The sequence below is a fragment of the Sprattus sprattus genome (assembly GCF_963457725.1).
Source record: "Sprattus sprattus genome assembly, chromosome: 8".
Classification (NCBI taxonomy): domain Eukaryota; kingdom Metazoa; phylum Chordata; class Actinopteri; order Clupeiformes; family Clupeidae; genus Sprattus; species Sprattus sprattus.
The window spans coordinates 7751639-7822479 of NC_137927.1; the positions used below are offsets into that span (position 1 = coordinate 7751639).

A 70841-nucleotide genomic window follows, 5' to 3' on the forward strand; every position below is an offset into this window, starting at 1 on the left:
CGATCTCCTTATCTCTGGATCTTTCCATTTCTCTGTCGGTGTGTTCCTTATAAACACAAATTCCAGAACAGAACTGGCATTTCAAAGGGCCAATTCTACATCGCCCCACTTCTAATTCTGCCATTCCAATCAGCATTTTCCACAAAGCTGCAAATCCAAGTCTGTTTGCGTTTCCTATTTGTGGCTTTCTTTGTACCAGACTTTAGCTCCTGGGAGACGGTAAGCTTTTCAAGTGGAGAAAAAGGAGGAGGGAGGAAGAGAGAGAGAGAAAGAGAAAGAGAGAGAGGTACATTCTCTGTGTGTATGTGTGTGAGGGAGAGAGAGAGAGAGAGAGAGAGTAGGAAAGAGAGAAAGAGACGCTGAACGAATGAGCAAAAGAGACGGAATAAAAACACAAATGGGAAGAAATAGATGGAGAGTACAACAGAAAAAGAGAGAACCCAAAAATAAACTGACAGTGCGGCTGACAACAGGGAGGGAGGTAGAGAGAGTGTCTTTGTGCGTGTGTGTGTGTGAGAGTGAGTGAGAGAGAGCGTGTGAGTGAGTGAGACAGAGAAAGAGAGACATGAAAAAATGTGCAAGAGAAAATAAAAACAGACACAAATGGGAAGCAATAGATTGGAAAGTACATCAGAAATAGAAGGAAGCCAGAAATAAACTGTCGGTGAGGCTGATAACAGTTAACTAAATGCAGAGTAAAACCGTGGGATGTGAGAGGAAGTAGGCCAAACCCCAGCGACCTTCATGGAGTCACGTCTAAGGTCATGGTTAAGGAGTCTCCCCACAGCGGCCATCAGTGAGAACGGTAGTTAAAGGAGAAGAGAGGAGGAGAGCCTCAGGGGTGCAGTACCGCATAGAGCATGTATTACAGCATGACTGTGAGCGTGTGAGAAGCTGGCACGACTGCTGATTGACTTCAGTTTGGCTTTCACTCTCCAACTCTATCTTGCTCTCTCTCTCTGTCCTTCATTCTCTCCCTATCTGTCTCTCTCTCTTTCTGTCTTTCTTTTATTCACTCTCTAAATCTATCTTTATACTATAGCTGCCAAACTCTTGACACAACAAGAACAGAAGACAGAAGAATAGGCCACAAAAAGACTTTTAAAGGCTTTCAGACTCTCGCTCTCTGCTGCCTGCTAACTCTACCACAGCTAATGGTAAACACCCCCTCTGTCAACAAGCACACTGCACGTCAGTAAAAAAAAAAACACCAGCCTACCTCAGAGCCCAGTGGTGAACCTTCATTTGGACAAGTTGAATTACACACTTGCCATTCTCCCTCAAGTGCTCTCTGTTTGAACACCATAAATGTAATCATGTGGGCAATGCTTAAAAAGGCCTCCGACTGAGTGTGTGGCACTCTATAGATGGATAGTCTTACATCTTTTCCATAACTTACTTTCTTTCGTGAAAGGTATTCTGGGAAGGACATAAGAGAACACGAGGAGGAGTGAAACAGGGAGAAAGACAGAGAAAGGCAGTAGAGAGAGAGAGAGAGAGAGAGAGAGAGAGAGAGAGAGAGAGAGAGAGAGACAGAAAGATGAAAAATAGAGACACTGAAAAAGAAAAGATAATGGAGGGATATCAAAGTAGGAGATGGATGACCAGGTGCAACCGAAAAAAAGATAAGTGAAAGAAGAGATAGACACAGACAGAGAGAGATTTGATAAAGAAAGACAAAAGAATAAAACAAACAAGAGGAAAAAAAATAATTGAAAAGAATAATACTAAACAATATAAAGAAAGAAAGACTGAAGGTGGGGACGCACAGGCAAAGTACTGGAGGTGCGTGCTGACAGACCCAGAGCCTCCTCATTATGCATTCCGTCCTGTGCCAGCCCGCAGCAATGTAGACAGGCATCCGATACCCGCTGCCTCCATTTTAGGTCTGCTTCGAACGGAGCCCCTGCGGTTCACAGCATGACAGGGACACGCTCGGGCACTAGGCCCATCAGGCGACCTCACCACACGGACCCCCAAGAGGATCTGAGCAGGCGCCTTGCCAGGGGCGGCTGACTGACGTAGGCCCACCTCACCAAACAGGCAGTGCGGGGGAGGTGATGGAACCCATGTGGAGTATGGCGTCGTGGCACAGTCAGTGCCAGAGCAGCGCCACTAAAATCAGCCTAGCGGGGCACATCCTGGAATTTAGCATGAGTGTGTGTGTGTGTGCATGTGTGTGTATGTGTGTGTGTGTGTTTAAGAGAAAGAGAGAGTGGGTAGCAAGGCTACAATAACATATGTTTAAAACATAACACCTATGGGTGAACAAGGAGTCGAGGGGAGAGAGAAAAGAAACTGTACCTGATTATTGTGCATATCCAGGACATCTAGTTTGGCGAGGTTATCCAGGTGGCATATTCTCTGAATCCTGAAAGACATTTTATGGGAGGCTGTAACGTCACCCCTTTTGACATCAGAGAAACAGCAGACATCAGAGAGATACCGAACTGAAACAGCACCTGTGGTATGCTTTGAATTCAGGCCCCCCCTGAGGGGTAAAATGTCACTCTAAAAGAGGTACGAACAATGGCAGACGTTAGCCATCAGATCCCTGCTGCTCACAGGGTGATTTGCGACTTTCATTTTCTCCCAAAGGTAATTTGTTAGAGAGGGGAAGTGCAGAAGAGCACCAGCAGATTGAAACCCCCATCCCTGACTATTTCTTCGTGTGGGTCAGTGTGAAATTCAGTTATGGTTAAGTTTAGTTACAATTGGAGGTCAGTGTGTTCGACTGATTCAACATATCTCAGAACTACCACAGCATATTAAAACTACATTAAGAACATTCAATAGAAATGCTGCATTAAAATGTTGTACTCAAAATTATATGCAAATCACTTTATAAATACTAAGGTTCACTCTCTCTCGCACACACTTTCCTGGTCATACAGTCACACACACACACACACACACACACACTCACACACACACTTACACACCTGTTTTTTCCCAGCATAAGCACTCTAAGCGAGGCGAGACATGCGATGCCGGCGAGGTCGGAGATATGGTTGTCATACAAGTCCAGGAAGACCAGGCGTCTCAGTGACTCCAAGCTGTGCACATGTGTCAGCAGGTTGTGCTGGAGGTTCAGCAGACGCAGTTTCTCCAGACCCACCATTAGGGGGCACTCTACCAGTCCACGCCTCATAGTGGGGAATAATAATTCAAATAATTAATAAACACTGGCACAATATTAAACATAATAGATTTACATTAATTCTCGTGCACTGGCATTTGTGAACCATGCATCTTCTGATTTGTAGATATGCACATGTGCACACATTTGTTTCTGTGCTCCAGCACATACTATTGCCCTCCAATAGGTCATTATTGCCACCTGCTGGCTAATACCTATCATTACAAATTTGTCATTTTATGACCTTAGACTGTGACATTCAGGAAAGCATGTCTCCCCTCAACAACAAAACGCTTTGTATCTGCGAAACCAATTCCTACACGTGGGAGAGATTCCTGGAGCTCACCTGTCCAAATCCAGACGCTCTGGGCTGGAGGCACAGTCATCGCGGGAGCGGAAGGCAATGGGGAAGCCAGGCAGAGAGCTGTCCAACACTGCGGTTGTGGTTGTCTCTCCTGGCAGAAATGCATCTCTTTCTGTGAGCAGTGCTCATAGCAACCAAATTCTATTTTCAATAAAGGGCTATGCCTCGTGGAGTGGCTACTGCTGAATACTGATCATCCTTCAGCTCAGCATACAGCTGCCATTAATAGTGACACAGTGAAAGATGGTAACACAAAACACAGGGACACTCTCTGCGACCAGCACACAAATGGGATGGATTAAAACCTCCATAGTGCTGACTCCCTGGCTTTGCTTGGGGATCTTTCCAAAGGACATGAGGTTTGTGAGATTCACTTGTACACAGGGAAGAGAAGCTCACCACACAGAGATGAAAGGAAGTAAGTGGGGGTCAACTAAAAGGGGCTTGCTTGGTTCTGCGTTGGTGTCACATTGTTGCACAAAATTTACTCATAGCAATTCATGCTCACTTATGGTTGCAGGTGTTGCCAAGCAATTCACACCCAGAACAATAGGCTTGCGTAAAAAATGGCTCAAGTCTAGAAAAAGGGGCCGACGCACGCAAGACGTGAGAAGACGCGCAAGGGGCGCGTAAGGGGCTTGCGCGGCCTCTTGCGCTTGCGCTTATGTCTCTGACCATAAATCAGCCTTAAGGTGCTACTACTATCTGAAGATTGGCTTTTACCTATGTGGTAGACATTGGAGTCTAACCTGTTGTCAGTGGTGAAAGGCACTTTAGCTGTAAGGGTTTCCACCTGATCACATGGGCAGAGGAGCATGTGGATTTAACCTATGGGGATGGGTATGAGACCATGCAGATTTGTTCATGCTTTCCTGTAGGACCATTCTGTCCCATTATGTTCATTGCTGAGTACAGGATAACTGTTCATATGGACATCTACCAGTGCCGTAAAACACAAATATCCACACAAGATGGAGAATTCACAGATGTAACCCACCACACCTGTTGATCTGCGATCGGGACTCTTACCTGAGGCCTGATGGTGTGAAACGGGGTTGTGTGAGTGTGAGGCCCCTGCGCTGTGAGTGTGACGCTTGGTTCTGATGGACTGGCACTTCTGGTGCCACATAGGGTGACTGGGGGCCACGGCTCGAGGGCCGGGCAGATGACGCTCAGGGCCCCTCTGCTCATTGACAAATGCCAGTACAGGGGTATGCAGAGGCCTCTTGCCACCATGGGCAAGATGGCGGAGGTCTGGAGAGCAGGGCATATGAGTGTAGGAGAGGGGGAGGACAAAATAATGGAAAGTTAGAAAGGAAAAGGTGAAGAAAGTAAAGGAGACAATGCTGAAATGATACAGAATTATTTCAATGGTAAATAATGTATGACACAGGCACACACTAACAACAGAAATGCCAACCTCAGAGTATATTTGGTATATTTGGGCATACCTAATCTTGGTTGGGTTGTCCTCAGTGACTCCATGTGAATATTTTTGGTCAGTTCATGGCATGCTTGAAGGTCAAACTGTGGAAGCAGATTATTGTACTGTGTGAAGTACTAGCAATATGTGTGTTTCTTAGTTTCTTCTGCGTCTGCAATGCCTACATGTACATGACTGAAAGGTATACTATATGGTAAAATGTAGAAATGTATTCAAAATAGAAAAATTTTTACTTTGTTAAAGGCACCCAGTGCAACTTTCGAGGCTTGAGACTCGAAAAATAATCATTCAATTTCTAGTCTTTTTTACACGTAGTAAGTTTCAATAACTCCATATCGACATTCAAGGAGCAAAGATGAGACGTCGTTGTGTGGTGAGAACTGATAGAAAATCGTAAACAACAACAATCGCCGGTGGGGAGAGGCCATTTTTCCATTGACTGGAATCCTGCTTTATTTATTGGTGGCAACAATAAATAAAGAAAATGGCGGTGATTGTTGTTGTTTATGATTTTCTATCAGTTCTCACCACACAACGACGTCTCATCTTTGCTCCTTGAATGTGGATATGTAATGAAAAAGACTAGAAATTGAATGTTTATTTTTAAGCCTCGAAAAGTTGCACTGGGTGCCTTTAAGTGTGCAGTCAGGATACTCACCGTTTTTTGAACATCTCTATCAGGTATTAGAGATCTTACCGCAGCAAGGTGCAATTTATAACTGTTAACCTTGACAGTAAAACAGAGAAGGAAAAAAAGTCAGAGCAATAAGCTACTTGCGTTGAAGTCTTTCTCATATTTGTGTCGAAGAACCTGACTTGCTTCTGCTCTGTTCTGCGGATGAATGGTGGAGCTGTCACACTGCCCTTTCACTTTTCAGAGAAAGCTAGACTCAATGAGCCAATGAGTTATTGTCTCCATGAGCCCTTAGACTTTGTAACTTTAACTGTAACAGCACATTTTCGTGTTTCTTTTCGTTTTCCTTAACTTTGTTTGGTGGCTGAGTCACCTTACCGTGGGCATGAAGAACGGTCCATCGTTTTTGCTGTGACGTTTGTGGGAGCGCATGCTGTCCAAATGATGGACAGCGACAGGTTAGCAAGCGTTAGACTAAGAATCCAGAAAAGAAGGAGTTATTTGAAAGGTGTAAATTCTAGTCTCACTTCAGATTGTTTAGCATAATTCCTTTAGCCTCGTCATACTAATTTTCCAATCTACGGCCGCATGATAATATCACCACGGCCAAAGTGAAGTGGGAGGCTATTTGGACAAAGCTGGAAGTGGTGATTCTTGTTAGAGTGAACAAGCATGCCATACTTCCTTAGCAACGACAACACGTTCCACTGGTTACGACAACATCCGGTCCTTCTCTAAAGTGGGCTTCTACACTAAAGAGCGTCTATTTTTGTTCGTTACTGTTTGTTTAGACATGTGAACAACAGCAGTGTATGCTACGTAAAGTGTTCATTTCTGTTTTACAAAAAATCCGTTCAATGACACTTTGAAAAAAATTATTAATTATTTCGAGTGCACATGTTAGTGTAGGCTATTTCTTCAAAATAGTTAAATTAAAGTGCAAGTGATAAAAAGGCAAATGTAACATCCACTGAACCTGTGAGATAGTTGATGTAGGGAAGTCGGCTATCCTATAGGCCGCAATGTTGTTGGCTAAGTGTTTATCATGGGGCTGCCCACCCTATATGTTTACAGCGGCATGGCAAGGCAAAGCAAAGTAAGGCAAGTTTATTTATAGAGCACTTTTCATACACAGAAGCAATTCAATTCAATCTGCTTTACATTAAGAGCAAAAGGAACATCCAAAGGATAGATCAAGACAAGTGAAAGATTAAAAAAATTGGATTAAAAGAAAATAAAGATAATAATTAAAAGAACAAAGGTACAAATTAGGCTACATAAAACAGTTTTTTTTTTTTTTACAGAAATGTCCAAAATAGCCCAAATATAGCAATAGCCCAAATAGAATCCTTAATAGAACCTGATAGAACCGTTTTGAGACATGGTCCCTTTTGGCGAAGGGAAATCACCAATGAGACACAAGGCTCTTTTCCCTTGGTAATGCCTATGAGGTCTCCACAGTTTTCTTCACATACTCTCAAGAGCATTATAATATGGGCTGATGGTTGCTGGGGAAAAAAACATGGAAATGGTAATACTATACAAAATGCCTTTAGGCCTTGGTGACTTGTAAGAATATACAGCAGATCACTAAATACAGATATTACAGAGAATGATAGGTGAGATTAAAGAGGTATGTCTTAAGTGCACGTTTAAAGGTTTTAACCGTTTCAGCCATTCTTAGGTCTCCCAAAGGCTGGGAGCATAGAAACTAAAAGCTGCCTCTCCATGACTCCACGCCTTTGGAACTGTTCGGAGTTCAGTGCCAGAAGACCTCAGAGATCTACTGGGTGTGTACCTTGAGAGCATTTCTGATATTCAGGTGCATGACTATGGAAGGTTTTATAGACTAGTAAAATAATCTCGAAATTAATTCTGAAACTAACAGGTAAACACAGAGCAGTTATTTTAAGACTGGTGCTGCTGCATGATGTTTTTTTTTTTTTGGCAGACCAGAAAAAACGACTTACAGTAGTCGATGCTCGTGCATGCATCAGTCTTCAGTGTCAGCCTGAGAGAGAAATGGTTGCACCTTTACAATGTTTCTTAAGTGATAAAAAGATTTTAATTATATTTTTGATGAAAATGTAGATCTGAGACAAATATGACACCTAGGTTTCTGACCTGGTGCTTGGTGTTACGTACTAGTGTTTCTCTTTCTGCTTTTTACCAAGGACTAATACCTCTGTTTTATCATATTGGTTGAGCTAGAGAAAGTTTTGTGACATCCATACATTTATATCAGCAATTTAATTTACCAAGCAATCAATACAGCTGTAATTGTTGGGTGTTATAGAAATATACAGCTGGGTATCATCTGCATAGCTATGATATTTGATGTTGTATGTTTGCATGTATGTTTTATGTGTAAGTGTGTGTTTGAGTTAATGTGTGTATGAGTGATGTGTGCATGTTAAGAGACTGTGTGTGTACATGGCATGCGTGTATGTGTGTCTGTCTGTTTACATACAGTATGTGTACGTGTGTGTGTCTAGATGTTTAAATATGTGTGTGTGTTTACATGTGTGTGTGAGTCTAGATTTGTAAGCATGAGTGTGTTTGTGTGAGTTTACATATGTGTGCGTGTGTGTGTGTGTCTAGATGGTCTGAGGGTGTATATGACCACCTCCCGGATGCAGTGACTAGATGCAAGGACATGCCATGAGATGACCCCCCCAGATGCATTGCAAGAAAGAATACTTATTGTGATGCAGGCATAGATGAGACTTGGCTGCTTAGTTCAGGAGACGGGGGGTAAGACCAAACATTGGATTGATGGATCAGGAACAGTAAACGTCAACAAACTGCAGAAAACAGCTGTGATAGGTAACAAGATGCACATAAGATGTGCATGGTAATTTTTGCGTCTCAAGTTGTAAGTATAGTTAATTAGGTTAAGTGTTTATGAAGAAGTCTAACATGGATGGGAGGACAGTGGGATTTCAGTCAACATATGTTGATATGTGAATATGTGATATTAAGGGGTTAGATAAATATATTTTCTATTTAATGTTATACATTTTATGTATTCTTTTTTATCTTAAATCTTTATGCACTCTTTCCCTGTTTTTATGTTATTTTTTTAATTTATGCACTCTATTCTAGTTTTTATGTTTTATGTTTATTTGTTGTCTATTTTTATGTGGATCACTGTGTATGTAATTTCTTTGTGTATATTATTTCTTTGCTGTTAAGCACTTTGAGCTGCATTGTTTTGCATGAAATGTGCTATACAAATAAAGTTTATTATTATTATAATAGTTACCAAATGTGAGTAGCTCTCTGCACTCATTGTCTGACTGATATAATTCCATCATCAGCATGCATGCACTTATTCTTAAAATAACCACAGCATTGTAGCTATTACTACTGAGGTTGAAATTATGGTTTGTTGAAATTTCCAATGTATTGTCCTTTTACAAAAAATGCAATTGTTCTTTCTAAACACTTGAGGCACATTGTCAGGTTGATGAATGGGAGCAGGAGTTAAGTGGGCTACGTGCATCTGTGAAACATTTCACATTGCCAGGTTACCACACACCACTGAAAGGTAGGGATCAGTGCTGTTTGTCTGTTGCCTTTGTATTACGTACTGGGGGAAGGCGAGGGGGGGGGGGGCAAGTCAGCTCTCTCTTGGGAGCAATAGTCTATAAATAACCTGCCTGAGTCAGACTGAGCCAGTGACGTCAGACATAGGAAGCAAAAATGCAATCACTGACTACTCCACATACAGCGAGACGAATAAGTTAAAAACCAGCGAAGGCTGACAGAGAAGAAAATCAAAAGCGTCGGGGAGCTGAAGATAACAGTGACTCCCTCTGTGTGCTGGAGGGTGTCTGTGTGTTGTGCAACAGATCCTTTATTGGTAGCTGCAGCCGGCCCGAGTGTAGTAAAGTCACATTGTCAGTTGATATGAGGTGCATGGGTAAGGACTTACAGGTTCTCAAGTGAAGGGTGTTTCTCCCCACTAATCATTAACATAGTCTTTGATGCTAATAAGTCGCACACACACTAAGTAAACCTTGAGTCATTTATTTCTAAACTATGCTATTTGACCTTAAAAAACTACTTCTCTCTTTCTAGTTTTCTTCACTTGATTCATTTGGATACATATTTTCTAGTGAGTAAACAAATTCCCTTTAGAAGACGATATTGAATCAGTTCTACACAGAAGGTGCTGTGTTTTGATTTGGTTGACTGACATGGAATGTGCGATGTGTAACCACATGTTGATCCTGAGAGGTTTCATTGGTTTGCCTTTTTTCCAGGTCGCCTCCTTGACAATTCTGTTTTTAGTCACATTTGTTTTGCAGTGGTTACATCCCATGAAAATGACAAAAATGCTCCCCAAGCCTGACATTACTTTTTTCTTATTTGTGATATGGATAAAAACATCTCTCTCTTTGCGTGTGCGTACTTCCTCTCTCTTCCTTTAAGTGTAGGGTACTGTTGTGGTGCGCACTCGCCAGTGAGAAAACAAGGCACTTCGGATGCTTGCAGAAGCATTACCTCACAGCGGGTGCCTGCGACTAGCGCAAGCGGAGCATCCATAACAGTAGTTGGGCAGGGCCGGGTGGTGCAAAGGCGTGAGTCAGTGCACCAGCTATGTAGGCTACCTGCCGACGGGAGACAGACGTCACAGCTGTCACACACACACGCACGCACTCACATGCTGAACTACAGCACCAGGCGAGTGGCTCTGACTGGCATCAGCACTAATGTGTGTTTGAAAACACCTTGTTGGGATTTAAACAATTGGATTGTATGAATGAATTACTTAGGCTACAGGACACGGCATCTGGAAATTGACTTGTAGATGTTCTTGTTGCAATGAGGCTATAGCCTGCTTTATAGGCAGCACAGCCGCTGTATTTGATTCATTACGTGTTTATTATTGATACTAGGAATCTAAGAAGGACAAATACTTGTCTCGTGTCCTTTATTTTCGTCTCTCCTCGCCAGCAAATCTCCTCCGGTCTAAATGCCAAAGCCTATTAGCCTATCCAATTTACAAGACTGGGGAAGTGGGTCGACGCTGCTGATTGGCCCACTTCCCCTAATTGCACTATTGTTATCACCTGAATTTACGAATGTGGCACGACTATATAGACAATGATCGAATGGTAGCAAACTCCCCAAGTAAGAAAGAAAACAGGGACAAAGACTATGCATGCATTAATAAACGCGTTTCTCCGCTGTTTTTCCTTCCTCCTGCCTCCCTCCTGGCTTCAGCTCGCATTTTGCTGGTGGGTTGGGGATGAGTGCGGAAAGATGCCATTGCCCAATCCGAGGGCGCGTTTCAAAAGGAGAAAGCCGCTTACATATCAGGAAGTAACACCACAAGACGACTCCATCCCCTCCGCTTCCCCTGCTCCTAGCTGTGTCTCGCTAGCTGCTAACAGCTCCGCGCCGCCACCACAGGGCTCTCCGTGGGGTAGATTCCGGGAGCTCTGGCAAGCTGTGGAGCGCATCTTCGGGGCTCCCTTTGCCATCCATCAACGCTGGTGCCAGAAGCGTCACGCTTTTTGCAGCCCTTACCCCGTCGTTGCTTTCGATTCGAGCGCCAACTCCGTAAGCAGTCGAGGCTGCAGTGCCTTTGCAACGGAGGCGGACGTACTGACAGGAGACACGTTAACCTCGGGCAGCATGAGTACGACTATGGAGCTCCCAAGCCAGTCTCTATCAGACTTGGTTGGACAGACGGTAAACGAGGAGGTGATCACGGTGGACCAACACCAGCTGGAGATAGGGACCCAAGTTACTATAACTGTTGCTATTCAGGCAGCAGAGGACGAGGACCAAGAACCTGAAGAAGAGGACTCTGTAAACCATTTGGATATTCACGGTAGCGGCAGCGAGGACGAAATTGGACGACATGACAAATCAAGGTATTAAGCTAGTTAGGAAGTGATATGTCATAGTTTTTCAAAGTAACTAGGACACAATGCATCCGGTTTTGTACTGTTACACTTGGAGCTAGATACCATTTAGATTAAGTTATTTGATTATGAATCGTGATGACTCCCAAACATAGGTTGTAGCCAGGATGGTAAATGTATTATTAAGGTGCTGATAAGATATAATTGTTTGTAGGCACTGGAAGCCATTGAATTAATCCCTTTGACGTAAACCCCGACTGTTTGCCAGACAGATCGGGAATGGCACCTTCAGACCTGTTGATCCAATTTCCCTGCGTCATCTTTAGCTGGCCCTGAATTTTTCGCACTGTCAAGCCACTGACCTTTAAAAAAAGGGGGTATTTCAAAGGTTGGTGGAAGGTGTTTTGCGCTCCAGCTGGTACACGGCTCCACAGTTACCACCTGATGCAACAAATTAGCGTCACGTGCCTTGCCGTCCAAATTGCTCGCGCGGCCAGAATTTAATGCCCATTGCTTTTTCGGGCTTCCTTGCATGTATCAGTGCTTGTGGGTACTTTCTTGACAGCTGGTCGCCGTGGAAATTAAGAACCAGCCAGAAAAGCCAGGGGCTAATTGCCTGCTTTTGAGGAGGCGTAGGAGGCATGGTGACCCATCACCTTTGTATTTATTTTTGAAGGGCTTGAACCGCAATACAATACATGTTTATTGTCACACAACGAGTCCTCTACAGGGTGTCGTCCACTTCAGCTGGTCGCAACCTCGCTGGGTAGCGATTAGAGAGCGAGGGACTGTAGGCTGGGGAGGAGGCGATGACTCACACATTTAATTTCTTAGCAGACCGTGTTTTGATCGACGGAATGTCTTTAAAACATTACGCCTCCGCCAGACCTGGTTAGGGTTTCAAAAGGTAGAAACAGTTGATGAACACATGCTGTCATTTTTGTGTGGGAAGGGCTATTGTGTAGGGCTCTACTCTAGATTAACAGGTCTTGGCTGCTCCGCTGATGTTGGCTGGACAGTTTGTAGTGTTTGAATCCTGGCACAGAAAGCTGCTGATGGTCATGTTGTGGTCAGGCAGGCTCACTTGACGTGGAAGCTTGAATCAGAGACAGAAAGCAACATGTTGCCGGGACCTGTTCCAAAAAACGCCCCCCAGTATCCCACCCAGGCTTTTTGTGTTGTCATGTGTTGACATCTCCACTGAGCAGTTTAGGTCATCTAATTTGGGGTTTCTTTCTCTTTCCAACACACTTGCCCACCTCTTCCTCACTTAATTTCTGTCTGTTTCGATTCTTTACTTTCTGTCTTCTCCTTCTGTTTCTGACTTGCATTCCTTCGATATTTCTTTGTCTATTCCCCCCCCCTCATCCTATGTGTTCTGTCAGTGGGGCTGGCACGAGTGGAGGTGAGCTCGAGGAGGAGAGTTGGCAGCCTCCAGACCCGGAGCTGACGCAGAAGCTGGTGGCCCAGATTGAGTACTACCTGTCAGATGAGAACCTGGAACACGATGCCTTCCTGCTCAAACATGTCAGACGCAACAAGCTTGGCTTCGTCAGCGTCAAGTTGCTCACCTCCTTCAAAAAGGTACGCACACACACACACATACACACACACACATACACACACACACATACACACACATACACACACACACATACACACACACACATACACATACATACACACACACACATACACACACACACATACTCACACACACACACACACACACACACACACACACACACACAATGCATATGATTGGAGTAAAAAAAAAGAAGACTTGTGTAGTAGCACTATCTGGATCTGTCTCAACATGGCATGCTGCAGGCTTTCTAAGATCTACAATCCCCTCACTGATCAGAACAGCCGGCTAGGGGCTCCGGCATGAATAACCTGCTTATAGTTTAATTGCTCAGTTTCTACCAAGCACTGGGTCATGATAGAGCAATATTAACAGTAAGGGTTTAGACTGATTTGTGTAATCTGTCACAACAGGTACTGGCACTGTCCTTCTGACACTGACTGACACAGAAATTATCAATTACCATAAAGTGTTAATCAGTTCATCAGTGCAGCATCCTCTTACGAGTAAACGTATGTGGGGGGGAAGTTGCATCAGCCACATCCTTTTTTTGTGTGCTGTGTTTGATTGTGTTTCTATTCTCACCACCTCCATCCCTCCAGGTGAAGCATCTGACCCGGGACTGGAGAACCACTGCCTATGCCCTACGCCAGTCCGCACTGCTGGAACTGAACGATGAAGGGCGCAAGGTGCGGCGCAAGACCATGGTGCCGGTGTTTGCCAGTGAGTCCCTGCCCAGCCGCATGCTTCTGCTCAGCGAGCTCCAGTGTTGGCCTGAGCTGGGCGTGGCGCTGCAGGGAGGGGCTGCGGACGCAGGGGGGGGGACCGGATTAAATGGGGGTGGAACCACACCGCAGGAGCACTTGATGGAGCTGCTGCTGAAGGCGTTTGGGGCGTACGGGTCGATCGCGTCAGTGCGAGTGCTCAAGCCCGGGAAGGACCTGCCCGCCGACCTGAAGAAGCTGAGTGGGCGCTACACTCAGCTGGGCAAGGATGAGTGTGCCATCGTGGAGTTTGAGGAGGTGGAGGCTGCAGTAAAGGCCCACGAGGCGGTTGGGGGTGAGAAGGATGGTGCCAGTCCGCTGGGTCTGAAGGTGGTTCTGATCGGCACCAAGCCACCCAAGAAGAAGGTGTCCAAGGATCGGCTGCAGCGGGAGGAAGGGGGCGTTGTCGGCATGGGCATGCGCAAGAGCCGCTCGCTCAACAGCCGCGTACGGGAGCTGCAGTTCGGCGACGACTCTGCGTGCAGCTCCTCAGAGACTGAGAGCAATCCCACTTCGCCACGGCTGGCCCGGAAAACCCGCTCGCTCAACAAGCTTAGCCCCACATCTGGTGGCGCTGGCTTCCAGAATAATCACCTGAGCCCTGCGGTCTCACCACGCTCCAGCCCTTGGTCCAGCCCACGCGCCAGCCCCTGCTCCCAGCGTAAATCCGGCAAGTCGCCCCTGGCCAGTGAGGGCCGACTCAGCCCAGAGCCGGGTAGACGATGGGCCGACTACTCCTCAGACAGCAGCCTGACCCCCTCAGGGAGCCCCTGGGTGCAGCGCCGCAAGCAGGTGGCCTCCCAGGAGAGTAGTCCTGTAGGGAGCCCCATGATGGGCAGAAAGATCCAGAATGCTGACGGCCTTCCTCCTGGGGTGGTGCGTCTCCCTCGTGGGCCGGACGGGACCCGAGGCTTTCACCCTCCCGCCATGACCGACCGGGGGAAAACTGCCACCACGCAAACCTGATTCACCAGGACCACTCAATAGTCCCTTCTCGGCCGGTTACAAGACTCTACCATCTCAAAACCCTCTGCCAATCTATCCCTTTACCTCACCCAACACCCCTCCACCCTCCAAACACTGAAGTGGCCACTAAAAAATGGTTTTGTTTTTTCAGTAATTTTGAAGTCTAGTCTTTTTGTCTTTGTAATACGTTTTTATACACTTGGGTTAATTACATGCATTGTAATCATTTATTTTGGATTTTTTTTTATATTCAATTTAATATTGAAAAAAAAAGTATTGCTAGAAAAGAGATTGATGGTGGAATAATCTGTATATGTAGAATTTGTATAGCAAGCTCCTTAGTATTTGAGATGTCATCTCCATTGTGTCTGAAGAGGTTCTAAATAGGGCTTAACTTGAACAGTGCTTTTCATTTTTTTTAATTTTCTTTAAATTGCTGTCCTCCTGTGTATGTGTGTAAATAAATGTATGTATGTATGAATGTATGTTACACAAACGACAGTCTTTTGAATGTTGTCCTCGTATTTATAGTGTGGTTTGGGGGTGTGGAAGCATCACCATACTTCCTGTGTTTTGTTTAACAAAAAGGAAAAGGGGCAATTGCACTCATTTGGTCAGTGGCCATCTCTCTGCCATACAGCTGAAATGCTAATCGCTGATGGATTTTTTTTTTTTTGTCTGTTTTTATTTGTTTGTTTTAATTTAAAACATTTTAATTTAATGTTTTCTTCCCCTTTCCTTTTTTTTTTTGCCTTTTGGACGATACTTCTTATTTTAGTGGTTACTGTCGTGAAACAGACAGTATGGCAGAGGTCTCTTCCTTGACTGGAGCGTTCACTGCTTCCTGTCCGTGTGTAGCATGTTGAGTAAAGGGATATGCGTGGGGACGTCCACACAACATGGCAAACATTCTCTCCTGTTCTTGCCTTGATTCATGAATTGAGGCAATGTGCAATGTGTATTTGCTATAATACAAATAAATCACTGAACTGGCATTGCTGTGCTTGGTGTTTTTCTGAAGTTTGGTTTTGCACTGAAATTAACGGACGTGTCCATTATCTTGGGCGATATTTACAGACACCGAATCTTTGGACTGCCAGGCATTGGCATGGTTTGCGGGAATGGCAGTAGGTTCAACATGGATTTACAGCTACCATGGTCTGCCAATGTACATACGCGTGCATGTACGCACACCCTCTCGAGCGTGTGGGCTTTGCTGGTGTGAATCTCTGCACAGACGGACGACTCACGAGCGTCATCGGCGGACTGCGAGTGGGGCACGTAGGGACCGGCGCTGTGGAAATCAGTAGAGCGTAGACAAGCTGCACGGTGCTGGAAGGGGGTCGAAAGCAAGGCGCCGGCAATTCTTCAGCTCCATTACATCCTAGGATGCAATTAGTGAGAGCATGACTTTCGAATGTGTCTTAGCAACGAGAGACATTTATGGAAAAACAAATCATGCCGAGCTCGACGTAGAAAATGTGCTGCAATTAGACGGCACCGAACCTGGGCACTGAACCCGCTGACATAAAGGAGTTAGAGAAGATGAACTGATGGATACGTTGAATAGTTTTCATGCTAATTGTTTTTTTATGTAACGCTAATTGAGCACCCCATTGTCCAGTCACTGCAGGGTTGCTGCTCTGCGCCCTGTGCCATTTGCACAGCATCTGCAATTCAAAATAATTGCATAATTTTCCCCCAGACAGAAATGCTAACCTCCGCCAAGATGGCTCATGAAGTCTTTTCAAATAGAGTAATTGCACCAGGTCTATGAAGGACTGGGCTGTGATGTGTGGGTAAAATTACACTTGAACATTGGTCTGAATGATGGCTCCACACACTGCCTTTTCATTATTTCCACTATTGATGTTGTAATGAAACCACCTTTGTCAACAATAGAAACGACCTTGTGTAAAATCTGATTTTACACTGGGACAGACGTCTACTAACTACACCATGTCCTCGTACTAACTAACAAATTGAAAGACCGCTGGATGGTGATGACTTACAAGGGGCACAGGTCAAAGCTGGTCACTAGGAGGCCCACAGGCACCCACACTTGCACACTAGTGAGAGCGCAGAGGCAGCCAGCTGGATCTCTGTCAACACCATACGCACGCACACACACTGCTGTTGTGTAGGAGGTCCTGTGTGTGTGGGCGTACGTTTTAGCAAAGGCAGTGATGGTAGGAGGCAAGGGCAATGCAGTGTATGCTGTCTGACTACATTGCCTTCCTTCCTCTGTAAAAAATAATCTGTCACACACACTGGGAGATCCCCCGCCCCTGCATGGCACTACTACACAACAGCAGACGGTGTTAATGGGGATGAAGATCCCTTTTTGGTCACTTCAGAACTCTCGTTCACTCAGTCAGTGGTGAGACGCAGAGGCTGTGAAAAAGAGCACATGTGTGTTAAAATGACCTCAGTGGAGTGGCGGGGGGACTTTTTGGAAACTGGTATCAGTAGTTACGGGAAAAGCCTCTGGAGTCATCAGAACATCAAGACAATTATTTCCTTCATTAACTATTATGACCTGGTGTGAAAAAAAGGCTTTATTACTGCTATAGTTTGTAATAATAAAGTAATGTTCGATTGTGTGTTTAACCTGACAAATGTTCATAGAATTTGGAGTGGCTGGAGTTACTACAGTATATGTGCTCAAAGCTAAGTTTCCATTTCTTTTTTCACAGTAAAACCAGTGAGTATCTACTGGAGAAACCAATCTTTTTTTCAACTTTAAAAGGAAACACAACAATGAAATGTAACCAAGAGTTTATTTAATCTTAAAACTTGTCATTTCTGTGATGTGACAAGATTCCACACCAAATACTTGTGATATCTGACAGTAATTTACTTTTGATCAGTTATGAACATAACCATGCACACAAGCGCAATGAATCATAACCATTAATTGAATCAGGTCTTAACTCAATTTGTTTACTGCTTACAAAAAGACATTGGAGGAACAGCATGCTTTAGCGTAGGTGATCTGTCTGTATCAGTGCACCAGAATAAAGATAACATCTGTTTTATCTCTGAACAGTCATATATGTCATTTGTCTTCACTGAGTCTTTAACACCTACCATATATGGTGCTTCAGCATCTTCCATACTGCCATGGATACGACATTACAGTTACATAGACCACATAAATAAATAAAAACATAAACAACAAAAAATCTCCAGAGTTCTCCAGTCACCTCACATTTAGGTTCAACTGCATGGCGGTCGCTTCCCAAACCTCTGATGTGCAAACTATCACTATGGCACCTCAATCTATGTACAAACCCAATGGCATCCCCTCATTGTTGCACCCCCACCCCCCTCCATTTTGAAGCTCAACATCATGCTTAATGCATATAACCAATGACTTAGAGCCTCATTGTACGCACAGGTCCCATCCTGAAGCAATCCACCATGACCCACCACAGGCTTCAGGAAGGGGAGGGCGGTGGTGAGGGAGCGGTTGGGTTGGAGGGGGCTGTTGTGTCACGCGTGGGTCGTGGCAGAGACGAGTGTAGCCCGAGTTCTCTCAGAAAGCAGATGGGAGCAGGAAGCTGTTGCAGTGAGCGCTTGGCTGGCTGAACATGTGCTAATAGGGATCTGATCTGATCTCACCTTGCTCAAAAAGCACAGAGAGAGCGAGACAGACAGATAGAAATAGAGAGAGAGGAGTCAGTGGTGCGGTGCTCCTCTACCACTTTCCTAACCACCTTCCTCACCTCCTCCCCAACCAGCCCACCTCCTTATCAACCAGCCAATCAGATGTAGAGGGAGCCGTCGGCCGGCCCCACATAGCCCACCCCGATGAGGAGCACGTCGATCAGGGTCCAGATCCCCAGGCCGCCAAAGCTGAATAGCTTGCCCAGGCCCTCACGCCACTGGCCCAGGTAGAACCGATCCGCACCGAAACCACCCAGGGTGATGCTGCACAGAAAGGGAAGGCAAGGGTCACATCGAACATTGGTTGCCTAGTAACCGAGTTTAAAGCGGCTCTGTCTGGCATAGTATTTGTTTGATTTTCTACCCTTTTCACAATTTAATATACATTTTTGTTCTTTTTTTGTATTTAATAGTGTAGTTTTTTTTAAGCGTCTTTGAGAACTGTGAAAAGCGTTCTATAAATGTGTTGTATATTATTATCATCATCATCCTCATCAAAGACATTCTGGGCAGGTTACGCCACAGAATCAGAAAGAGTATTTTGGACGGAAGTGATGTCCTTCTGTCTATGTACATAACGGCCCACTTTGCTAAGGATCTATCCTATGCTTATTGGTATAGACACTAGTAAGAGCAGAAGTGCATACAGTGCCACTCGAAATTATGTGAACCCCTTGAGCACTAAGAGTTTTCTGTTGTTTTACCATGATTTTTCATTTTTTTTCACCACCAATTTTCCATAGATGAAATGTCAGGTTTATGTTTATCATTTGCATGTACTTGTTTGGAGGGAGTTGTTTGAATAGCCAAAAAAACTACATGAAACATGGAATTAGTCCATTTCAAAAGTAAGTGAACCCCCAGCTGAATTGGTAAAGTCAAGCAGGTAACAGATTCGGTGAAACATATTTGGGCGCTAAATTAGTCAATTCAGCAAACCAATCAACTGAGACATCCTTAGGAAAAGGGTTGGGCAACACAGATTTAAAGAGAGAGGAAACCAACCAAACTACTGTAGTGCCAAGGTGTACCCACACAGATCCACCATGCCGAGAGGAAACGAGATATCCGAGAACATCAGGAAGAAGGTACTGACAGCCCATCAGTCTAGGGAAAGCTATAAGACCATCTCCAAAAGATTCCAGCTCCATCCATCCTTCCAAGACAAATCATTTAGAAATGGAGGGCATTCAACATGACCGCATCTCTGCCTAGAAGTGGACGCCCATCAAGACCATCACCAAGAAGCACCAGAAGAAGAATAAATCAGGTAAAAGTCAACCCACACATCACCTCTAAAGAGTTTCGGACCTCTCTGGCAGCATCTGGGGTAAATGTACATGGGTCTACAATCAGACAGAAATTGAAAAAACATGACATTCATGATTGGGTTGCTAGAAGGAAGCCTCTGCTCTCAAGAAAGAACAAAACTGCCCGGTTCAACTTTGCCAGAGAGCACTTGGATAAACCAAAGGCCTTCTGGAAGTCCCTTCTTTGGACAGATGAGTCCTAGACAATTATTTGGTCACGATCAAAACCAACAATTTTCATCTGACTGTAGACCCATGTACATTTACCCCAGATGCTGCCAGAGAGGTCCAAAACTCTTTAGAGGTGATGTGTGGGTTGACTTTTACCTGATTTATTCTTCTTCTGGTGCTTCTTGGTGATGGTCTTGATCGGCATCCACCTCAAGGCAGAGATGCGGTCATTTGAATGCCCTCCATTTCTAAATTATTTGTCTTGGATGGATGGATGGAGCTGGAATCTTTTGGAGATGGTCTTATAGCTTTCCCAAGACTGATGGGCTGTCAGTACCTTTTTCCTGATGTTCTCGGATATCTCGTTTCCTCTCGGCATTGTTGATCTGTGTGGGTACACCTTGGCACTAACAGTAGTTGGTTGATTTCCTCTCTCTTTTAATCTGTGTTGCCCAAACCTTTCCCTAAGGATGTCTCAGTTGATCGGTTTGCTGAATTGACTAATTAAGCACCCAAATAAGTTTCACCGAATCTGTTACCTGCTTGACTTTACCAATTCAGCTGGGGGTTCACTTACTTTTGAAATGGACTAATTCCATGTTTCATGTAGTTTTTTGGCTATTCAAACAATTCCCTCCAAACAAGTACATGCACATGATAAACATAAACCTGACATTTCATCTATGGAAAATTGGTGATGAAAAAAAATGAAAAATCATGGTAAAACAACAGAAAACTCTTAGTGCTCAAGGGGTTCACATACTTTCAAGTGGCACTGTATGTGGCCTGTAATAACAGCTATGGAATTGTCGAAAATCAAACAAAAGAAAAATCACTGATGCCCTTGTTGGTTAACTTCCTTCCAATGTTGGTCTGAATGATGTTTAAGAAAGCATATGGCACAGCTGGGAATACCAAGTCCAGTCTACTCTTCTTCTTTCTTATTCTATAAGGTACACTGTAGAAACTGAAGCAATGTAACAAAGCAGTCCACAGAATAAAGAATTTCCCGCTCTCGTGCACACGGCCAAAAGAGGTACTTTTCTCAATCAAACCACAGACATGACCCTCGAACAATCCACGTAAGGAAAAAACACTTATCTGACTTACTCGTATCTTTCACATGTAATGCGTGCACATTATCTTATAATATAATATATATTACACAGGCAATGCAGCTGAAGAGCAAAGTTTTCCAGGCTGTTAATGACTATGAATCCTGTGATTGTTACCTTAATGCCAGTGCTGTTGACCACTTGTACCCCCCGGTCCAGTTGCAGAATAACCGCTTCTTGAATTCTCTTTTCCCTAAGAAGATCAGGCAAATTGGTTAGCATAAAAAAGGTTAGCATAATAACAGAGCAAAATACTTTTTGCTACTGCTTCCCAGTCTGAGACAACAACCAAACTTGCCAACCAAGTGCCAGTTTCTAAAATGCCAAGTAGAGTCGCAAGCATAATCATAACCACTGTCAGATAATCTGAATGTAATCACAATGCACCCCACCTTCAACACTATACTATGGTACACACACTGCTGGAGGCTATAGACACAGGAGTGCTAACAGAGTGTTTCAGACAGAGGGGTGAATATAGATGTACATTATGAGCACATGGTCTGGACCTACCCAAGCAGTGGACGTGTTCCAGCGCTTTGCAGGTGGTGTTGTATCGCCTTCGTGGGCAAGCCACTGTCATACAGTTGGTTTCATTCTTGCAGCGGTACTGAGACGGGTCCAGTTGCCAGCAGAACTGACACGTTATAGTCTGGTTAAACTCTGTCTGCTGCTTACCCGATCCACCCTAAGCACCAAAACACAAGCAAAGCAAACAATAGCGTTCACAGTGTCTTATACACAGATTTTTGAAAACATTCAGTGCGTCTCTGACACACACACACACAAACAGAGACAGGCATTTTTCTGTAAAGAAAATGGAAATTTAAGATACAATTCGGTTGCTCTGAACTAACCGTGCAGTGGACACCTCTGTTGGGCTTGCAAGAAAAGGTTGCTGGTCTGCCATAGGTACAGTTGGACAGTTTGTGCTCTTGGTAACTGCAGGTAATGCAGTCTGCAGGAAGTCTGTTGCATGGGCCACCACTGGGACACTTAGAGGTATCTCCATTTGGTTCAACAGGAGAAGCTGTGGGTGACATAAAACAAAATATTTTTAAACATAACATACAACATATTACACAGATCAAGTGTGGGATTCAGTGACTGATTAAATTATTCTTACCTGAGGAAACCGCGGGTACCACCGGACTGGTGATTACTGGACTGTACTGCGCGTCTCTGCTGAACGCCTCCTGGCCCACATGCGGTGAGCTCAAATACCCTGCAACATACAACAGACCGTGTGAGGCATCTATACATGTCTATGGTGTGAGGTGTTGCCCCACAATCCTGACGTGCGTCCACAGATTAACTACATTGTAAATCCACATGAAAAACCTCACTGGTGTGCGGCGATATTTTACCAGGGTAAAATGACAGAATGTAGGCTTAAGTGGCATTTGTAGTCTACAGTAAAGGAACTGAGTGTTGTATAGGGTAGCTACTATAAGTCTGATTTACTTAAGTCTGACTTATAGTAGCAAAAACTCCCTAAAGGTCGCAACGTTGTGAATGATCTCACAGGATAGGTAATGTTGTGACCAAATTACTTTCACTTTAACCCCTGGAGGAAATCCTCCTTCTTGATATAGACGTCGAACCTGATCTTATTAAACTTTAACTGCAAATTAACGCATTGTAAGATGGCCTGTATAATTGTCTTTAAACCCTTGACCATACTCATATATGTATCAACACAGAGATGGCTAACGTAACACATGAAAGTTAGCCCGTGGTTCCTAAAAACGATTAATTGTATTTGAAACACGTATAGATAGCCATGTAAAGTTCATGGCTATCTCACTACCGATGACTTGAGCAGCAATGTTTAGCTAGTTAGCCAGCTAGTGCGGAGGTAGCAATCCACATCAACACAGAGATGGCTAACGTAACACATGAAAGTTAGCCCGTGGTTCCTCAAAACGATTCATTGTATTTGAAACACGTATAATGATACGTAATGGCAGCTGTCTTCATCCAAAATTGTAAGCTTAATATGAGCCAGCTAACTAACTAGCTATCATATTGAAGTTAGCTTGTATCTTTAGCATTAGGTTGGGTTAACAAACGGGACACCAGCAAATCAGTGAGCCCAGAATGTGTCACCAGCGGAAAATATAACACAGATGACCTTATCCTTACCGTAAACAGATTTAAAGCAAAGATCTGTGATTAATAGTAACACTATTCCATAGGCTTTCATGATGCAGCAGCCCTTCAAAACACACCAAAGGTAGCGCTGGGCAGCCATGCCAACCTCTTCCTCAATTCAGGCTTAAGCCCCGCCCCCAAACATTTGCATTGTCCTTGTGTGGTTGTCTTCAATTAAAAAAAATAGACCACATTGAATATGAAATTTAGTTTAGTGATCCAGCATTAATTTAACAGATTGAAAGACAATGAAAATCCATGTAATGAAAAGGTTAATTAATATGCAACTAAAAACCTACTAAGATTGTTCATGTTAAATTATATTAAAATAGTACATGTGAGAATAACTGTTGTATAGTCTTGAGTTTATTTCAAAGATCCACCAACACTTACACAGAGACAGAGCTTAACAAATCCTTCTTTAACACACTCAAAATCACTTACCATGACATGTTTACCAATAAATCATTATGCATCAATCTTTAAACACAACATAACTTTAGCATACTTACTATGCGCATTTCCTTCATGATTGATTTCATTTGTAGCCAAATTATCTAGGTCGCCACAGTGATGTGTTTGGTTAATTTGATAGCTATTGGGTTTCAGTGCTTTATTCAAGAGCAATCTGAACACCATGGCAAGTCAGTCAAATGGACACAACTTCTTGTCTCTCAAAAGAAAGCAGAATAACCTCACAGTCAAAGGTTACCTCTACGGTTAAAAATCATCTACATTCAAATTCTCACCCCCCTCTCAACCAACCATTTCATTTTTTTCTCATCTTACTACACCTTCTGCCAACCTCATTTATTACTTTCTGTGTTAACCCCCTCCCCCCAAAAAAAACACTGCCAGTGGTCACACCTATTTCCATTTTATATTAAGATGTCTCCTTGTCTTGTGTCACTGGTGAAGTTGTGTGGTGAAGTTGTGTGGTGACTCAACGGCACACATGATGTCAGAACACCTCCTCTGCATTCCGGCAACGCGACTGCTTCAGCAGGGTCAGCCGGGCCAGAACCTCCTCAACAGAGAGCTCTCCATGAACTTTGTTGTCTCTTGTGCGTACATTCACGCTGTTAGTCATCTTCTCCTTTTCGCCAACCACTGCCAAAAACACCAGGGCAAAAGATGTTCACAGTGTGGCCAAGCGAAAACAAAACAGCTTTCCCAACACCCTCACACTCCTGCACAAGCTCCTCTGGTGGCAAACTACAACATGAGTGGACATATCGGAGGACTGTGGAATACTAATAAGGGAGGATTTTTAATTTATTTCGGCACAACAGAATGAATTCTCACCCAGGATGAAATTGTACTGTGCGAGCTGGGCATTACGGATCTTCTTGTTCAGGAGACAGCCGGAGTCAAGATCGGCATCTGCCATGAAGCCTGCTTCCACAAACTGCTTACACAACTGAAGCAAGAGAAAAATCGTTAGTCAGAGCTAGACAGTGCTTCCTCCCCTACATTTAGAAACATGAAGTCCAAGCTATAACAATAATCACTGAATTAAAAGAAAAATAACGGAACATTAATAATCAATATAATAATCAAAGGAATGGATGACAGCACTGATAACCTGGGCACTCTAAACACATTTGAGGAAACGTAAGTGTACCTCTTTGGCATAGTCCTCCAGCGAAGGATTGACAGGCACGACCATGACCTGCCGTGGGGAAAGCCACAGCGGCCTGCAAGACGGGGAGGAAATTAGCCGCCATCAACATAATCACACTTGTCAAAACACAATCTGACAAGAGCCCCTGCCTTCAGCTGTACCATCAATATGTGTCAGTGTACACACAATGACTCATTATTACAGAATACATGAATTTAAAATGACAGATGACTGATCGAATCCAGAACCATCCTCCTTGGGAGATGTAATGTGAAATAAAAAAGCGATAACAGCACATATTTAAGCAGAAAGTTAAATCGTACCACTTCCCAGCATAGTTCTCAGTGAGGATGGCAATCATCCTCTCCACAGAGCCCAAGATGGCCCGGTGAATGATGACAGGTCGGGCTTTGTCATCTCCGTCCTTCCTGGAAAAAGAAGTACTTCATTTTCACTTTCAATTTCAGCGCCATAACAGTTCTTTCATTCTTCAGTTCTCACTCCCACACTGGGTAAATGTTGCACAGAGATGATCTTTTAAATATAGATTCTAAGTCTGCAGCACAGTGTCCTTCAAAGGCTGGTGAAGTCCAAAAGGGCAAACAATGACTCACCCCACAAAGGTCAGGTTGAAGCGGATAGGAAGCTGGAAGTCAAGCTGGATGGTGGCACACTGGTGGTAGCGCCCAATAGCATCCTTGATCTTAATATCAATCTGTGGTGACATAGGAAGTAGTATTCAACCATTTTTTATACACTTGTATATAAGGGTCAGTAGACATTTTTAATCAATATTCTGACAGTATAGACATGTAAATGTAATACAAATCATTAACATTTATCAACAGTGTTGACCCTGCATTACCTTCGGTCCATAAAAAGCTCCATCCCCTGGATTCAGTTTCCACGGTTCCCCGAATTCATTTAGACTATTCTCCAGTTGCTTTAAGAGAGCAATGAAAACTCAGCATAGCAATACAAATACAAATTAACTAACTTCATTTTATAGAATACAAGATGTACATATACTTTTATAGAGTACAAGAAGATTAGCTTCCTCCAGAACTACCTTTTCAGCTTGATTCCAAACAGCAATGTCACCCAGATACTTCTCTGGACGAGTAGAGAGAAAGAGTTGGAAGGAGAAGCCAAAGACATCATAAACACAGCGAAGGAAGTCCAGGCAGCCCTTCATTTCAGACTCAATCTGTAAGGGGTAAAATACTGTTAGAAAAGAGAACATGGGGGGGGGGAAAGGACAAAATAAAAGGAAAAAAGAATTGATAATGATGGAAAACTGATGACAAAACGAAAAGCAACAATCATTTAAAATGACCCCCCCCCCCCCCCCTAAAAAAAGAAAACCCATTTCACATATTCCTTTGTAATGCGGTTCAATCTACGGTTATGAAAGCCCTCTTACACGAGATGAGGCACTCTTTCAGCTTGCTACCTGTTCCATGGTGCAGAAGATGTGAGCATCATCCTGTTGGAAGCGCCGCACCCTGGTGAGCCCCGTTAGTGTCCCTGACAGCTCGTTGCGGTGAAGGACCCCGAAGTCTGCCAGCCTCAGGGGCAGCTCACGCCATGACCGGGGCCGATGGCTGAACATCAGGCTGGGCCAGGCACCAGAGGTGAAAGTGATGAAGAGGAGAAAGAGGAAAACAAAACATGTGAAGAGGATTGATCAGAAAAATTCTTCTGGAGTATCTTAATATTAATCATAAGAAGATCTGTCTATTGGCAAGAATACGATTCCCATCATGATACAGGGGGTATGATCCAATATATTATGATACTCTATGCAAACTGATATATTGCAATTTTTTTAATCTAATTTCAGGAAAACAGTTTTTTTTAAATAAATACAATCAGAACAGTGGGATCACTGTTTAAACACAACACAAAGGGAACCAATGTCTGTCACAAATCTTTGCATGTAAATAATTATTGAAAAATCCATACAATGTGTTTGAGAATCAATACAGTATCAGGAAACATCACGATACACAAGTGTATTGTTATTTTCGAACACCTCTAACCATATGTGTTGGACTTTTTTTTTATCTCATATAAAGATTTGTATGTCTTCAGTTTTTGAACATGCGTACAGTACAAAGAGTTGAAAATGAACCGATGCTGAGGGCTTACCAGTGTCCGGGGCAGTTCATGGGCTTCAGAGCAAAGATGTCCTGCTCCACGGGGAAGGAGAACATGTTCTCACTGTAGTGCTGCCAGTGGCCCGAGGTCTCCCACAGCTTGCTGTTGTAGATATTAGGAGACGCCACTTCCTGGAAGCCTCTCCGGCAGTACTCCTCCTGTGCAGGCAATTTAGAGCAGAGAACAGCAGAGGGAGAAGAACAAAAAACAGATCAGACATTTTAAATAGCACAACACGCACCTCTTTACTTGGTCCTATCTGCAACTACCTGCAATTCTACACTCCATTGTGTAAGATATTATGAAACGATAAATATTAATCCTGCAAGGACACTGTACACATGTAGAAAGGGAATGCACACACTTAAATAAAACAATTAGCAATACAGTTTCTCAAGTGTTAGTTTTCACTTCACCTTCATATACTTAATGAGCATTTGCTAGACCACTGTAGAGACCCAAAACGTGTGAGTTGTGAGGGAGAATGTGGCGTCTTTACCCTGATAAATTCTGTGAGGGTGTTATACACGTAGGCCCCTCGAGGGAGGAAGAAGCAACTGCCAGGACTGAGGTCATGGAAGAAGAAGAGTTCCTGTTCCTATGATCCAGAATGGAGAGACGTAAGGAGAGAACTTTAGCGACTTTTCAGCTCTGTGGGAGACTAATCGAACACATGGAGGCCAATCTGCTCATGAATTCATGACAAACTGCTCCTGCTGATATATTTGCACACCATTAAATGCATTGCCACAGAAAAAAACACTTGTCATATGGAAGGAGCCAGTATTTGTTTTCTTCCATATAAAGATATATATATTATATATATATACACACAGCACCAGTCAAAAGTTTGGACACACCTTTAATTTTTTTGAGAAATGTTTTCTTTACTTTAATTATTTTCTACATTGTAGATTAATACTGAAGACATTTAGACTACGCAAGAACACATATGGAATGATGTACTAAACAAAATTTGTTTTATCTACCATGTAGAAAATAATGAAAGTAAAGAAAAAACTTTGGAGGTGTGTCCAAACTTTTGACTGGTATTGTATATATAAAAGCTGTATATATAAAAGCTCTTCATCAAAAGGGGCCATTACAATCAGATGTGCATGGAACATTCATTTCCTCCCATGTACATGAGGCTGCCTGCTGGGTTTCCATCAGGGGGCCAAGAACACCAATCAGTACCCAGACTAACTGAACACCAATCAGTTGAGGCAAACCGCAAGGGACTGACTGGAAAGAATGAAAGTCAGGCACACCCACTTGGCCACTGGCAATCAGTAGGCTTTTAGCACATTTCCACCCACCTAAATCTTTAGGCCAAAAATATACCAGCTTACCAACGGTTCATAAACATTGTTCTATGAGAGGCTATCAGAGTATGTTTCTCTTCAAGAGTCCTTTTCCATCACACATACGCCACTAGAATATGTGTCTATGAAATGCTCCCCGCCAGGATCACACATCAATCCACATTTATTTACATTGATTTACACTAGAATGAAAATTCACCCCACCCCCCCCCCCCCCCCGTACTTTTCCGATCTTGCGGTGGTCTCGGTTCCGGGCTTCCTCTTGGAATCGCTCCCATTCCTTTAGCATCTTAGAGTCGGGGAAGGAGATTCCATATATGCGCTGTAAGGTCTCCATGTCGGAGCGCCCTTCCCAGTATGTGGAGGAATTCTGTGGGCAAAGACACACAAAAACGGAAGGTTATGGTTAATTGCCCACTCCTCAATTTTCAGTGAGTGTACTGGGGCAAAAATGGCTGCCTTTGTATTATCCACATGGGTGCTACACATTAGTGAAGGGGATATATACAGCCGCGGAAAAAATTAAGAGACCACTTCAAAATTATCAGTTTCTCTGGTTTTACTATTTATTGGTATGTGTTAAAGTAAAATGTACATTTTTGTTTTATTCTATAACCTACTGGCAAGTAGGTGCAAGACTCTGTGGCTTGTAGGCCTCTCCAGGTCTCCGTTTAACCATCAGACGACCATGTGTTGGACAAAGCTGAAAATTGGACTCATCAGAGAAGACAAACTAGGAGACCCTCCAGTCCGCTTTGGTTCAATCCTTATGGTCTTTTACAAACCTCAGCCAGGCAAAGTACAACGTTGTCCCAGGAGAAAAACTTGCTTCCTTTTGCTCTGACAATGTTCCCCAACTCTGAGAAGTGTTTTTTCCAGCAGGGCAATGCTCAATGCCACACAGCCAGGCCAGTAAAGGTGTGGATGGATTATCACCAGATCAGGACCCTGTCATGGCCAGCCCAATTTCGAGACCTGAATCCCATAAAAAAAACTCTGAAATGTGATCAAGAGGAAGATGGATGGTCACAAGCCATGAAAAGAAGCCAAGCTGCTTGAATTCTTGCGCCAGGAGTAGCATAAAGTCACCCAACGGCAATGTGAAAGACTGGTGGAGAGCATGCCAAGACACATGAAAGTTGTGATTTTAAATCAAGGTTATTCCACCAAATATTGATTTCTGAACTCTTCCTAAGTTAAAGCATTAGTATTGTGTAGTTTAAAAATGAATATGAGCTTGTTTTCTTTGCATTATTCGAGATCTGAAGACACTGCATCTTTTTTGCTATTTTGACCAATTGTAATTTTTCTGCAAATAAATGATCTAAATGACAATATTTTTATTTGAAATTTGGTAGGAATGTTGCCAGTAGATTATAGAATAAAACAAAAATGTACATTTTACTTTAACACATACCAATAAATAGTAAAACCAGATAAACTAATAATTTTGAAGTGGTCTCTTAATTTTTTCCGCGGCTGTATATACATACCTATAATAATGTATTCACTAACTTAATCACTGTATTTCGTGAAAAATTGCTGCGTCACTCACAAACCTTGTAGAGCTTTAAGGCTTTAATCTTCCCAGTATGTCTAACATGGGGTCCTCGACACAGGTCAATCAATGGACCACATCTGTTAAAGCATTCATAAATCACATTACAACAGACATATAACCTTTACAGTTTCTCTATGCTTTCTACTTCAGATAAACTGTGTAAAAAAATACAAACATGCCACAACTTTACCTGTAAACTGTTGTGGTGGGGGTCGTAACCTTCTCATTTAGGATGCGGCATTTGAACTTGTTGTACTACCAACCACAAAAAAACAAATACGCTAAATTGTTTTATAAATGGAATGGGATAAAAGTGTCCATAACCATAACATAATCATAAATAACACTTAACAACATTTGATGTAACTGTAACCCCTGTAGAACTGGTGTTCGTTATTCAAATGAATGCAGAAGGGCTTTTTAATATATTATTTAAAAAAAGGTATAATATATATATATACACACACACACACACACACACACACACACACACACACATTATTTAGTAATTTAGCAGACGCTTTTATCCAAAGCCATCTACAAAGGAGAGAACAATCAAGCTACGAGCAATAGAGACCTATTGTAACAATAAATACTACTTTACATAAAAAAGTACAGGAATGTAACTACTATAAGTGCGAGTTAAGTACTAGTTAAGTACATACATTTGTTAAACAACAAACAATGCTAAAAAGAGACGATTTGATGAGAGTGATAAAGAACTGAAGAGCTGCATGTAGTCATGTTTATTTAACATGGAGTTAAATGATTCTACAAATGCATCCTATTGGCCCAACCTTAAACATGCGCAGCAGGGTCTCCTTGCTTATCTCCAGCCTCTCAAAGGGCTGTTTATCCTTCATTATGACTTTACAGATGGACTCCAGATCTCCAAACTCTGAGCTCGACACACTCCCACTGAGAGAGAGAAAGAGAGAGAGAGCGAGAGAGAGAGAGAAAGAGAAAGAGAAAGAGAGGAAGATGAAGAGAAAGAGAAAGATGGGGATTTTTATTAAGAGAGACACACGAATCTCTCAGAACAAAATTGTGGTAGCTCTGCCTTTAGTCACAGTCCCATTTTAAGTCACGTCATCATTTCTTCCCAAGCCTTCCTACAACACATAGCAATAACAACCACTTACTCCTGTCCATCCAAGAACATGTCATAGTAGAAACCATTCTCTATTGGGGGTCCATAGCAGAGACAGCCCCCATAGAATTTCTCCATGGCTTCTCCCAGGATATGGGCACTGGAGTGCCAGTAGACCTGACCAGGGGGAAGCAAAGGGGGTGCCTGGTTAGTGCTACCATACTACACAAAGGAGACCCAAGAGTCAGGAAACACTAGAGAATCTGTGAAGTGATTCTGTGATTTTGGGGACTCGGGAAAGATTTTGGTGTCAATTGTGTAATATTTTATTTAATATTCCAGTCCCACAAATGTGCAGGGCACAGGCAGTGTAAGATGCCATGGCCCTAGTAGCAGAGTTAAGGAGTTCAAGAGTGAGATAAACTGTGCGCAAGAAAAGAGATTTTGTGAGGCATTATGGGAAAACACTCACAGCTTGTGCGTCGTCACTGTCAAAGCGCAGCAGCTCCAGAGAGCAGTCCTTCTCAAGAGGCCGATCCAGATCCCAAAGTTCTCCGTCCACACGGGCAATCACAGAGTTGTCTGCAAGACCCTGGCTGAATGTAGAACATGGTCATTTAAACCACTTTAGAAAATAAATATACATTCTATGACAGGAGCATTGAGAGGCATTTTCTATGGATGTTTGTATACTGGTTGATTTGATAATCCATTTAAATCAAAATACACTGCACATTCTTTCATATTTTAGTTTGAAATGCAATTATTTTGCCAAAAATATTTCTGTTTTAGGACTGATGACATAATGGTTGACCGGCTGAACACTTTCCTGTGACAGGTTGTTGTTGTTTTATTTTTTATTTGATTTGTTATGTCATCATGTTATGACCATGCAGATGTTGTTTAACCACGGAAGCAAAGGTTGTGGTTCTCTATTATGGACAGCAGACTGGTGCTGAAATGATAGTTCCACAAAAACAAAACAAGGTCAGCAGTGCATCACACTGACATAAGCACACCCAGGCGTTGTAAGCATCTCAGATGTGTCACTCAGCAAGAGCGAACACAGGCCCTAAGCTACCACAGAGAAACATTCATCTTCACCCCTCACCTGATGCTGCAGGCTATCTGGTAGGGGCAGGAGACCCAGGCCTGGGCTTGCACTTTCTGCCCATCCGGTAGCACCACCGAGATGGGGTGGCTCTCCGCAGCACGCTTGGCCAACAGGGCATCGCTCTCCTTCTTCAGCTCCTCGTACAGCTCCAGACGCTCTGATATGAAGCTGGGCAAGGGCTTCAACTGAGGGGGAGGAGGGGAGATCAGTCAATCAGCCAATTCCTGAGTCTGGGCCAAAGGTGATGAACAACTCAAATATGTTAAGTGTTTCGGGCTGTAGTGTTGACTTGTGTTTTGGTCGGAAGCAAGTATTAAAATTAGGCTTTAGAGAATGGAATGGGAGAGCAAGGGGGGTGGTAAGGACATGCGTTTGCCTCATAGCTAACCTTTCCTGCTCCTTTTTCACCTCCTGCTGCTGCTGCTTTTTCCTTCTTCTTGTTTTTATCTGCTGGTTTGGGCTCAGAGGCCACATGCTTGAAAAGACAATGGGAGGGGAGAAGATAAACAAAGTGTTTAAAAATTCAGTGAATACATCATGGAAATATTAGCGTCTGTGAATGTGTGGCATTTCAGCCATGAAGTGCAAATACTCCTGATCAGACAATACTCAACAGCTGTGACCATCAGCAGGACAGTTATTTTGAGACTAACATTGCCCTTTACAGTTGCAATTGACAGTTCTGACTGAATTAAATGAACATGCTCTATGAGCTCATTCAAAACCGCAATACGAGTATCAGCAATCCCAAAACAGTAAAAACCTTGGGTTGGGTGTTGTTCTTTTGAATGTTGTTCTTCTGGTTTTGCTTTACGGCTTTCTCCTTTCTGTCTTGGCCTTTCTGAGCCGGTGCCTGGCCCTGCAGCGCTTCTAAAGCCAGTTCCTCCTGCAGACCCCGGCGGAGGTGGATCAGCCGGTACTTCAGTTTTTCGTTCTCGGTCCGAAGGTTCTCCAACTCCGGGCTGCTGCCCAGTGCCTTGTGGGTGTTCTGGCCGCCACAGATTCCATCACGGAGTCGTTCAATTTCATTGCTTAGCAGTTCTATTTGTTCTTCCTGAGCGGCCAAACGTGCTGCCATGCGCTCCGCCATGTTTAAATCCCAACCACGGAGAAGAGGGGATAGGAACAGCTGGTCAATGGAAACAGGGTCACAGCGACATCTTATGGACAAATCCCTAGACTCCAGGTCAAGATTGGGAGATGCAAAGCAACCCTGCGTGCACAAGAAATAATGTAGCACTTAAATGGTTGTCATTTTATGGTCCACTCCTTTCATTAAATAGGCTATAGTAACGAGAAAATTGATATTTTACGAGGTATTGATATGGTAGTATAAAAAACATTACGTAGCCGATATCATTTGCTAAACAGGTAAACTAATGAAATGTGCTTGACCTTACATTGAAAATCTATCGCTACTTGACTTGAAATGATGAAAAATGGGCGTCATCGCTGGTTTACTGTCAGCTTCAAGTGGAGTTGCAGTACTACATCCAATCACTAGTGGGCAATAGTTTATTTGAGGTAGATTTGGAGCCTCGGTTGACAGCACGCATGCACAGAAGAAGGAAATGTAAACAAGTGTGCCATTCATCAACTGTGCTGTTGAATAAAGCATTAGAGGTATGCTATTGACTGGTTGATCTGGTGTTTGGATGGTGGCAATGTAATATTGTGCATATTGAACTTACAGTAGAAAGTCCTAGTGTTTCTGGTGTACACTTTCGAATTCAATGGACCTGTCATTTTACCATTAGCTACATATAAATAGGGTAGTAGTCGAAGAGGTGTGTTGCTGTTGGTACTACTTTACTGCCTTATCAGGAGTAGGCTATGACACGTAGACGTTTATTTATATACTTTCAGTTTCATACAATCCCCGTGAGATTGTTCCACCAATATAATTTGGGCTGAAAGCTTGCTGTTTGCACTGGTTGTTGGATGCTTCCGACGGTATGGCTACGAGTTTCGCACCGCCGAAGCTCGCTGACTTCATTCTCACCGAGAAACTTGGAAGTGGTACCTACGCGACTGTTTATAAAGCGTACCGGAAGGTTGGTTGCGTTCACGCTTTGTTTTTATGTGTTTGTAACGGCATGCATTACAATTAATTCATTTAAACACCCCGTGTGGCCAGATGGACAGTCGCGAGGTTGTGGCCGTGAAGGTGGTCTCGAAGAAGAGTCTGAACAAGAGCTCAATGGAAAACCTGCTCACGGAGATTGAGATCCTGAAAACCGTTCGCCATCCCCACATAGTCCAGTTGAAAGACTTTCAGGTATGATCTTGAATCAAAACAAACTTCAGTTAACCACTTGCTCGCATTTTGGCTTAAGGTGTTCTTCCTCATTCTCCACAGTGGGACACCGAGAACATCTACTTGATTCTGGAGTGGTGCTCTGGTGGTGACCTGTCGCGTTTCATCCGAAGCCGACGCATCTTACCAGAGAGAGTGGCACGTCGGTTCCTACAGCAAATAGGTAGGAAGTAGCTTTTGTGGTGAAACCACTATCAGTAAAACATAATAAGATAATTAGTTTGCCAGTTTTGAGATTCACTGGTTGGGTCCTCAAATTGATTGGCCCTTGTGTGTTTAGCGTGTGCCCTTCAGTTTCTGAATGAACGGAATATCTCTCACCTGGACCTCAAGCCACAGAACATCCTACTGAGTGGAAGTGTTCTTAAACTGGCAGGTAGGCCTTTCGCAAAAACCCATTACAAACCCATTCTACAGGACACACACACACACACACAGCAGTAATATTCGATTAATGTATTATTTGCCCTGGCAGACTTTGGCTTTGCCCAGTACATGTCTCCGTGGGATGAGCAGAGTGCTCTGCGGGGTTCTCCGCTCTACATGGCTCCGGAGATGGTGTGCCGGAGGCAGTATGATGCCCGCGTAGACCTGTGGTCAGTGGGGGTCATCCTGTACGGTGAGAGCCTGCCCCCAGCAGATCAAAACCCTTTTATAAACCCATAGACAGTAATGACATTACAGGAGAGGAATCACTTAATAAGCCATTTACATTAACAGAGACTATTAATGGATTTTTTGGTAATCTTTAGTCTGTCCTATGTTTGAAGAAGAAGGAACAAAGCATGGGTTTTTAGTAATTCAGTAATCCATTCAACTTCACTTTTACATTTATTGGCTTGCATTTACAAAATGAAAATAACCCAGTTGGTAGCTTTGTTACTCTTTCTGTCAGGAACAAGGACTCTGCAGCATCTTATGTCATCCTCAATCCCTTTCTGTATCTGCTGTCTTTATGGCAGAGGCCTTATTTGGGCGACCGCCGTTTGCGTCCCGCTCTTATGCTGAACTGGAAGACAAAATACGCAGTGACAGGCCTATTGAGGTGAGACTCATTTTTAGTTGCTATGGTATTCGTAAAGGTTGTGTCAAAACGCACGAACTTTGTAAGAGTGGCATCTTCAGCATTTAAAAAAAACTTCTTACAACGATCACTAGATGGCGATCATGTTCACAATTAGGTTGTACAAGCTGTGATTTGTGTCCTCTTCACCACTGTCTGATCATTTTGACATTATTCTTGTAAATATTTTGTAATATTGAGTGTTTTTTACTTTTTTACCCCTTGAACCCACATCTGTTTTGTAATTTTGGATAGATTAAGACACAACATTATCATTATGATGAACTGCATATGAATGTGTTAATATATGGATGGACATATGGATGTTTTAGGTCAGTTTAGTGTTTATTTACACTCCTGCTGTTGTGTGTGTGTGTGTGTGTGTGTGTGTGTGTGCGTGTGCATGTGTGCATGTTTATCTGTGTGTGTGTGTGTGTGTGTGTGTGTGTGTGTGTGTGTGTGTGTGTGTGTGTGTGTGTGTGTGTGTGTGTGTGTGTGTGTGCGTGCGTGCGTGCTTCTTTATCTGTGTGTGTGTGTGCATTCCTGTTTATTTATTTATTTATTTATTTGTGTGTGTGTGTGTGTGTGTGTGTGTGTGTGTGTGTGTGTGTGTGTGTGTGTGTGTGCTTGCGTGCGTCTTTATCTGTGTGTGTGTGTGTGCAATCCTGTTTATTTATTTGTGTGTGTGTGTGTGTGTTTATCTGTGTGTGTGTCCTCCCTCCTCAGTTACCTGTCGGTGCGCGAGTATCCAGAGACTGCAGAGACCTGCTGCCGAGACTGCTGGAGAGAGACCCTGGCACTCGCATCACCTTTCCCCAGTTCTTCAGTCACCCCTTTGTGGACCTAGAGCACATGCCCAGCAGTGAAAGCCTGGGGAAGGCGGTGAGAACCGTGGGCAGAGGGTTGGGTTGGGTACCAAGGGAGAGCACTCTGGTCTGGGTTGTGTTAAATAGGTCTTTCCCCAGGGTGGAAGGGAGGGGGTCAAGAATTGTCTTTTAAAAGCTTTCACACTTCATATTAGGTGCCCTCAGAGACAGTGTAGGTTATATCTGATTAGTCAGCTGTGCGTTAGTAGTGCACCATGTTACAAGTTGCTCTTGGGTTTCATGTAAGGGACGTGTATTAATATGCACTCAGATGAAAAATACATAGTATTGTGTATTACTCTGTAATAGGGCAGTTCATATTTGTGCTAAAAGTGAGTTCTGGCTGGTGAAAGAAACTTTGTTCTGTGACTAAGTCACAATCCTATTCTGCCCAGAGCATTTATTGCCTTGCCAAACTTGATGTCATATTTGGCAACACACTGGACCTTCACACTTGTTTGATCTGGCTTGAATTTTCTTACTTGACTCGTTTGTTCCCCGCATGTTTGGGTTCAGAGAAGGGTGGGTGGGTGGGGGTCTGCAAGCAGGGGAGGGGTCCCGCCAGCTGACAGCCAGGGATGGTCTTGCTGATAGATGGTGTGAAGTTCATTAGTTTACGTTTGACAGAGTGAGGATGTTATAGACTGAGGGGAATGCTGTGGTGGTCTTAGTGAACTATATGTGGGAGTGAACTATGATTGGGTGTTTCCTTTTAATGCATCTAGAATGAAAGGATGTGTGTGGTGAGTTTTAAAATGAAATTTAAAGGAAATGTCCAAGGCAACTGTACAAAACTACAAAACTACTCGCTCACACACATACTCATGCTCTTTCTTGTTTTCTTTTCTCATTTATTCACACATAATTAACTGCACATTCTCACTGTCTCCCTCTCTGTCGCACACGCACACGCACACGAAACGCACACACACACACACTTTCTTACAGTTCACTACTCTGTCTTTCAGAAAGCGCTGGTGCTTCAAGCTGTGCAGAAAGACCAGACAGGAGAGCGAGCAGCAGCTCTGTCTCTCTACTGCAGCGCACTTGAGTATTTTGTCCCCGCCATCCACTGTAAGTGGCAGAGCTCTTTACACACACACACACACACACTCACAGACACACACACACACACACACACACACACACGCACACACACCACACACACACACACACACACACACACACACACACACACACACACACACATACATTCAGAAGGACATGTATGCACACACAAAGCAAATGATACATTAGTAAGCACAAAACTCACACAGACACACACACACTTGTTTAACTTTCCTGACAGTTTGCAGTTTAGAGTTAAAACGGTCTAATTGAAAACCTTTCCCTCATTTAAGGACAGCACAGACCCAACACCTCAGCTCTTACCCACATGCAGACACACACACGGCCCCAGGCTTGATGCGTGAGAGAGCTTTAACATGCCCTTGGTCCTGTCTGATGTGTGTCCTGTGTTTGTCCCCAGATGAGACGGACAGACAGAGGAAGGAGGCGCTGAGACAGAAGGTGAGAATGCAGAAAGCATCAGCACGCACCTTTTAATCACTGGACAGTCAGTGTGTTTGGAGAAGGTTTAACTCGAGGAATGGAGAGTCCCTAAACCCTGAGACGAGGATATGAACGATATGAACCGGATGTCTCTGTAGCCCATGTGTGAGGTCCCTATCGTACCGCAGGCAGACCTTCTCACTCAGTTACCACCACAGCAGTTTGTTTGAGCTGCTGTCCACTTTGAGGGTTTCCAGTCTGTGCTGTTTCTGTTTAAGAATCATACATCTCTGTTTGAAATACTGATGGTCTAAAGAGTATATAGGGTTACAGCTAGTTCAGTTTGAGGAAGTGATTGTATACATCTGGACAGCTTTTGAAGACACATTACATAGGTTTTGGCAACATAATTGCAGGCACCACTGCTCTTAAAGCTGTTCTTACGACTCATACCACACATCTACACAGTGAATAGCCTGGACGGCTAGTGGGAATCACAGATCTTTTATATGACCATATTCCATCAAAAATACTAGAAAGATGAAAAAAAAGGTAACCTACTGACAAGAACATACCTTACAGAAGTGTATAAACATGCGTGATGTAAGGTATCTACCAATCTTGCTATCAAGAGTCAAATTTTGCAGGTTTTGTAACCTGTAACGTAAAGTCTGTGAAAAACTTGGCAAGTCACGTCAGCAGGAATTTCAAGCTCATTAAGTACCAAGAATGGACTTGTGTGTGTGTGTGTGTGTGTGTGTGTGTGTGTGTGTGTGTTTGACTGTTCTGTCTCTGAGACACACACACACACACACACACACACACACACACACACAAACACACACAGACACAATCTGTGTAATGTGCACATCAGCGCAGAATTAAGACTCTGTAGATGAGCTGTTTAAAACCCTGAGGTGTTAGAGGAGGCTTATTTACCTTAAGCCAGTCCAGCAGGCCTGGGCACTCTGAGCCCTAAGACCCTCAGCAGGGAATGACCAGCCCCCGGGGGGATTTCCCTTGCAGGTGAAGCAGTACGTGTCCCGCGCAGAGGAGCTCAAAGCCCTGGTGGCCTCCGATAACAGAATCAGCTTTGAGGAGCGCAGCTCTGCCAGAGACATACTGAGAGGTAAACACTGTTGGCGTTTTTTTTATGTTATACGTCACGTGTTTGGATTGTATGAATTTTGACTAATTTGAAGATGATGGTGAGTGTTTAGGTAAGGGCAATTTTCTTGTTGACACAAATGGGAAGTTAAAGCAAAGTAAAAGATAAAACACTGCCTGATGTTTAGCTTTTCTTTTAGTGTCATTTCTGTGAACAATAATAAAGATAGAGCCAGGTGACGTGTCATCCTCTGCCTGTGTGTGTGTGTCTGTGTGTGTGTGTGTGTGTGTGTGTGTGTGTGTGTGTGTGTGTGTGTGTGTGTGTGTGTGTGTGTGTGTGTCTGTGTGTGTGTGTGTGTGTGTGTGTGTGTGTGTGTGTCTATGTGTGTCTATGTGTGTCTGTGTGTGTGTGTGTGTGTGTGTGTGTGTGTGTGTGTGTGTGTGTGTGTGTGTGTGTGTGTGTGTGTGTGTGTGTGTGTGTGTGTGTCTATGTGTGTCTGTGTGTGTGTGTGTGTGTGTGTGTGTGTGTGTGTGTGTGTGTGTGTGTGTGTGTATAGAGATGTCTCGGGACCAGCCTCGGCTGCTGGCTGCGCTGGATCTGGCCTCTGCAGCCATAGCCAAGGTGAGTCAGGCCCACTGGACTTGAAAGGGGGAAACGGGGGTGTGGGTGTTAGATTCTAGAAGGGAAAATCTTGTGGGACTCAGAGGTAGGTGTGTGTCTGTGTGCGTGTGTCTGTGTGTAGCACGTTTACCTGTGTATTGTTTGACATGGTATACTTTCTGTCCTCTGTATGAGGATCTGACTCATGTGTTTGTAAGGACATGCGTATATGTGAGTGCCTCTTGTGGCTTATGCAAAGCTGTCTGTCTATATGTGGACAATATATATGTGAACTATTTATATATTTAGATATATGTATGAGTGTGTGTGATCCCTCTGTGTTCTGACACAGGAGGAGATGGGTGAGGAGGACTACGACACACTGGACCTGTACCAGCAAAGCCTGGGAGAAATGCTGTTGGCACTCGCAGGTACCACGTTTTAACAATTGCCTGTGTACAGAGTCTAACGACCATCATGGATTTAAACTCTCACACACACACACACACATACACACACACACACACACACACACACACACTGGCTCTCTCTACTCCACCATTACAGAAACACACTCATAATGTATGCATCTGTATCTGTTCTGTATCAAACCATAGCCATGATCTCAGAGTCTTTGCCTGAGTCTAGTCTATTCCCTGCTTGAAACCCTCAGTATTCTTCACACAGATTATTGCTAACACATGTGTGCGTACATGCTCTCTGCCTGCTCTCACTGAGCGAACAGTAATTTGTCGAGAGTTAGAAAGCACAGTGTTACTTTTTACCACCTGCTCTGTAGTTGTCAGTGTCTGGTCAATGCGAAAAGAGAGGACAGTTTGCTGTACCACCCACAGGGAATTCCATAGAGTAGAATGGAGCCCTGTGTGTTTGTGTTAAAACTGTGTATTAATGATCAGCTACATGCTAATAGGTAAAGATGTACAAGCACTTAGAGCTCATGTTGTGTCTGATTTTATGGACTTCACATGTCTCTCTGATCAGGTCTCAAGCCTCTGAGGTCATCAGCAAGCGACTTTTACTGTATTTGACAGCTACCCAGAGACCTGCTGACTCCAGATCAGGGTCAGATCAGGGCCAGAGACAGCTGTCTTTTGGGGTAGTTGTGTGCGGTGTGTGTCCCGTAGGCAGCCACAGAGAAAGTGAGTCATGGTGCAGTTGAACAGGACTCCAGGGCCTGCAGCCATCACGTGGCGGGCCAGTCACAGCTCCTCTGCTCTGTTTCTCTCTGTCCTCTGCTCTTCTCTTCTCTGCTTTTCTCCCATGCTGTTTTCTCCATATATGCTCTCTCTCTCCCCCCTCTCTCTGTCTCCACCTCCCCTCTCTTTCTCTCCCCCCCCCTCTCTCTTTCTTTCTCTCCCCTCTGTCTCTCTCTCTCTCTCCCCTCTCTCTCTCTCTCACTCTCTCCATGGCCTGGCCTTTATTAACGTTGGCTCCATATGACCTCACACAGGAGATGGGCCTAATGGCAGAGAGGAGGTTGGCTCAGGAGCCAGATGTGTGTGTGTGTGTGTGTGTGTGTGTGTGTGTGTGTGTGTGTGTGTGTGTGTGTGTGTGTGTGTGTGTGAGAGAGAGAGAGAGAGAAAGAGAGAGATCAAGAGAGAGAGTGTATGTATGTGAAAGAGTGTGTGTGTGTGTGTGTGTGTGTCTGTGTGTGAGAGGGAGAAAGAGAGAGATCGAGTGTATGTATGTGAAAGAGTGTGTGTGTGTGTGAGTGTGAGAGAGAGAGAGAGAGAGAGAGAGAGAGAGAGAGAGAGTGTATGTATGTATGTGAAAGAGTGTGTGTGTGTGTGTGTGTGTGTGTGTGAGAGAGAGAGAGAGAGGGCATGCATGTGTATGTAAGCTTTATGTATAATAAGGACTGATGGGGTGAAGGAGACATTGAGCTCTGTCTGTGTGTTTGTACATGTACGTGTGCATGTTTGATAGAGTGTCTGAGAACTTTGTATGTGTGTGTGAGTGTGTGTGTATGTGCGCGTGCGTGTGTGTGTGAGCTGCACTCAGGCCCTGGGTGCCAACTCCGCGTGTGTGGTATTCCACCAGTACCATCTGGTTCCCATCGAGCGCGCTCAGTTCGCTTCTCAATGTTATTACACTTCTGGAAACAAATAAAAACTATTATCTCTCGGAGAGGCACGGGGGCCTGGACCCTCCTGCCGGGATCAAGACAGCTCTGGACTGTGGCACGTTAGCACGGTGGGAGGCAAGGGGAGAGAGAGAGAGGGGGGGGGGGGGGGGGAGAAAGAGAGAGAAAAAGAAAGGAGAGAGAGGGGAGATAGAGGGGCGAGAGTGAGTGAGAGTGGAGAGAGAGAGAGGGGGGGGGGAGTGAGTGAGAGGGGAAAGAGAATGAGAGGGGTGAGAGAGAATGAGAGGGGGGAGAGAGAATGAGAGGGGGGAGAGAGAAAGAGAGACATAGAGAGAGACAGAGAGAGAGAGAGAGGGGGGACAGAGCATAGACATATATAGGTCTATATATATGTCTATGGGACAGAGTGAGTGAGAGGGGGGAGAGACAATGAGAGGGGAGAGAGAGAGAGAGAGAGAGGGGACAGAGAGAGGGGACAGAGAGAGTGAGAGGGGGGAGAGACAATGAGAGGGGGAGATAGAGAGGGAATTACAGAATGAGACACAAAACAAGGGAAGGCGGGAGAGGGAGAGTGCAGAGAATGAGAAACAGAGGGGAATAGAAAGCAAGAGAATTTCCAAAAAAGAGAGGGAGAGTTAGTGATGTTGTATATAGTTACATGTATATATTTAGTCCCGTAGATCATATATAGTTACATGTATATATTTAGTCCCGTAGATCATATATAGTTACATAGATTTTCACTGAAGCCTCACTTCATTTGACTTGAAGCCTCAATTTGCTGGATATTTTCTCTCCCTAAAGGCTTTCTAGTTAGGAAATACCGTTTGTTTTTATTCCCCCTGCTCTAGAAATGATTCGTCTCTGACATGACTGTACTGTGATGGATCTGTTTGTAGTAATGCCATTTATAGAATAACATGTATGATGTATGTGTCTATTTAAACTCATCCCAACCCTTTCTCTTCCCCTCTCTCCTCTTCATCCTTCCTTCCCCCCAGCTGAAAACCAGGGCCGCAAGAGAGAGCTTCTGCACAGTGAGGTAAGAGTGTGTGTGTGTGTGTGCGTGCGTGTGTGTCTGCATGTGTGCATGTTGCTATATATATCTGTGTGTTTGCTTGCATGTATACAATTGTGTGTGTGTGAGTGTGCATGAGTACAACTGTGTGTGTGTGTGTGTGTGTGTGTGTGTGTGTGTGTGTGCTTGTAAGAGAGAGAAAGAGAGAGAGAGAGTGCTAAAGCAAGAGCAAGAGCAAGCACCTCTAACCCTACACCTGGGGGCGTGTAAATCTGTCTCAACCAACCTCTACCACTATAAACACATATATCTCTCTCACCCCACGCCCCAGAACAACACACACACACACACACACCCCTCCCTGATGCGAATCTTAGGCGCACACACACACACACACACACACACACACACACACACACACACACACACACACACAGTGACTGACTCACACCTGGGAGCGGGGGGCTGAGGGAGTCCTGAATTGGAGCTAATAATGCCATACATCACTGCCAGTGCACTTAAATGCAGATAAATCACCAGGCCAGCCCGGGGCCTCACCACAGCCACACAGCTGGAAGAGGGGCACCATGGGAAAAGAGGCCCAAACAGCAACAGAGGGGTGGGGGAGGGGCGGAGGAAGGGCTCATTCCTGCCGTATCTTATTAATGGAGGTTTAACACAACAATGTGAAGAGATCACAGTGTGGTACTGTTAATTGTGCATGGATTGGCATAGTTATAGTATGTGTTCACACATCAGTTCATGTGGTTCTTTAAGTTGTATTTTAAAAGCCCATTTTAAATGATCTAACCAAGACAGAACAAGACAGAACATTATTAAGACAAGAAGTAGCACTTCAATTAAATCATGGCGTGAATTAAAGATGCCTAATTGTAAGTGCCAAATTAAAAAGATGATTTAATTGAAGTGCTACTTCTTGATAAAACATTTGGGAATATGAGTATAATTACGTTCAATTTGGCACATACAATTAGGCATCTTTAATTCACGGCATGATTTAAAACAGCTAAATCCACCATGCAGTGTTTATGAACACCATCACGCTGTGTTTATGACTGTTTAGGCGGTTATGAACTTTCTCTTAGTCCTTGGCTGACCTGAAGTTGATCTGGCCAGATTGGATGTGTTGAAGAATGTGGATGAAGAGCGGCTCTCTTCCCTGCTGTCGGTGCTGACTGTCTTCTGAGCACTCCGGCTTAAGCTGCCCAGAGCCATAGGCAGATTATTCACCATAAAACAGAGATGAATATATTTATGCTCCATATGTGTCATCTGCTTAGAGACATACATACGTGGCCTTACAGGCCTGCCTGACTTTTAAATGATATTCCTACACATGGCGTACACGCTAATGCGTAAGTGGACTCAGCTGTCAGTTCTTAATGTATGTTCGGTTTGTGTGTGTGAGTGTGTATGGCTGTGTGCATGTGGGTTTGTAAGGGTGTGTGCGCGTTGGAAGTGTGTGTGTGTGCATGTGGGTGTGTGTGTGTGTGTGTGGGTGTGTGTGTGTGCATGTGGGTGTGTGTGTGTGTGTGTGTGTGTGTGTGTGTGTGTGTGTGTGTGTGTGTGTGCGAGCTCTGATGTGCTGAGGCCTGGGCTGGGAGGCTTTGGCAGCATCAGCAGGAGATTAAAGCCAGGCACAGGACAGCAGAGCAGCGGAGCAGGAGCTGAGACTGAGGGTGAGGCTGAGGCTGAGACTCCCCAGCCGCCTGAGTGAATACTGAATACTGCAGCAGAGATTCATGCTAATCTGAAGTATCTGTGTATGTAGAGGCTAATGCTTCGAGAGACAGGGAAGGAGGCACACAGGGTTGTATGGGAGAGGCATGAAAAAATATGAACAAGAAGAAGAGAGCGAGAGAGATACTTAGCAGTACGTCTCTTTCACATTACTCTTTTACATTCTTTTCCTCTTCTCCTCTCCACATCTCTCCTGTCCTCTCCTCTCCTCTCCACATCTTTTCTCTCCTCTCCTCTCCTCATCTCTCCTCTCCACATCCCATCTCACATCTCTCCTCTCCTCGTCTCTCCACATCTCTCCTCTCCTCTCCTCTCCACATCACATCTCTCATCTCTCCTCTTCACACCTCTCCTCTCCCCTCCACATCTCTCCTCTCCTCTCCTCTCCTCTCCTCTCCTCCCCACATCTCATCTCACCTCTCCTTTGCTCTCCACAACTTTCCTCTCCTCTCCGTAGCCCTGACCCTCCTGTAACCCTGCCCATACCCTTCAGTGAGTTTTCCTCATGTGTGATCAATGCATCAACCATCCTGACCACATATAACTAAGCTGTACCGAGCCCTCGGCCTGGCTGTCCACTCAAGGTCGCTGTGCGAGTGTTTGTGGGTGCGTTTGACAGCCTAGAGTCCAGCTTGTGGTGGGTTCACCCTGACAATAGCCTTGTTCAGGGCTTCTGGCTGGACAAATTATTCTGTGTGCATCTTATTTATCACTGCGTCCTTGCCTGTCGCGCTGGACCCATCTCAGAGATGGGAGACGTGGCTGAAATATGAGGGGGTGAACACACAGGGCACAGTGCCGCACAGGATTGAGGGGGAGGTGTGAATTGATTGCCATCCTTTTTCCCTTCCAGATTAAAAGTCTTATGACCAGAGCAGAGTACCTGAAGAAGAACATGAAGGTGAGCCTTGTTTTGGTATTCCACACACACACACACACACACACACACTGACAGTAGGACAGTCACAGTGTTTAAAGCCCTGTCAGTAAGAATAAAGCTGTCTGTCCTATGGGCCAGTTTTACATTGCCGTATAAGTGATGGTTCCATCCTCACACGTGTAGCGCACAGTGGCTCTGCGGGGTCTACGAGGGGTCACTCAGGGTTTGCACACACTAACGTGATATGGACAAGCTTGTGTGCCGGCCGGTTACGACATTTTACAAGCTCAATACAGTCTTTATTACAGCCCATTGGTTGTCTGGGAATTCCCCACCACCTTCACTGCATTTCATTTGCTCAGTTAGTCTGGCGAACTACGCAATGGCGGTCCACTTCAGTCACGTAATTGGACACTCCAGTTGACGGTCTTTGCATCCCGTTTTCAATTGAATCACTGAGAGCATTTAGATGCACACTATAAAAACAGATTATTAGTGGTTTTGTAGTAAGACTATCTGGTTATTTTTCGTGCTCATGTAAACGGAATAAACTGATATTTGTTAAAGGTTTTTGAAAAACCCGTTTAACACACCTATTTGGTTACGTAGTCCTGGTTAGTTTAAATCCCCCAATGGCGCGCCAGGTAGCCAATAGCCAGTTTGTGATTGGCTCCAAGGATCCTTACAATGCTGAACTAACTTTGTATAGCCGCCTCGCCAGACTGAGTTTGAAGGCAAAATCAAATTGGCCGGAAAAAGAGGGGCGGGACTTCCCAGACAAGTCCATTGGAGCATCTGCTTATACAATGGGTTATTACAGTTATTACAATATTAACAATATTTACAAGTTATGACAATAGTTATCGCAATATTGAACTGAACTCCACACCACCACTCTATAAGCACCATTGTTCTCATCACTGCACTGTCTACCGTACTTTATTGACCATGTAATTTCGCTAGTAATATTTTGCCCACACTGAACCACCTACACTGTTTAAATAATGTTACTGTGCATACAACCAACTGGACAAATGTTTTCTATACTTTGCATACATAAACAAATGTACATATGCTGTTCATACTGTACATACAACCTCACATATGCACTCTATTCTCTAATTCTGTCCAATTCACCTTTGTATATACATATTTCAAATATTGACATACATATATATAGATATATAATATTTATATATTGTAGCTCTCCACTGTCATTGTACACAGTGTCAGATAGAGCATCACTTTTGCTGTTTTGTTTACTTTACCTGCACTAATCTGTAAATAATAATCTATTTTGCACTTCTGAATATATGCCAACTGCATTTCATTGGCTGTACTCACAATGCACGATGACATTAAAGTTGAATGTAATCTTAACTAATCTACAAGTTTGCATCTTTTTGTACAAGGGGATTTATTTTCCCTCTGTATCTTAGTAAATGATGGCGTTTGCTACCTCTAACGAGCTCTACTGTGTGTGTGTGTGTGTGTGTGTGTGTGTGTGTGTGTGTGTGTGTGTGTGTGTGTGTGTGTATGTGTGTGTGCTGTAGATGAGAGAGACACAGACGTACGTGTCATTGGACCGAGAGCCGCTGTCTGAGTCTGTCAGGACATGTAAGTACACAGCAGCAGTGCAGACTAGCTTAGAAAAACAGTTAGAAAACAATCATCTCTACACTCCTCTGCTCCCCCTGTCCATGGCCTACCAGGTTCATTTTCCTCCTGCTCACGTGTAAGCTGTTTATTTGCGGGCCTTGGTTCCTGTATGTCTGTGTTTACCCCTTCAATGTTGTTGGTTACCAATTATTTTGCTAATAGATACATTTCTGGGACCAGTTAAAGGGCTTAAGAGTAGGCCAAGTAGTGGTTACGCTGCTTATCTCACTCTCAGTGAGATGACCTCATCCTCGTTCCGCCACCCTTGCTTTTAAGGGTAGTGTATTCCTTTCCCAAAGATTTACAATGTTTACCAGGTTGGAGTAGTTCTGTGGTCACTCTCTAAAATAAAAGCATGATCTCATCTAAAAGCAATAAACAATGTTCTAGTCTTTAACGGGCTATTAACGTGCTAGTTAATGGAACTCTCTTAAGAGTCTATTACCCCTTGCTTCATTCACTTGCTCTGGGAAATGTGTGTGTATGTAGGTTTATGTGGATGTGTGACTGGGGATGAAGTGACCTAGACTAAAACTAAGCCGCACAAGTATCTGGTGTCATACCTTTATTAGTAAAGTACCTTTAAGACATCCGTAACTGCCGCAGGCATTGAGTTCAGTCTAAGGGTTGGTGTGAGGATTTAGGCAGACTTTCTGAGGGCTTGTTTTTCCTCTCGCTTGTTAAACATGAGCCTTCTCTCTTGCCGTAGTGGCCTCCCAGAGGGAGCATCTGGCTCTTTGGTTTCAGCTCTGTGCCGAGAGGGTAACGGTGTCAGCCAGCGAAAAGCCACCTGGTGAAAGTGTCTGCTCAGCTCAGTCCTGCACACACACACACACACACACACACACACAAACACACTCACAGATACACTTGTTACACTTGTGCTCGTGCTCGTGCTCCAAAACATTCATACTCACAAATACACACAAAGGCATTCAAAATCACACGTTTGAACACACGCACACGCACACGCACACGCACACGCACACGCACACGCACACGCACACGCACACGCACACGCACACGCACACGCACACACACACACACACACACACACACACACACACACACACACACACACACACACACACACACACACACACACACACACACACACACACACACAGCTGGCTTTCAGCCCAAGAAGAATGGCTCAGCTTAGCTAGGCCTAACCCACACCCACAAACTCTCACACTCTCACACTCACTCACTCACTCTTTCTCGCTTTCTCTCTCTCTCTCTCTCTCTCCCTCTCTCTCCCTCTCTCTCCCTCTCTATCGCTCTCTCACACACACACACACACACACACACACACACACACACACACACACATGCCTCTGGCAGTCAGCCTAAGAAGAGAAAGCCTCTAACCTTCAGCTCAGATCTGGACTCATGCCACTTCCTGCAAAAAAACATCCACACTCAGCCATCAGGAGCATACATGTGTGTGTGTGTGTTTGTGTGTGTGTGTGTGTGAGAGAGAGAGAAAGAGAGAGCAGTTAAGTTAAAGGTGCATTAAGGATTAATAGCTATTCGCTAAAGGTATGCTAGCAGCTAAAACTAACGAAATCTCTTTAAATGTGCTGACTTTGACATTATGACAAACTAATTACTCAACGACTGTCCTTACACAGTCAAACATCAATCATGTGCAACACAAGACTAAGCAAGACGGCAAATAAGCTACTTACTAGATCGGCAGAAGGTAATCAAAGTCAGGTCGGCGGGCATCGGCAAAACTACAGAACGCAGTTATATGCCTATCGACCCTGCTATGCCATTGGCACGGACGCAATTCTCCATATTAAAAGTCATTGTAGCGCCCCAATTTTTTTTAAGCTGTTATTTTAAGGTTAAGCTGCTTATCCTAACCCTAATCCTGAAGCATAATTGTTGCATATTGTGCCTTTAAGGCTTCAGTAGAGAAAGAAAACTACATGCTCAACAAAGACTACTAAAAGTGAATGAAACAGCTACAGCTCCATGATCTTTTTCCACTCCTTCCCCAGTTCATTCCATATCAAGCACTTATCTGAATTATAATCTTTTTTCACCTCTTCCCGGTTTATTCCATATCAAGCGCTTATTGGAATTGTTCCTGGAGAAGCACAGATGCTGTCACATTTTACAGCCTTTCCAGGCACTATTTACTCAGCATAGTAATGCACACCGTCTGGCATCTCACACCCACAAACACACACCAGTCAGCTGGCCACTACTAGCCTCTTAAGCCGTGAGTGTGTGTTTGTGTTGTGTCGTGCTGAGCATGGTAGACGTGTCAGCGTCGTTACCTAAACACAACAGTGCGAGTGTGAACTCACGGGTGGTATGTTGGCGTCATTTCCTCAGACACAACTGGTGTGAGCTGGGTTTGGTAGAACAAAAGGCTTATGGTCTGGGAGGCAGATACACAGGCCCCTGGACAGTCAGTCCCAAACGCAGCGTAACAAGACGTAACAACGGCACTCACACGGTTGTTTAACTTGCAAAATCCCAAAAGGAATTTCTTGGAATCCAGCCAGCTAAAGGACAACATGCGGGACTTCTTGTTGGGCTGTTCAAGCTTCATGGCCAGTAAACCTCTCCAGATTCACAAGATGCAGACTCACACACACACAAGATTCAGACTCAGACACAAGATTCAGAGTCACACACACAAGAATCAGATTCACACACAAGATTCAGATTCACACACACGAATCAGACACACACAAGATTCAGACTCACACACAAGGATCAGACACACACAAGATTCAGACTCACACACAAGGATCAGACGCACACAAAATAATCAGACGCACACACAAGAATCAGACGCACACAAAAGAATCAGACTCACACACGAGAATCAGACTCACAAACAAGATGTGCGCAAACAAAGCACCAGGGTGTGTTCCAGTGTTCAGCAAAGATCTAAAAGGAAACATCTCATTTCAACTCTTGGTGCCTTAAGTGCATCTCAAATGACCTCTGATTTTTTTAAAATATTTGTACGAGGGGCTGATGAACCTCCTACTGTAACACCCCTGCCAGCCTGTACTGTTTGAATCAAATGATGTGTGTGACAGGGAGCAGTTATATTGATCATATACGTAATTCATCATGTAATGATCAATACCATGGTGGGATCAATAGTCAATAGTCACAAGTTTTCCACACCCCAGCAATCCTTTAGTGTTTCTGTGACGGAACATGACATGATGGTGTTTAGTCAGGCATGAGGTTAAGAGTGTGAAAATTCCACTAACATGGATGGCCCCTCTTAAGAGGCCCCTGTGGCGCCCAGAAGTGTGTGTGTGTGTGTGTGTGTTTGAGTGTGTGTGTGTGTGTGTGTGTGTGTGTGTGTGTGTGTGTGTGTGTGTGTGTGTGTGTGTGTGTGTGTGTGTGTGAGTGTGAGTGTGTGTGAGTGTGAGTGTGAGTGTGAGTGTGAGTGTGAGTGTGAGTGTGAGTGTGTGTGTGTGTGTGTGTGTGTGTGTGTGTGTGTGTGTGTGTGTGAACCTTTCGGAGCTCAGCTCTCCTGCATCAGTCTGTGATCTGTCATCACTGTTGTTGTTGCCTTCACAGCACCCGTGGCTCTAACCCATCCGTTCTCCTTCCCTCCCTCTCAGCCTGCTGTCTCCAGTGACCACAGCCTCTTCACCATAGTGACGGGAACATTCTGAGTGCCATCACCCTAAGCCTCACCTATCCTGAATCCCAGCCTGGCTTTGGACACCAGCGGACCTTCTTCTTTAGCCCGCTGGGTCTGTGCTCTGTGTTCTGTGGGAAGCACTTTCACTGACTAACTGTGGAGTAGATTTGGTTTAGTTTAGGACTGGGCTGAATTGATGTCCATTATATCAATTATCCATCAATTATCTATGAATACCAAGTATTACGGTACTTTACCTCGACCAGTGCAAGCCCAAACTGTCTGGTAAACTTGCTGTCTGCTGTTTAATGGGGCACTTTTACTGTCAGTCAGGCGGGGGATGGGGTCCTCTCCTGCTGAAGAGGATGCAGCACATGTAAACAGAAAGGGAACTACTTCAGTAGATTTAATGGGTCTTTTGGATCTCCTCTCCCTCTCAACACACACACACATGCACACACACACACACACACACACACACACACACACACACACACACACACACACACACACACTCGCACTCGCACACACACAAACTCTCTCTCTCACTGTCTCACACGAACACACACAAACTCTCTCTCTCTCTCACTGTCTCACACACACACACATGCACACACACTGTACACACATACACACATAGCATTTATACTGTACACATACACCGTACACTTAGCCTGACGATGTCATACTCATAATTCTTGTCAGAATATTAGTCTGATACTGCTCCATTGAGCTGTGATTTTGGGGCGTGTTTCAACAAAAAATGCCTCTCCGCTCAATTGGATACCTAGAACCAATCAGAGCAACGTAGTATGACCATCTGATAGCTACAATAAACTTTTACCGGATCCCGTAGGAAGGACGGCAAAAACATATTTTCGATCGACAAATGCCTTGACCGCGTTTCTCTGTGAAGCATGAAATATACTTCTGCATCCTTCTCCGACCTTCTCCGCCCTCGAAAATAAATGGGCGGGTGGTCGGATTCAGAAGGATTTGATCGTACTTACAGGCCTTATACACTTCTACGACGGCTGTGCGTGCTGAAAGTAATTTACCGCGGCAATAATAATTATAAGGACGGCAACAGCGCTTTAAAACGACGTTTTACATTATTCAAAGGTGAAAGATTGAAGGCAAGAGAATCGCCAGGTGTAGGCTACCTTCTCATTTTGTGTGTGTGTTGTCAGTGTTAGTAATACAATGGTGTTGGCTGTAAATAAACTCCACTTCGCGTTTTTGACAATAAAATAAATCCCATTTAGGATAACAGCCTTCTTCCTATGTGCGGGAGTTTGTTAAACAGTTTAACTGTGCGGGAGTTGTCCCATTTCCCATGAGGCTTTGCTCCGACCATTCTACATTAAGAAACAAATTAATTCGCCGGCCAATTTATATTTGTGGTCATGAAAGTTATGTAACGTCTGAAGAAAAAGAAATATATCAAGATAGGAGGCTAAACAAAAATCAGTAGGCTGGATTAATGAAAGTGAGTTCGACACACACCGCGAGTGAGATGTATATAGACAACAAGTGTTATATATAGTGGTTGGAATCGGCTCGATAACGCTGTTGGAGAACTTGGTGATTATTTTCTTTTATGAGAGACATTGACTCGGTGGGTGATGATGTCGTTGGGAAATAATGTCATTAGTGGACCAATCACAGCCAAGGAAGGGGGTATCCGACTCTCCACGAAGAGTTAGAAAAAAGCGTTCCTCTCCGACCAGCTCTCCGAGGGCTCGGATGGGCGTTTACACCTGGGTGAAGGTGTTGCCAAGGTGTGCCAAGGCGTGCCAAAGTGTCCTTCTACGACCGAATCGGAGAAGTAAAAAACGACCTTTACTCTTTCAAAATGAATGCGCTGTCAATATCTTCTAAAACAGACTGGAATCCAGCTCTCCAGAGCCAGCCATGTTTGTTGAAAACTAATTCAACTCTAGCGTTGGTGACGTAGTTGAATATGTTACGGTGGATCATCTGTCCATCATCGTATAAAGCCCGTCCTGACACTTTGATTGGCTGTAGTGTTTTTGGTCGGCAATAATTTCTCCCCAACGGAGCGATGCCAGACCGAACTCCCAGACTTCAAATGTTGTGGGCGGGGCTAAGTTTCGGTCTGGTATCCAGGCTACCGTACACTCTCTCACACACACATATTTACACTTTTTTCACCCACTTTTTGTTTAAACACTTTCTGTTTCTCTCCCTCAGTTGCACACTCATACTCTCTCTCTCTCTCTCTCTCTCTCTCTCTCTCTTGCTCACACTCACACACACACACAGAAACAAACACTGTCTCACTGTATCTCTCTCTCCCACACACACATACACACACACACACACACACACACATACACATACACACATACACACATACACATACACATACACATACACAAACAAACAAACTCTCTCTCACCCATACACATACACACACACACACACACTCAGCTGCGGCCCTCACCGCAGGCCGTGGCCACACACTCTCCACAGAATGCTGCAGCTCCCCTGCTGCGGATGGAAAAGCGTAGTGCTGTGGCTTTGGCCTGAGCTCCCCCCGCGCTGGGGTTGGCTTTGGGCTGAGTTCCCCCGCGCTGGGGTTTGCTTTGGGCTGGTACACATCAAGCACAGCAGCAGACCCACGGGGAAGTGTGTGAGTTCACTCGGCTTGTTTACGAGCTTGCTCACACACACACAAAGCCCAGACATTTTGTGGAGAGTTTACAAGCACTGGTCCTTAATCTCTGGTCAGAGGTGTGTGTGTGTGTGTGTGTGTGTGTGTGTGTGTGTGTGTGTGTGTGTGTGTGTGTGTGTGTGTGTGAGGGAGAGAGAGAGAGAGAGAAACAGAGAGAAAGGGAGGGAGAGTGTGACAGTATTTTATCTCTAAATCACCTTGTCACTTTTTCTTTTTGGGTTTCCAGAGAGGGATTGTTCAGTGTTGATTAATAATGTGAGAGAAAAGCTGCCAGTAATGCAGTGGGTGGCAGTGGGAGGATGAGTGAGGAGGTTGTGAGATGATACAAATGCCTCAAATTGTAGTGCTTCAAGTGTACAACTAGAGCACTTTCACATGATGAGTATGATTAATTACTGTATTTGATCATTTGATGGGATTTTAATTTTGTAAGGTATTTATTGAATTGCTTAACTGCTATTAAATACATGGGATATAATCTTGTCTTGTCATTTGATGTGACCTAGCTACACCTCTAGAAAGATCCTCATAACTTGAGAACTCACATCCCACTTATCTGACACAGTCATGTTTTAACATACAGATCTCCAAGTAGAAACACTGCACATTCCTCTTGGGACGAACCAAATGCATTACAGACATGAGGATTGCATTGCATCACACCATCCTAAATCTTTACCATACCATACCATCTCCATAGTGATAAACAGCCTCAGATCCCAAGGGCTGGCAGATTGAGATGACTGAGATTGAGGAGAATATGTGTTGTGTAGAATTCAAAAGTGTGTTTGGGATGCAGTGTTGCCGTTTCAGTGGCCAGTGACCGTGTAATGTTTCCTTTGCATGACATACATCTTCCCTGAGTTACTCTCATTGCGCTGTTTTACTTCGCTTCTACTCCTCATTCCAGCTACATGTCAGAGGCGTTGGCCGTTTGGAAGAAACGTGAGCTCTGCTATTGCTGTCTGCTGCCAAACCAGGAAGCGGGAGTAGCATCCAGCAGTGCTGCGGACTCGTTTTTGTCCTGCAGTGGTGCGTAACGTGTGGTTGCATCAATGGCATTCTAGTCTAATTAACTCTGAGCATACTAACGTGGCAAACAAGCCTGATGGAACTTTCCAGCAACCGATGTAGCTTATGAAAAAAGTGGGCAGTTGGTCTTTTTTAATGAGTTCCCGTAACTCCCCACCAGTTTATACATAAAGTGAAATAACCATTCACTAAAAAATAAAAAAGTGATTCCAGAGGATCTTCTGCTAATAAGTTAAAATCTGTGTTTCCTTTTGGGGGTGGGGGGTATGTGCAGTATCTCAGATAGTTAGCTCCAAACGTATCAGCCCATCTCCTGAAGCTTAAAGGCACCCAGTGCAACTTTATGTAAACATTCAATGAAAAATAAACATTCAATTTCTAGTCTTTTTTACACGTAGTAAGTTTCAATAACTCCATACCATTACATATTGTCATTCAAGGAGCAAAGATGAGACGTCATTGTGTGGTGAGAACTGATAGAAAATCGTAAACAACAACAATCGCCGGTGGGGTGAGGCCATTTTTCCATTGACTGGAAGCCTGCTGTATTTATTGTAGGTTACAAAAAATAAAGAAAATGGCGGCGATTGTTGTTGTTATCGATTTTCTATCAGTTCTCACCACACTACGACGTCTCATCTTTGCTCCTTGAATGTCGATATGGAATGGTATGGAGTTATTGAAACTTACTACGTTTAAAAAAGACTAGAAATTGAATGTTTATTTTTAAGCCTCGAAAGTTGCACTGGGTGCCTTTAAGTAAACAGTGATATGTGCTGATGGTCGGGCATGACTGGCGCTCCTTGGAGGTCTCGCTGCAGCGGCCACATGAGCTTTCACAGAAGGAGACCCCCGGCTCCCTCGCTTCCACTGATCTTGGACAGTCTCTCTCCCCGTGCCCGTCCCTATCCCGCTGCATCAAACGTCTCCTCTCATTACCCCCGATCTCTCCTTTAAGCCAGACGAGAAGGCGGCTCAGGGCCCCTGACTTCATTTTAGCCCTCAACTCCGGGCCGTGCTGAAGTGAATGTGGAGATTTGTCTCAGTCAGACCGCACTGTTGTGATTGTAGTAATTGTGGTGGTGGGGATTTACATTCCCCTCACATTTCTGGGGGGTGGTGTCCCTATGTGCACCCTCTAACTTTACACAGCGTGTGTGTGTGTGTGTGTGACAGAGGCCTACGCCCTGATAAGCTCTCGTGACAGTATTGCAGGCACGAAGGGGTTAGTATGGTGTGTGATTGTACTTTCTCACGGCATTGAAATCTGTGTAAAGGGACACCATACCCCCCCCCCAATCCCAAGGCATTCTTGGTTTAATTGGCCTCCATTTGGTGCACCCTCATCAGGGCCACTTGTACCCTGTGCCCTACAGCTGGCTCACTCTCAGCCCACTGTTGACACTCTTAATAGGACCCCGCTGGAGCAGTACAGGCATCAGTCAGGTTAGAAAATTACTAGTATGTATTTGTGTGTGTGTGTGTGTGTGTGTGTGTGTGAGAGTGTCAGAGAGAGAGAGAGTACTGGGGTTAATCCTTCAGGAGACCGTGGAAACCCTTAAATCGACCCCACCCCCAAACAGAAACACACACAGACAGAAACACACACACATTCACACCGGACGGGCCTTGTCTTCATGAATAGTACATTGTACAGATGGGAGACTGCTACCCCCTAAATCCTTCTGTCACCCTTCTGTTGTGTGTGTGGTGGTAACGTTTTTAGGCGGAGGGGGCAGGGGGACCCTAAAGTTTTTAGGTGGGGTGGGGTGGGTCGGGGGACCCTAAAGTTTCTAGGTGGGGTGGGGTCAGGGTTTGTCTCAGAGGAGGCCTGAATGAAGCCAAATTTGAAAATGGTTCCAGCACACTACAGCCTCTGTGAGGGCCTCTACCCCCATCCCCCCACCACTAGGCCCTTCAGCCTCCTATTTGTTTTGATTTTGTTCCCAGAAACTTAGTGAGGGGGGTGGGGGTGGGTTTAAAGGGTGGGCGTACGGGCTGCTTGGAACAGTTAAGAGATGCGTGCTTCACATGAGCCAAGCCTGCTACGAGGAGAAGGAGGTCTGCTCCCCAGAACCCCAAACACACCCCACACACCCTCCTCCCCCCACCAACACACAAGCCACCCTGCCATGTCTCCCCATCACTCGTCTCCTTTTGCTGAATCACAGTCAACCCCCCCTCCCCCCCCCCCCCCCCCCCCCCACACACACACACACGCACACACCAAACTTCACAACCACTAGATTATTGACAGAACACAGCAAACCAACCCTAAGTGTTTCCGCTCTCTCATGCAGCCGGTTCTGACTGACTCTCGCCCGTGCTGGCTGGCCGGGTTCCCACAGCACAGATTGGGCCCTGTGGCGCGGCAGCAACGTCGTCGTCTACAACGGGATCCTGCTTTGTGTCAGCCACTGAAGGGTTACTGTGCGAGAGCAGACATTTGCAATTCTCTCCAAGTGACAGTGGCCTCACCAGCTCCGCACGCAAAACAATGGAGGCTTTATGAGTGGCCCACATCGGGCCAACAAAAGTGTGTGTGTGTGTGTGTGTGTGTGTGTGAGTGAGTGCTTGCAGCCTTTCCACCACGATCGCATCCAAGCACTGGGGCTGGATTTATGCTGTAAGGGTTAGCAAGTCTACGCCATTGTCAAAGATCAGCCTTCTGTTTAAAGTTGCCCCTCCACTGAACTGAGGTGAGGGTCTGAATCACAATGAGGATGCCTCCTCTGGTTTACATTACCCTTAGCATGTGGTTGTAGGTACTGCTTCACACAAACAAGCACACAGTAACTTTGGTTGTGTTGTGTAAAATGCACTCACGATTTAGTTTGCTTTGTCATTCATATTTTATTACTTAAAATTTTCAAACATATAAATATTTGTTCACTCTCTGTACAGAAAAAAAGCACTTAGTGTAAACAGTAACGAAACAGAGATCACTCTCTCAGATAAGGATTTAGTCTTGACTAAACTGTGATTTATTCTGGGACAACTCGGAGTCCAAATCCAGAAAGCCAGTCCTAAATGTTGGGAAAAACACACACACACACACAAATACAAAACAATTTTTCCACTGGATATAAAAATACTGCTGTTTAAAACGTAGCTTGTGCGTATGTGCAGGGGTGCCCGTGGAGACAGGAAGATGAAAATGAACTTGAATAAGATGCACTGCTGACAGAACTAGGTCGCTGAAGGTGAGGAGCCCAGGAAAGTGTGCCCCATTCATACCCCTCCTAACCCCCCTCCCTCACACACAACACAGTCAGTGCCAATTTATCTACCAAAACCCAGAAGGGCTTTTGTTCATCGCAGGCCCACGTATGAGGCTGTTGCTCGGCTCGAGGGTCTAATATCAGCCAACATTCCACACTAGGTACACACGTCTGCAGGCAGCACATGTAACACTAGAGCACGGCCCTCCGTGGGGCTGAGTTTCAGGCAATATATTTTGTTTTCCAGAAAGAAAACACATTAGCCAGAGCTGGAACTTTGTAATTTAGTTTTTTTTTTTTGTCCTCCCCTCCTCACACTAAATTCATATTCCCTATGGAAACGTCATTCAGCCAGGGTCAAAATGAGAGCTTCAGGTCAGAGTCATTACTAGACATAAAACAGACAGAGGGAAAACCAAACCAAAGCAACAAGACAAAGGAGGGGAACTGGCAAAAACATTCCACTTAAAAAGGTTTTCTTCTTTTCCAAGAAAAATAACATACATTTAAAAAAAAAAAAAAAAAAACATCCTTCAAAATTGTGGTCAGTAAGAAAGCAAAGCTTGGCAGGAAGGAACAAAACAACACTAAGCATAAATTCTAGTCAACATATCCAATATCCATTCTCTGACCATTCAGGAGTTGGCTTGCACCCCAGCAGTTGAGAAATAAGGCAGAGTAACAGCACAGTGGTTCTGTTCTGAGGTGTCCTCTGAGTGCCAGGAAGAGAAAGAGGGGAACACAGAGGGGAGTGAAAGAGAGGGGGAAGGGTAAAAACATGAGCGTTTTAAAAAAGGCAAAATGGGGGGTGCAAAGGGAGGGAGGGGGGGGCAACTGTTGAAGAGCCTCTTCACTTAATTTAGCGACTTGATCCAAAAAGCCTTGTCCGCTTCTCGGCGACTCACCACAAATATTTGAAGGGTGATGGCTGCAACAAAGGGCCTGGTGCGAAGTGCAGTGCAGAGCAAACACAGCCCACTGTTTATCTTAGGTCTTAATAAAGGCAAACTTCAAGGGCTATTGAGACGAAACAAAACAAACAGCAAAAAAGTTCAAGAAGGACACGGGGAGAGGGAGCAGGCCGGCCAGCCGCCTCAGTGTTGATACTCCTGTCATTCGAAGGGGGATCAGGCAGGCTTCACTTCCCTCCTCAAATAATCATTTGTGTAACATTTTACCCAGACACAAGTTTGAGATGATAATCCCCTAGCTTGAAGTCCAGTCAGTGTCCTGCCTGAGGCAAACACACCAGGCAGCTGGGGCCCTTCTCTGCCATTTTATAGAAACTACAAGTTAGAGTCACTTTGTATTCCATTATCAACCACTCCCAAGTTCTTTGCTATGGCAGGCTGTTTCCAATCAGTAACATTCCAGAGGTGACCCATGGCACGTAGCCAAGGGGTCATGTCAGCTCACTACAGGGTTAGCGTGAGGACCGTAAACAGCAGTACCATGTGGCAGGGCATCCCAGGCGACCCTGAGTGCAAAACCCCTGTGTCAGGGTCCAGCACCTCTCGCTCCGTTTTAAAGTCGTAGTCCTCGTCCTCATAGACGTCATCCACCTCCGCGTGGTCTGATGTGATGCCGCCGTCCCCGATGTTGCAAAGTTTGCTCATGTTCTCCTTGACGACCTCGCAAAATGGTCTCTCCACGCCGTCGCACACACACTGGTTGAGCAGCATGCCGTTAGGGATGAAGAGCATTTGCTGAATTGTGCTTTTGCATCTCGACGAGCACTTCCGGCCGTTGAACAGCTGACCGCAGTAGGCCAAGTAGGTCGTCAGGGAAGAGTAGCAGCTGGCATCCTCCTCGCAACGCTGCCGCGCTGCCGTGCATCCGATGCCTCCCGGCTGTGTCCGGGGCAGGCACGGCTCGATGGCCTGTTTAGACTTCCGGCACAACACGTCCTGTCCACAGTCGCACGTCTCCAGGCCAGGGCCATTAATGGTGTGGTTCAGCCTCACCAAAGCGCTGATGCAGTGGCTGGGGCACTGTCGCCTGGACCCGCGGATGTTCCCCTCGCAAGCGGACAGGTACTGGCTGTAGGCGAGCTCACACTCTGGCTCGTCGTGACACCGGAGCAGTGCTTGCCAGCAAACTAACTGCGCGTCCAGCACCAATATGAGCGTAAGGAAAAGCGCCACAGCGCTGTAACAAAGTTTCATTCTCGGAGCACGTCTGGTTAACCAATGCGCACTTTTCCTGCGATGGTGTCTGGACATTCATGTAGGCCTTCTTCCCAATAAAAACACAGGATTAGAATGAACCAAATAGCCAGTTCATGCATTTAGGAGATCTGACTGCAAACTCAAAGCTCCTCTTCCTTAACACTAACAAGTAATAGTGACGGCACAGGATTTCATCCACCTATGCCAGTTTGAAGACAACGCTTATGGTAAATCAAGAAAACAGCGCATTTCTACAAACCGCGTGGTAAGTTTTAGAGGCTAATCATTACAGTCTTTTTCCAGAAAAAATAAAGTTCCAAAGTACGTCGCTGCTCAGAACACAGCACAAGACCCCTCTTCGCTGAACTTCGTCTAATCTCCCTACTCGTCGAAATGTTTCCAACAACAGAGTTTGAACATTTCTTTCTCCGTCTTCTCCTTTTCGTAGTATTTTGATAAGTCCGTGGTCCGTACTGCCATACTCTCCCGCTATGCGTCTTTGTCCCTCTTGCAGTTACGCTTCACGCTTCGTTAGGCATTTCTCTACAACACCCCTCCTCCACCACCCGCAGAAAAGAAAGTTTGCCTTCCCCCCTTTCTCAATTTACAATCCTCGCCTGGGATTGGTCGTTATTGAGGAGTGAGCCGTGGGACTCATTTCCATGGCAACTCTGAGTTTTCTGGCTATCCGCGCGTAAAATACAGGATAAATAAAACGTGTACAAAGTTTATGAAACTCGCAAGCTGTGTGGTCCCCCTCAAGTAGTTCCATTCATCTGATTATGAAATAGGGAAAAAAAGTTTTGGGAGCTGGAGGCGCTCGGGAAAGAGGCAGCCGACAGAACACATTCCATTGATAGAAGCTCACATCTGCAAGCCACCTCTCCAATTTGGAAAACAGAAAAAAAAACAAATCTGTTCACTTTTAGTGATAAACCAAAGAGTAAAACCTATGTTTAAAAACCCGCTTCCCTGCGAAGTTTACGCTTTAAGTCCCTAATAATGGTCACCCTCGCCCCTTTCCCGCTTCAGCCGAAGGTTTAAATCTCTCACTGATAGGAGAGAATGGAAGAGAATGGTATTTTCTGGCCCGTTTCACCTCTTTTGTGTTAGATTGGCCATGCAGTGGCCTTGTGTCTTTCTGTGCTGAAGATTGTTCACGCCCTATGGGCTGTCAATAGAGAAAGGTTCAGCATCAATATATTTTACAGCTCTCTCCATTCAAAGCGCACTCGAAAACTTCCAATAGCCACGTCTTTCCTGCCATTGAAATGGAAACGAACCTGATGCAAAAAAAAAAAGAGGAGGCATACAGCGACACCCGGGCCTTTTGGCTCTTTTACAAAACGAAGTCTCAGACCGCCTCGTGGAGAACCTGGCCACGTTTGCACCGCGCCAGATGGTCGACTTCAGAGTGCTGCTTACTCAAAACGTCTGTAAACGGACGTTTTTGTGTCTTTAAAAAGCATTTGCGCATTCAAAGGTTGCCTCAGTGCAAGTGTTGTGGAAACTGTCTGGGAGGTTTGCTCTTATAATAGTAAAACACCTTGAAAGTAATTTCAGCACCACAATGTCAGGCGGCGTACTCATAATAAATCCAAACTATCCATACTTATGAAATACAAATCTAAAAACGCATTCAAGTTGTCAAAGGACATATCGGTGGTGGACAGCTGATTAGGAATCCCAACCCAATAATGAAACTTCTCACGATAGAAGAATCGGATGCTGAGGTGATGTTACGCCATGTTTGAGTTTGTCCACTGATCATCAGGTTGAAATGCGGCGACGGTAAAACACAACGGTAGGCCCAGTGGGGTAGTGCGGGTCTAACACCCTCAGCATAAATACAACAACAAAGTGTTGGTAAAGAGAAACAATGTATTTCAGAACAACGTCATAGCATATATAGTTTGAACTTATGAAATACCCTCACCGTAAATGCACAGCTTGAATAGGTTTACCTGAGTAAAAAAGCGCTCTCACCTGGAGGTGCAGGTGCGCCGAGGATACGCGGGCTCCACCTGCTGTCCAATAATGGAACAACGGATTTGAGTTAGAGTAAAAGCGAGTGCAAGTGCAAGTACCATTAAACAAATGTCATGATTTCAAATATGAAAATAATGAAAAATCTCATAATGCATACATCAAAAACATGTTTATTACAGTTTCAACAGTCAAAAAAAGGATGAGGTCATACAGCGCAGAAAGGAATCAACGTCTGTGGAAAGGAAAAGTCTGAATACTGAAGTGTTAGTATTCAGATCTATACGATCACAAATACTGTCAGTGTCCAACATCTATGTCATTTCAATGGGAAATATGTTGAGTCCCATCTGTCTTTAAATGGTCTTTACACAACTGCAACTGTATAAAGATACTGATATTACTAACTTATTGTTTATTGCTTGTTTTAATAATTTTTGTCTGCAGGTGGGCAGTAGAAACTGATTTATTTTTCACTCTGGGAGCATGTAAACCTATGGAAAAGCCCAGAGGTTAGACACAAATTACAATGAATTTTTGTTGGACTGAAACTATCAACTACAGTATCTGCAGATGTCGCCCCTGCGATAAAAGTCAGTGATAACCCCTTAAGAGTCAAAAGCACAGACTGCCTCTTCATGGAGGGAAGTTTGCAAACAGAGCGACTGAGAATAAAGTGATCAAAGAAGGCAAATGGATACTGACATTTTCCAAAGGATGAAGCAGAATGTGTGTGTTTCAGAGTCACTATACAACATCACTCTCAATTTGGAAAACAAAAATTTAAATAAAATAAAACTAAATGTAGCAGCTAAAAGTCACCAGACCACCAGCACAACACTGCACCACTGACACAGAGAGCTCTACGGGGCTATCTGGGTGTCTGAAAGTCACTGTGTGGACATGGGTGGGGGAGACTTGGAAGGGTCGGAGTTGAAAGTTCAAAGGTCATGGAGGCCATAGCTGGAGCCAAGGATACAAACATGGACACACAAAAGGGCCAAAGATGCAGGCAAACAGTGATTTACATGAACACCCTTTAGTACAACAGCAACTTTAATACATGGAGGTGGTGTTTCTTTGCGAACACCACACTGGACAGAGTTAGCTGAGCTGTGCTTGAGCTATTGGCAGTAATCGGAAGAGAAACCTCAGCTGTGGACTTGAAAGTAGAGAGGAATGTTTTTCTGTGTCACCAGTTACTCAAAGGTAACAGCCTATGTCACCAATAATGTGTCATTGTAGAGAGCATGTTCATGTGCCTGGCATATAAGCAGCTAAAGCCTGTAAGTTTGTGTGTGTGTGTGTTGTGTGTGTTGTGTGTGTGTGTGTTTGTTTGCTATGGCACATTTATGGAGAACTCAGTAGCATTTGACTTTGCTACAATTAGAGCTATGTCTGCAGAGTGTACGTCTCATAAATAGATAGATAGATAGATGGATAGATACATAGATGGATAGATAGATAAACAGATAGACAGATAGATAGATAGATAGATAGATAGATAGATAGATAGATAGATAGATAGATAGATAGATAGATAGATATACATGAATGAAAGACAGAGGGTGAAAGAGTCAGAGAAAGAGAGAGAGAGATAGTCAGAGAAAGAGAGAGAGAGATAGTCAGAGAAAGAGAGAGAGTTAGAGACAGAGCAAAAGAGAGATCACATGAGTGCACACTTCTCAGCTGAGTTCTTGAGGTCCTCTAGTGTGGCTTGGGCCTTGTTCTTCAGGTGGTCCATGTCCACATTCTGAATGTTGGTCAACTGCCCGAGGACAGAGGACTTCGACTCCTCCTCCTGGTTGTCCTGCGCGATCATCTTGGCCAGGTCCTGGGGGAGGTCCACATCATCTCCCGCCGCCTGGATTTGCTCTCCATCCAACTCATTCTGAAAGAGGAGAAGAGGAGGTGCGGGAGGAGAGAGAGAGCGAGAGAGGGAGAGAGAGAGAGAGAGAGAAAGAGAGAGAGAGAAAAACAGCACGAGCAGAGGAAGTCAAGGAAAGGGAAGAGTGGGATGGGGTGATGGAAATCGGAATGGTGAGATGAGGGAGGGAGCAGGGGTGGGAGAAAGAACGAGAGAGAGAGAGAGAGAGAGAGAAAATGCACAGTGAGGATGGACAGAGTGAAGGGGGTGGATGAGTACATGCAATTGAAAGGGAACACAGTAAGTCATATTTTTAAGATAAAAAAGACTTGTCTCAATATGTCAGTGTTCCTCAGTGACTGCTGTCAACAATCTTTATTCTGAGTGGTTTCAGGGAAGTCATGGGGTTTTAAAATAATAACTATATAAGTGATGAATAATAAAGTATAAGTGATAAGGACTGGCAAGGGCACCTTTGGGAGTCTGTACTTATCCCGAAAGTGAGTCCGGATTGTTGCTCGCTCAGCCTTCTTCTGTGCAAAACTGGCATCTCTCTCCTGCCTGGGAACAAATTAATCGAAGGAGACTTCAGTGAGAACACACACAAACACACTCACAAACACATACACACACACGCACACACACACACACACAGATTTTGAAATGTGTCATAATTACCCAATAAGCTGAAAAGACATTCCTAAATCATCTGTCCACCTCCACATATAAACTGCAGGATTTAACACCCACATGTCTATGAAATTAGGCATGTCATGCTTCAGAATGACATGGTATTTAAGACACTGCGTGTCACTATGTCCTACCTACACAGAATGCATCCCCACTCGGGCTGAGATATATTTATACTAGAGCAAGCCACTCTCTTTTGTTTCAGAAAATGGCATGTTTTTGATGTGCAAACATCTTTTAGACTCCATGTCTAAAAGCATTGTTCCTGTGACATTGTCATTTGCCCATTTCGCACCTACGTATTCCCAAAACTTTCCTTTAAATGTGAATTCCAGTGTAAAGCATGAGCAAATACATGCCATGTCTTTAAATGATATGCCTAATCAATGATCAGCCTAATCAATTAAATGCAGTGCAACAATCCTACATTATGCAGTACCCCAACAGCAGATTACAGTTTGCTCAGTGCTTTCCCTCAGCTATGGAAAGCAAACTGTAGGATAGCCTGACCTAAATAAGAGCAGTGCCCCAGTGTATGCTCAGAGATAGCCAAAGGCTGCCCAAACACACCCGAGAGCCTATAAACAACAACAACACAACACACACACACACACACACACACACACACACACACACACACACACACACACACACACACACGAAGAACAGGGAATAGGGAGACCTCTGCAGGCCAGGCCAGCAGGAAGCCTGTGTCTTAATTTGTTTGTTTGTGAGAGCGTGTGTGTGAAAAAGAGAGCGTGTGACTGGGAGAACGAGAGGAAGAGATAGAAAATGAGAGAGAGAGAGAAAGAGAGGGAGACAGAGAGAGAGCACAGGGCTTTTCTGTCTGGTGAGCCTCAGATGTGGATAGCTGCCGGTCCACTGCTCTCTGTAAAGAGATGTCCTTCCTTTGGGGGGTGGGGGGTGGGGGGTGGGGGGCACACAGCAACACTCACTCACACAGACTGACTGACTGACTCAGAGTGACTGGCACGCTGATGCTCATGGATTACTGCAGCTATCACTGGACAAGGCAAAGGGTATAGGGCACCTACAACCCCCAACCCCCTCTCCCTCTCCCTCTTCCACCCCCTCTCCCTCTCACACTCCCTTCCCCTCTCGCTTTCCCACCCCAATTATAAATGGAATATACATATTATATATAATAGTGTCAGGTTCTGCGGTCCGTGTGGATTGAAGGGTCAAAGGCCCTTTTTAAAAAGGGTGATGTGATGGCTTAATCAACCCGCATTCACAGTCTAGTCATGTGTGGTTATGGCCTTCTGTCACAATTCTATAAATACTCAGTACATATCTGAGGAAGATGACAGAATTGTAATTAGGCTGCGTGTCCGTAGTGCCTCTTGGTGTCTCCAGTAGGGGGCAGATTTGGGATGACGAAGAATTGAGAGAAGCTGGGGCCTGTTTGTCTCAAACCAGTTTGGACCCAAACTGTTCAAAAACATTTAGTAGATTTTCGTGAGACACAAATACTTTGAATTTATTTAGACTTTGGTGATTCGCTCAGGGCCATGATTACTCAACACCACGAGAGTAAATTTAGAGAAATTTGGAATCATCGCCTGAGTGCAGTTTGACCTCTTCATGTTGCATAACCAAGGCCAGGGGTGATGTTGCAAGCGGGGGAGAACCTGTTGTCAGCCAGTCATGTCGCATCACCTTCGCGCAGTGATGTCACGTCATCTCTTGACCTCTGGACTCGTTAATAAAATGAGAGGTGCTGATTCGGCGCTAAGAGACGTTGGCATTGCGCACAGAGGTCGCGTGTACTGGGGGTGTGTGAGAGCTACACCTCGGGTTATAACGACACTTGCTGATGTGCTAACTGTGCCTTAAAATGTCACACGTGTCCAAAGTCATGCCACACACCATGGTATATAGAGCGATGCCATCCACAGGTTATTATCAGTATATCAGCGCTTGTTTTATGGGAAAGACGTCCCAGTAACTAAGATACCCTTGGCACTGTTATGGAAATAGTAGAACATGGCTGAATTAATATTGAGTCGAATAAAAAGAGACTGAATAAACTGCACAGGCCTAGATTAAAACGTTTATAATTTAAGCTTCACGACTCCTAAACACACCTACACCTTACAGGCTGCCTGTCCGTTCGGGGGTTTCGGTATACCGCATAACTAGCTATTCACCTCAGAGTTACAAACACATTATGGTATTATCTCTCTGACAAAAACACGCGGATCAAGCAGACAGTAAACTACATGGGCATATTATATGCCAAGGGATGTGAGCATGCATATGCAGTGCCAAGGGATGTGGGCATGGGCATATGCAGTGCCAAGGGATGTGAGGCCAGTTCTTACAATCCACGCAAAAAAAGGGCCAAGCCGTTACTTCCCCTGATACCTTGCTGATAGACATACAGATATGAGTCACACCCTAAATATCACATTATTCACACATTTCAATTCGATTAACATTTCAGTAATATTGCATTCTCTTCACTGTGTTAAAATATATGGACTAACTGAGTTGGTAAAAAATGCTCAAGAATCACCGAAGAATAAAATCACTCATAGCCTATTGCACAACGCTCTCGCAAACGGATCCTTTTGGTTACATCAATTTGCATTTATGATAATCCTGTATTGGTTGGAGGCATCGCAAAAGTATTTATATGACTGCTAAATATGTATACGGTATGAAAATCCGCCCTAATTTCTCACCGTCTCTCGTGTAAAATATGGCCGTTTAATGATATTAATTATCATCCTTACAGTTATACCTTGCTGCACCTGCGATTTGCTAATAAGCACGGCAGGATTTTCTGAGGCAAAATAATGTCCTGCTCCTTAATTAGGAGAAATCCAAGAAACGGGGAAATGGAGCGCAATATCAAACGCGAGCGCAAACTCCTCGAGCAGGGGAAGCAGCTGTGCGTACGAGAGCGAGCTGTGGATCGCACCGTCGCGCAAATAAGCGCGTGGCGCACGGGGGACAACTCAAGCACTGCGCCCAACTTGTCATTTATCTCCCATCAACTCTTCTTTTGTGGCTGCAGTTAATAAAATCCCTATCGGCTATTACAAGAAACTCACGACCAGCCCGTATTACCAAGCCTTATGCTTACTTTTCCTCTTCTACCTGCTGCTGATACTGTTCGAACTCTTCTTGGGTCATCCCTGCTGCGGCCGCCTCTGTCTTCTCGCCGCCTTCCGGTTTGTCCACTCCCAGATCTCCTTTGAGGGTTTTCAGCTGTCCCCCTACCATTTGTTTGACCATGAAAGCCATCGTGCCGTTATACGTGGTCCTTTATGTACCGGTGTAACACTTCCCTTCACACAGGAGTTGTGGAAAGGTCGCCTTGGAGAAGTCCAGCGGGGCGCAGTGTAAATCCAGCTAAGGCACTTCAAACCTGGTCACTGCAAGAACACGCTCATTCGTACACTGGAACAAAACAAGGCACCCCCAAACAGTTTCACGAGATGTGTCCTCCAAACGGGGTCAGGCGATTAACGTTTCAGCACTAACGTCAGCGGACAGCTCCTCCACCGCGGCAAGGTTAGTTTCTGAAGAGCAGCCGAGGTCTGAGTCAACAAGTTTGACTGCTCACTCGAACCAATCCTGTTTTTCCTCAACCCAATCCCCTCTCTCATTGCCCAATCCAATCTGCCTCTGGATTACGCGCTCTTTTGTATGATGCGCGTGGCACACATGGTTTACTGTGATTCGCCGTCTGTGAGCAACTCGCTTCTGCCTCACGCAGTTGCTTCTCACATCCTAAACTGGCTCAAGCAGCGAGAGACACATGTGACGTGTCGGAATAAGTGTAGCAGTTGTATATTCTTCCATGCGCGTGCTTTTCTTTTTCATTATAACGGAGAGTCGTAAAAGCACGGTATACATGTCTACAACATAGGCTACGTGTCTCGAACTCTAACTGTTAAGAAATTAGCAGACATTTGTCTCTGATCCATCCGAGATGGAGATGAGTCTGCATACCGGAGGGAAGTTGAACAGCTCGCCCTGTGGTGCAGTCGCTACAACCTGGAGTTGAACTCGCTCAAAACTGTTGAGATGATAGTTGACTTCAGGAGGAGCCCCCCATCACTGCCCCCCCTCACCATTCTGAACTGCACTGTGTCTGCCGTGGAATCCTTCAGGTTTCTGGGTTCCACAATCTCCCAGAACCTGAAGTAGGAGCCAAACATTAGATCAGTCACCAAAAAGGCCCAGCAGCGGATGTTCTTCCTGCGCCAGCTCAGGAAGTACAACCTGCCTCAGGAGCTGCTGATCCAGTTTTACACTGCAGTCATTGAGTCTGTTCTCTGCTCATCTATCACTGTCTGGTTTGGATCGGCCACTAAACTGGACAGGAACAGACTACAACGGACAGTCAGATCAGCAGAAATGATCATTGGTGCCGACCTGCCCACCATCCAGGACCTGTACACCATCAGAGCCAGGAAACGGGCAGGGAAAATTATTGCAGACCCCTCACACCCTGGACATAATCTGTTTCAGCTCCTCCCCTCTGGCAGGTGCTACAGATCCCTGCACACCAAAACCACCAGACACAGGAACAGTTTTTCCCCCCTTGCCGTCACCTTAATGAACACTTGACAATGTATTATATTTATTATTATATTTATATTACATTATATGTATTTATTTGATCCTAAACTGTTGTGATATATTGCACATTTTCAGTTAAAGTACATTGAGAGCAACTAAACACCACAACAAATTCCTTGTATATGAAAATGTACTTGGCCAATAAACATGATTCTGATTCTGATTCTGATTCTGATGACCAGCAAGGGGTTATCAAGGAAATTGTTAAACATGCACAAGGTCACGAGTTTGCTATTCAAACAGGTAGGGGAAGAAAACAGGGGCTGATCTCCAAAAAAGAAGCACTGCTGCTGTGCAGGTCCATTTGATGGGAAGGCTATAGTAGCAGCCTCACAGACACACAGACACACACACACACACACACACACACACACACACACACACACACACACACACACACACACACACACACACACACACACACACACACACACACACACACACACACACACACACACACACCTTATCCAGTCCCCATGCACTAAAGGCTAATCCATCCAAATCCACAGTCTGCCCTCTCCGAAAAACAGGGGGTAAAATAAACTGTTAAAAAGGCGTGTCAAATTATAGCAATTAAAAAGGCTAAATGAACACACCCGCGCCAAACACAGGGGCGCTCGCTGCTTCAGTGGGATCTTCACACACACACCGCGTATCAGTGTGCGGTAGGTAGGTCGGGCTTCAGTACCTGGGGAGTTTCAAATCCCTTCAGAACTTCAAAGTCTCGCCGCATCAAGCAAATTGATTCACAACATTATGAATAAGGGCGAATGGAACGCAATCTCTGAAAAATTGAAAACAGTATTGTACCCCTCAGGCGATGTTACTCATTTAAACAAAGAACTTGTAACTGATATATTCCCTCCCCACTTACATGTAAGTTGGCAGCGCGTAGGCTATCTATTTAAGCCCCTCTATTCCCGGACCTGTCCCCATGGGTCCTCGTTTGTGAAGTGATAAAATTGCACCACCTTAACCAGACAAATCACATACTCCAGAATGCCCTGTTCCTTAACTTGCCTGACACCTTGAGATGACACTTGTGCGGTTCTTTCTCAAGTGGCTCCAATTAAGGCACGGCAGCAGCTCGGCTGAGAGATGACTCTGACACTGGATGCATGGATCATGGATCACGGTTCCGTTTCCCTCCTCCATCTCCCATCTCTCTTTCTGCCCCCAGGACTGAATCATCCCCAATCTGCTCTCTCTATCTAGAACACACACACACACACACACACACACACACACACAAACACACAAACACACAAACACAAACACACACACACACACACACACACACACACACACACACTCACACACACACACACACACACACACACACACACACACACACACAGACACACACACACATTCTGGAACTCCTAGCTCTGAAGTGGTTTGTCATGTTGAAAGGTCAATATCAGACTTAGTTGGGTACAGCTCAACGTCTATAGGCGTTTGCTCCAGCATATTTGACATAGTCAGTAAGCCAATATCCAGTGAGTTTATGAGCCATTCTCATATTATCCTATGGGTTATTAACTCTCTGGCACTAATTCTGTAGTGTGACACATTAAACATGAACGAACAAAACGGAGAGTGCACACACACACACACACACACATACACACACACACACACACACACACACACACACACACACACACATATATATATATTCAGACACAGACAGACACACACACATACGTGATTCACGGATGCATGCAAATCCGTCACACAAACCCCCTTATGTAATGTGCGCGCTTGCCTACTTCTCACACAAACCCCAGCAGAGTGCTCCTGACTGCTGCCACAGCTGGCCCTGCCACAGCCTGGCCCCGATAGTGTGTTTTTCAAATCGCTTCGTATCGTTCCATGTGTGTGTGTGTGTGTGTGTGTGTGTGTGTGTGTATGTGTCTGTGTGTGAGAGAAAGAGAGAGAGAGAGAGAGAGATAGAAAGAAAGAGAGAGAGATG

At 44.6% G+C, this 70841-nt stretch overlaps 7 protein-coding genes across 7 annotated transcripts in view; 2 read left to right on the top strand and 5 right to left on the bottom strand.

Annotated features, from left to right (window-relative positions):
• lrrc49 (leucine rich repeat containing 49) overlaps positions 1 to 6013 on the bottom strand; it is a gene marked incomplete at both ends in the record, with an annotated part of 59596 nt that extends 53583 nt beyond the window's left edge. Inside the window, 7 exons of the mRNA XM_080843457.1 lie at positions 2305 to 2371; positions 2943 to 3146; positions 3486 to 3594; positions 4533 to 4757; positions 4955 to 5030; positions 5606 to 5674; positions 5960 to 6013. Coding sequence (XP_080699583.1) covers positions 2305 to 2371; positions 2943 to 3146; positions 3486 to 3594; positions 4533 to 4757; positions 4955 to 5030; positions 5606 to 5674; positions 5960 to 6013 — 804 coding nt within the window. The remainder of the gene's footprint in view (positions 1 to 2304; positions 2372 to 2942; positions 3147 to 3485; positions 3595 to 4532; positions 4758 to 4954; positions 5031 to 5605; positions 5675 to 5959) is intronic.
• A 4734-nt stretch (positions 6014 to 10747) lies between these two features.
• larp6a (La ribonucleoprotein 6, translational regulator a) lies at positions 10748 to 14775 on the top strand (the record flags this gene model as incomplete). Its single annotated transcript, XM_080844081.1, has 3 exons — positions 10748 to 11469; positions 12846 to 13044; positions 13648 to 14775. 3 exons carry the CDS (start codon positions 10748 to 10750, stop codon positions 14773 to 14775), a joined length of 2049 nt encoding a protein of 682 aa, XP_080700207.1.
• A 2844-nt stretch (positions 14776 to 17619) lies between these two features.
• On the bottom strand, positions 17620 to 23304 carry tm2d3 (TM2 domain containing 3). The gene is made up of 6 exons (XM_080843836.1): positions 23186 to 23304; positions 22167 to 22265; positions 21898 to 22070; positions 21554 to 21728; positions 21158 to 21233; positions 17620 to 18708 (listed from the first exon to the last, which is right to left on the bottom strand). The coding sequence occupies exons 1-6, from the start codon at positions 23292 to 23294 to the stop codon at positions 18543 to 18545; spliced, it is 798 nt and encodes a 265-aa protein (XP_080699962.1). The 5' UTR covers positions 23295 to 23304; the 3' UTR covers positions 17620 to 18542.
• Positions 23305 to 23542: 238 nt separating this feature from the next.
• tars3 (threonyl-tRNA synthetase 3) lies at positions 23543 to 33161 on the bottom strand. The gene is made up of 19 exons (XM_080843174.1): positions 32832 to 33161; positions 32457 to 32543; positions 32066 to 32253; positions 31427 to 31550; positions 31007 to 31131; positions 30662 to 30782; positions 30055 to 30119; positions 29863 to 29941; positions 28527 to 28673; positions 27478 to 27576; positions 26970 to 27136; positions 26272 to 26434; positions 25888 to 26025; positions 25684 to 25761; positions 25433 to 25533; positions 25142 to 25246; positions 24819 to 24891; positions 24500 to 24614; positions 23543 to 24304 (listed from the first exon to the last, which is right to left on the bottom strand). The coding sequence occupies exons 1-19, from the start codon at positions 33156 to 33158 to the stop codon at positions 24156 to 24158; spliced, it is 2451 nt and encodes an 816-aa protein (XP_080699300.1). The 5' UTR covers positions 33159 to 33161; the 3' UTR covers positions 23543 to 24155.
• A 473-nt stretch (positions 33162 to 33634) lies between these two features.
• ulk3 (unc-51 like kinase 3) lies at positions 33635 to 50768 on the top strand. The gene is made up of 17 exons (XM_080843252.1): positions 33635 to 33691; positions 33935 to 34122; positions 34206 to 34346; positions 34428 to 34548; positions 34666 to 34761; positions 34861 to 35004; positions 35348 to 35430; positions 36175 to 36330; positions 37283 to 37388; positions 37804 to 37844; positions 38853 to 38955; positions 39491 to 39555; positions 39887 to 39965; positions 42640 to 42680; positions 45271 to 45318; positions 46851 to 46914; positions 50565 to 50768. The coding sequence occupies exons 2-17, from the start codon at positions 34024 to 34026 to the stop codon at positions 50579 to 50581; spliced, it is 1404 nt and encodes a 467-aa protein (XP_080699378.1). The 5' UTR covers positions 33635 to 33691; positions 33935 to 34023; the 3' UTR covers positions 50582 to 50768.
• An 8185-nt stretch (positions 50769 to 58953) lies between these two features.
• On the bottom strand, positions 58954 to 59760 carry LOC308369597 (growth arrest-specific protein 1; the record flags this gene model as incomplete). Its single annotated transcript, XM_080844094.1, has 1 exon — positions 58954 to 59760. The coding sequence occupies one exon, from the start codon at positions 59758 to 59760 to the stop codon at positions 58954 to 58956; it is 807 nt and encodes a 268-aa protein (XP_080700220.1).
• A 3598-nt stretch (positions 59761 to 63358) lies between these two features.
• Positions 63359 to 67522, bottom strand: cplx3b (complexin 3b; the record flags this gene model as incomplete). Its single annotated transcript, XM_080843650.1, has 3 exons — positions 63359 to 63583; positions 64033 to 64120; positions 67362 to 67522. 3 exons carry the CDS (start codon positions 67520 to 67522, stop codon positions 63359 to 63361), a joined length of 474 nt encoding a protein of 157 aa, XP_080699776.1.
• Positions 67523 to 70841: the final 3319 nt, after the last annotated feature.

Excerpts from the sequence above, each read along its gene's own strand:
- tm2d3 (XM_080843836.1), bottom strand. The coding sequence starts at position 23,294 with ATGGCTGCCCAGCGCTACCTTTGGTGTGTTTTGAAGGGCTGCTGCATC. Across the intron at positions 22,266-23,185 it reads TTGCTTTAAATCTGTTTACG|GGTATTTGAGCTCACCGCAT; the intron begins GTAAGGATAAGG and ends TGTATGTTGCAG. Across the intron at positions 18,709-21,157 it reads TCAACAGCACTGGCATTAAG|CATCACCCTGGGTGGTTTCG; the intron begins GTAACAATCACA and ends CTTTCTGTGCAG.
- tars3 (XM_080843174.1), bottom strand. The coding sequence starts at position 33,158 with ATGGCGGAGCGCATGGCAGCACGTTTGGCCGCTCAGGAAGAACAAATA. Across the intron at positions 24,615-24,818 it reads TGGAGGACTATGCCAAAGAG|TTGTGTAAGCAGTTTGTGGA; the intron begins GTACACTTACGT and ends CTCTTGCTTCAG. Across the intron at positions 24,305-24,499 it reads ACAGTACAATTTCATCCTGG|TGGTTGGCGAAAAGGAGAAG; the intron begins GTGAGAATTCAT and ends TGTTTTTGGCAG.
- ulk3 (XM_080843252.1), top strand. The coding sequence starts at position 34,024 with ATGGCTACGAGTTTCGCACCGCCGAAGCTCGCTGACTTCATTCTCACC. Across the intron at positions 37,389-37,803 it reads TTTTGTCCCCGCCATCCACT|ATGAGACGGACAGACAGAGG; the intron begins GTAAGTGGCAGA and ends GTTTGTCCCCAG. Across the intron at positions 39,556-39,886 it reads CCTCTGCAGCCATAGCCAAG|GAGGAGATGGGTGAGGAGGA; the intron begins GTGAGTCAGGCC and ends GTTCTGACACAG.